The 72,089-nt window shown below is 39.5% G+C and overlaps 3 protein-coding genes across 7 annotated transcripts; 1 reads left to right on the forward strand and 2 right to left on the reverse strand.

Annotated features, from left to right (window-relative positions):
* Window positions 1-3,612: 3,612 nt before the first annotated feature.
* On the forward strand, window positions 3,613-19,899 carry LOC118799614 (protein phosphatase 1 regulatory subunit 1A-like). Of its 3 annotated transcripts, none has more exons than XM_036559576.1 (7): window positions 3,613-4,084; window positions 9,870-9,930; window positions 11,525-11,562; window positions 13,911-13,974; window positions 16,397-16,597; window positions 18,669-18,782; window positions 19,446-19,899. In XM_036559576.1, the coding sequence occupies exons 1-7, from the start codon at window positions 3,848-3,850 to the stop codon at window positions 19,538-19,540; spliced, it is 810 nt and encodes a 269-aa protein (XP_036415469.1). In that variant the 5' UTR covers window positions 3,613-3,847; the 3' UTR covers window positions 19,541-19,899. The 3 variants fall into 3 exon arrangements, with proteins under 3 accessions (XP_036415469.1, XP_036415471.1, XP_036415472.1); XM_036559578.1 differs by having other exon boundaries at window positions 19,449-19,899; XM_036559579.1 differs by having other exon boundaries at window positions 19,452-19,899.
* A 6,395-nt stretch (window positions 19,900-26,294) lies between these two features.
* Window positions 26,295-46,566, reverse strand: nckap1l (NCK associated protein 1 like). Of its 2 annotated transcripts, none has more exons than XM_036559900.1 (31): window positions 46,406-46,566; window positions 44,164-44,274; window positions 43,978-44,067; window positions 43,736-43,792; window positions 43,495-43,637; window positions 42,222-42,312; window positions 41,459-41,596; window positions 40,506-40,554; window positions 39,168-39,324; window positions 38,293-38,349; window positions 38,106-38,202; window positions 37,894-38,003; window positions 37,553-37,685; window positions 36,930-37,011; window positions 36,734-36,792; window positions 36,223-36,368; window positions 35,965-36,097; window positions 34,630-34,749; window positions 34,148-34,287; window positions 33,914-34,045; window positions 31,756-31,974; window positions 31,539-31,669; window positions 31,014-31,111; window positions 30,031-30,124; window positions 29,526-29,608; window positions 28,350-28,430; window positions 27,926-28,019; window positions 27,700-27,816; window positions 27,387-27,496; window positions 27,146-27,235; window positions 26,295-26,850 (listed from the first exon to the last, which is right to left on the reverse strand). In XM_036559900.1, exons 1-31 carry the CDS (start codon window positions 46,493-46,495, stop codon window positions 26,734-26,736), a joined length of 3,369 nt encoding a protein of 1,122 aa, XP_036415793.1. In that variant the 5' UTR covers window positions 46,496-46,566; the 3' UTR covers window positions 26,295-26,733. The 2 variants fall into 2 exon arrangements, with proteins under 2 accessions (XP_036415793.1, XP_036415792.1); XM_036559899.1 differs by having other exon boundaries at window positions 43,978-44,070.
* A 3,209-nt stretch (window positions 46,567-49,775) lies between these two features.
* Window positions 49,776-59,738, reverse strand: sp1 (sp1 transcription factor). Of its 2 annotated transcripts, none has more exons than XM_036559887.1 (6): window positions 59,654-59,738; window positions 58,991-59,073; window positions 55,039-56,371; window positions 53,747-53,888; window positions 52,259-52,449; window positions 49,776-50,926 (listed from the first exon to the last, which is right to left on the reverse strand). In XM_036559887.1, exons 1-6 carry the CDS (start codon window positions 59,658-59,660, stop codon window positions 50,634-50,636), a joined length of 2,049 nt encoding a protein of 682 aa, XP_036415780.1. In that variant the 5' UTR covers window positions 59,661-59,738; the 3' UTR covers window positions 49,776-50,633. The 2 variants fall into 2 exon arrangements, with proteins under 2 accessions (XP_036415780.1, XP_036415779.1); XM_036559886.1 differs by having other exon boundaries at window positions 52,259-52,452.
* Window positions 59,739-72,089: the final 12,351 nt, after the last annotated feature.

The raw sequence follows: 72,089 nt of genomic DNA on the forward strand, positions 1-72,089 counted from the left end.
TCAGTGTCTGTAAATCAGCTCTCTGTCGCTCTTCAGTCTTTGGTGTTAATGTTCTGTCATATTACAGAGCATTTTGAACTAAAAATAGAGTTTATTATGGTGTTGACTGTGTTGTCTGTTGTGTAATGAACTAATAATCTAATAATCTGGGTCGTATTACAGAAACATCTTAACTCTAAAATCTGACCTGTTTAGTCTCCATGACGACTTCTGTACAGACTGAATTTAGGACAGTAGCTATTACAGAATAACAGTTTCTAACTTCATAATCTTATCATTAACTCCAGATAAGAAAACAATACACACAAACATCCAAAGTTACTGTCCTAACTTTAGAATAAACTGCAACAGTGTTCTAACTTCTGTTTAATCATCTGTTTCTATCATTTTTAGGCAGCTGTGTCAGGCAGCATAGTTCACTACTAGCATAATGACACTACATTTATTTATACTGTAAAACCAATGTTTTTCTTTTCTAACTCTGTGTTTTAAAAATCTCAGACACTGCTCTCCACTGCCCCCTCTTATTACCTTTGTGCGTTAATGTTGATGATAACATATTACAGTGATGGTGGTGAATAATGAGGAGACTGAATGTGTGTCTTAGGAGGAGTAACGTTAGCGCACTCGGCTAAAGCATTTGGGAAATGGAGACTGAAACTGGGGAGCAGTGACCCTCTGACAAACAAAGGGGCCCAATCTTATTCACAAAGGGCTAACATAGCTAAAGGTTCTCCTTTCAGACAAGCAGCCGAACCTGATCAGACCTGAATTAATTAACTGCTTCTACTGTCTATGCAGAGAACAGAGCTCCTTTATCAGTCTGGTTCTAGGAAAACCTTAAATGTAAAGGTTCTTCAAGCTTTAAAAAGGTTCTTCACATCCATACACATCATTACAAACATAGTTTTTTAAAGAACCGTCTACTGAAATGTTCCTTTAGAAGGAAAACCTTCACATTTATAATGAACATGACCTGAGCTGAGGACCTTCAGAAGAGGCTGATGCAGCTGTGGCCTCTGATCAGCACAGCTGGAAATGCTCAACTGCTCTGAACATAATCAAGGGCCAGCAGGGGGCAGCGTGGTGCTCATGTAGATCCACAAACACAGAACAGCCACATTACCAATTACATTGGAGCTTTGAGTGTTTTTGTATGTTGATGAAGTTAAAGCCATAGAAAAGATGCCAATCAGGTCAAAGCATACAATCTTCATATTTACATACATGAATAAAGCTGGATTATGGCTCTGTGTTCTCTGTGATCAGAGGAGGAACAGGAGGAGCTCAGAAAACTGGAGTGAAATGTGGACACTTCTTCTTTTTATAGAACGGTGATCACCAGCCTCCTCCTGGAGATCTACTTACCTGCAGAGTTTAGTTCCAACCTGTATCTCAGGCCTTGTTCAGACTGCCAGCCCAAATCTGATTTCTGTCATATCCAGATTGTATCCAGATTGATTTTTGATAGTCTAGACAGCACAAAAAAAAAAAACACATAAAACCTGTTTTTTGCAAATCTGATCCAAACCACATTTTGAGGTGGCTTCAAATGCAACTCCAGTTAGATTTTTACAGACGTGTCTCAGTCTAGATGCTCTGGACACTCAAATCAGATTTCAACGTGTCGTAGTTTATCACTTAAATCTCAAAAAACAACAACAATGTCAAATCCAGAGTGATGACGTGCTGGGATTCAAGAAGAGCTCCAAAGATTCATGATTATGAAGAGAATTCTGAAGAGTTTGGAGGGTGAGGCTATGCTTCTCCATCTCTGCTGCATCTGCGTTTGAAATCCACGTTACCAACGTAGCTACGTAATTATTGACGCCTACGCCGTTACCACAGCAACCCATGCAGATAGACTGGTGATGTCTCACAAATAATAGAGCAGACAGTCACCTCAAAAGATCTGATTTGAGAAACAATTCAATTTAGCAGTCTGAACACTGTATAACTCACACTCACCCTTACCTGACATTCACACATCTTATTAGCCAATCAGGGTCTTCTAAAGAACTCGATTATCTGGTGCAGGTGAGGCAGACTGTGATTAAACTAAACTCTGCAGGAAGGCCAATCTCCTGGACCAGATTTGGGGACCACTGCTGTAGAAGTTTCTTTCTTGGTTCACTCTGGTTCATTTGGTCTTTCAGTTTATTTTCTGAACATCTGCAAACATCAAACATTGTTCATGTTTGTCCATGTTTGTCTGGTCAGTCCACTTTGATCTTAAGAGTTCAGACTGTAGAGCTTTCCTAAAGAACATCTCAGTAAAACTGACCCCATCAAGTGGCACCAAACCTGGTCAGAGGACCTGCCTTTCACAGCCGACAGCAGGAAATGGTGGCAGAACTTTCATCTTCAGATTGCTGAACTTAAAGAACCTGCATTATTCCAGCAAACAAACCGGCTCTATGGATCCAACTTCACCATGGAAACAGCAGAAAGACTGAAAGACCCAAAAGCTTAATAATAATAATAATAATAATAATAATAATAATAATAATAATAATAATAATAATGTGGCTGTTTGAAGAGTTTAAGGAGGATAGTTTAAGGCTTATAATTCTTGGTCAGTTCAGTAAAATCACATGTTGCAGATTAGATTCAGATTAGAATTAATTGACTGCAAACCAACTAAGAAAAACATGTTACAAATCCATATTGTATGTACCATAATTCATTTCTGCACGATCCTTTTGAGCCTCTCTTTATCCCTTACAGTTAAACAGGCTGCTTCTGTTGCTGTGCCTTTAAGACTGATTTATGTAAATGAGCTCTGTTTTGATTGGCTGTCCTGTATTAGGCTTCAATCAAAAAGCAGTTCGGGCTGAAACACTCTTTATAACTTCACTGTGAGTGGGCGGGGCCAAACTGCTGCAGACGGAGTGGGCGGGGCTAAACTGCTGTAGGCTGACTGGGCAGATCTATATAATTGTGTTGTTTTTTTGGTGACAAAATTCACATTTTGGTGAATCAAAAATGTGCTGTTTTTCACAATTTAATTTCCATACAAGTACTGAGTGAACAGTTTGTTTTCAAAATGTAACAGTGTCTATGTATGATATCAAACTCTTTTATTGAAAAAAGTGAGAAAAATGTGTTTTTCCATGATATGGGCCCTTTAAGGATATAATAATAATAATAATAATAATAATAATTATTATTATTATTATTATTATTATTATTATTATTAATGAAAATAAATGGAAGCAGTGAGAGATAAGTCTGTGGTTTATATTGTGTTTATACTGTGTTCATACAGAGTACAATTATACTATGTTTGTACAGTGTTAATATTGCATTTATACAGTGTTTATACAGTGTTTGTTTATGCTTTGTTCATATTGTTTTTATATTGTGTTCATGTTGTAGTTACACTGTGTTTATATTGCATTTATACAGGGTTATACTGTGTTTGTACTGTGAGCTCTGTGTTCAGCTCTGCTGATCTGAGGGGGTTACACATCTGCTAAAACATGGTCTCTGTCTGAAACAGCCAATCAGGAGAGGGCAGGTTGTTGGTGGGTTGGACTGGTAGGGTGGAGGAGCAGGGGGGGTGGGGGATGGGGGGGGGGCTAAAGCAGCAGAGAAGAAAGGGAGGGGGGGAACAGTGAGGGTCTGTGAGAGCCTGTTTTACCGCATCGAGCCATAGAGGACAGACAGACACAGACAGACACACGGCAGAGAAGCAGCCGAACCGTTTAAGGATTCTAAAGGATTTCAAAGGAATTCTTAAGGATCTTAAATGAATTCTAAAGGATTTTAAAGGAATTCTAAAGGACTGTAGGGAGTCTGTGTTCCAGACTGAAGGTGACCAGAGAAGAAGGAAGATTCTGAGTGCATGTTTTCATACAGATCTTCATCTTCATCACCTTCTCCTCCTCCTCACCGTCACTTCACTGTCCTCAGCTCGTCCTCTCTCTCCTTCTGTCTGCCTCTCTCTCCTTCTCTCTTTAGTTTCTCTGTATTGGTCTCTCGCCCCTTTTCCATCAACACTATGGACACCGGGAGTCCACGCAAGATTCAGTTCACCGTCCCTCTGCTGGACTCTCACCTGGACCCTGAAGCTGCTGAACAGGTGAGGGGGCGGGGAGGGGGGGTGGGTTGTTATGATTTTTAATAAAAAACAATGCCCCCTCAGTATGGGTGTCAGACTGTCTGTATCATTATGAATTTATGCCTCAGTTTAAAACAGAATGAGTTTATTCGTTTATTTCTCTTTTTATTTTTAGTAAATTAATGTGCTAGACTACAGAACATTCCCTCCTCCCTGGTTCTTCTAGTTATTTAAACAGGTTCTTCACTCCTGTGTCAGAAACAGAACTGTTAAAGCCTCTTTAATGAATAATTGATATGTTTTATATGATATTTATGAGAGCAACGCTTTTCTGTTTTATTCTGCCTGAATGCACTGGATTAAATGGGACAGTCTAAAAAAAGCAGAGAGTTCAGCATCCAGAGCCACAAGCCCCTCACTGCAAACACTAAACAGATTAAAACATCCGTTTATATTTATTAGAATTATAATTATTAGTATATCAGACTGAAAATTATTACTGTTTATCAGACTGATTAAAATATTTTACAGAACTATTTTCTTAAACTTTACTGATCCAGTTACTGGATACTGTAATAGTATGTAGTAATTTCATAATATTTAGTATGTTAGTACTATTTAGTAATTCAGTGGTATTTGTTACTGTAGTGCTGTTCAATACCTTCAGTATTCAGTACTTTCATAGAATTTAAGTTGTTTGTATTATTTAGTACTTTAAATGTATTTACTACTTCAAGAGTATGTACTTTCGTAGTATATAGTACATTAGTGAAATATGGTACTTTAGTAGTATTTACTAATATGTACTTATTTAATAATATGTATTAAGTGCTTTAATATTATTTAGTACTTTAGTAGTATTAGTTCCTTTGTAATATGTAGTACTTTAGTGGCATTTAGTACTTTAAGATGATTTAGTATTTTAGCAGTATTAGTTCTTTGGTAATATGTAGTAGCAATTACTTTAATAGTATTCAGTACGTCAGTAGTATTTAGTAGTTTAGTAGTTTGTAGTAGTTAGTAGTATTAAACATTACTCCTGCATTGTATTCTCTCTCTGCTATAAGAGAACAGTGCTGAGTGTTCCACTGTTACGCTGAATGAGCTGGAGAACTCATACCAACAAGAGAACATGCTCCTCCATGCTCCTTCTCCCCAGATCCTTCACAATTCTTAGTTCTTGGTTGTGAACACCTCAGTTTCTCAGAGGAGTTTAGGTCAGGGGTGGGATGGTCACTGCAGAAGACCCTGTTGTCAGTGATGATCTCTGTGCTGATTAAAGGTCTGAATCATTGTGCTGTTAGTAGATCCACTATGAGCCAGTGTGCATCCGAATATGAAACAAATAGGAACAAAACTTCTTTCTGATCTGATTTTGGATCTTTGAGCTGGTCAGCTCAGCTGGTCCATTCAGTGAGACTAAGAGCTGCAGGTCAGGAGAAATGAAGGAGGAAACCGATCACAGATCACCACCGTACCTCTAAGTGGAGATCTGATCTTCTGTGTGTGATCTTGATTCTGTTTGTGCAGGTTCTCCTTCAGTGGCTGCAGCCAAAAATGCTCTATTTTTTGTTTGATCTGACTCAGAACTGGGCTCTAGTCACATATCTGGTATGGAGGCGGGTCAGAGGGCAGTTCTGGAGACTTCAGGACAAAACGAGCTGCTGCAGTGTTTCTAACTGTGATCCTGAGTGAAATACTTCAAACCTCCTGCCTCCTCCTCTTCTTCCTCCTCCTTCAACTCCTCCTGCTCCTCCTAATCCTCCTCCTTCTCCTAATCTTCCTCCTCCTCCTCTTAATACTCCACCTCTTTATCCTCCTTTTGCTCCTTTTTCTCTTCCTAATCCTCCTCCTACTCCTCCTAATCCTCCTCCTGCTGCTCCTAATCCACTTCCTGCTCCAAATTCTCCTCCTGGTCCTGCTAATCCTTCTCCTTCTCCTCCTAATCCACCTCTTGCTCCAAATCCTCTTCCTGCTCCTCCTCCTCCTAATCTGCCTCCTTCTTCTCCTTCTCTTTTACCCCAGCTCATCTTTTTGCTCCTCCTCTTTCTCTTCTCTCCTCTGCCTATTCTTTCTCCTGCTTTTCTTCTTCCTGCTCCTCCTCTTCCACCTGCACCTTCTCCTCCTAATTCTCCTCCTCCTGCTTTTTCATCCTCCTGCTGCTAATCCTCCTCCTAATCCTCATCTTCTTGCTTCTCCTCCTTCTGCTCCTCCTAATCTGCCTCTTCCTTCTCCTGCTCCTCCTACTCCGCCTCTTGACCCTGCCCCTCTTCCTCCTAATCCTCCTGCTTTTCCTCCTACCTTCTGCTCCTCCTCTTAATACTCCTCCTTCTCCTGCTCCTTATCCTTTTCTTTGTCCTTCTGCTCCTCCTAATCTGCCTCTTCCTTCTCCTGTTCCCCCTCCTCCCAGTCCTCCTATTTTCCTCCTTCTCCTCTTCCTTCTGCTCCTCCTCTTAATCCTTCTTCTCCTGCTCTTTGTCCTTCTGCTCTCCCTCCCTCTCTTCCTCCTTCTGCCTCTCCTCTTAAACCTCCTGCTCCTCCTGCTTCTGCTCCTCCTCCTCTTCCTTCTCCTGGTCCTGCTCCTCCTCCTCCTCATCTGCATCTACCACTGGTATCCATTGTCAGAGATCATAACAGAGATCATTTGCCAGATTTACTAAACTGCTCTGATAACTCCACTTTTCAGTCAAATGCACTTCATCAAATCTCTCTCTCTCTCTCTCTCTCTCTCTCTCTCTCTCTCTCTCTCTCACTCTCTCTGTGTGTGTGTGTGTGTAATTTCAGTGAGATGTATAATAAATAATTATATTAAAGTACATAATAAAGTAATAAAGTTCCCTCAAAGCAGCTAGCCTCAACTCTGAGACAGTTTAGAATAATAAAGTTCCCTCAGGGCAGCTAGCCCCGACTCTGAGACTGTTTAGAATAATAAAGTGACCTCAGAGCAGCTAGACCCGACTTTGAGACAGTTTAGAATAATAAAGTTCCCTCAGGGCAGCTAGCCCCGACTCTGAGACTGTTTAGAGTAATAAAGTGACCTCAGAGCAGCTAGCCCCGACTTTGAGACTGTTTATAGTAATATAGTTCCCTCAGGACAGCTAGCCCCGACTCTGAGACTGTTTGGAGTAATAAAGTTCCCTCAGAGCAGCTAGCCTTGACTCTGAGACCGTTTAGAGTAATAAAGTTCCCCTCAGAGCAGGTAGTTGGCAGAAACATTCTGGTGTTCTTCTCATGAGCCATAAGTTTCCCTTAGGTTCTTTAGAGGAACCTCTGACTACCACCGCTTCACACGGTGACCAGTCAGTCAGGAGATATGAAAGATATCATCTTCATCTGAGAGAGAGAGAGAGTAGAGTATTTTTTATTGTAAATGATGAATGTCTCTCTCAGCTGTTTGTTGATCAGGGGTCCTGGTGGGCTGGCGTCCGGCACAGTCTGGAGGTTTACCTGCTCAAACACCCCACTAAACCTGCCAATCAACAGATGAGTGTAATTAGGTGTGTTTAATCGCCAGACTGTGCTGGACACCGGCCCTCCAGGACTGGAGCTGTGGACCCCTGCTGACCCCTGCTGTAAACAGAGTTATTGCTCTGCGTTTTTAGCTCCTCTGAGACTGAAACTCACACTTTCCACATCATTTCTGAATAACGAGCTTTTAAGATATAAATCTGACATTTTAACTTCATTTTACCTCCAGTTTGTGCAGCAGTGATGTCTGTTCCCGTCTGTGTGACTTCAGCAGTTATTTTTAAGCTCTGATAAATCTGATCTGAATCTAATTTGTCTGAATCTTGAGTGTTTTCTTGTCTGGAAGAAGCTCTGTGTTCTGCTCTGACTGTGGAGGAGAACACAGGCACATTTTAGGGGACGTGGGCTAAAAGAACCAAAGACCCCCATTCAGATACCAACAACTGTGGGCAGAGAAAGAGAGAGAGACAGAACAGAGAGAGAGAGAGAGAACAGAGGGAGCACAGAAACAGAGAAAGAGTACAGAGAGAGAGATAGAGAGGGACAGAGAGAGAGAAAAGAGAGAGCAAACGGGGGTTGGGCTACCCTGGAGAGTCCACCACAGTTTAGTAGTTTATGTACTCAAACATAACTACAGAGCAGAAAAATCACCATAAGATGACCTACGTTCTAGAACAGGGGTGTCAGACTGGGTTCCCTTCTGGGCCAAAGCTCTGCAGATCTCCTCCACATTAAACACACCTGATCTAAGTCATCAGCTTTTCAGGAAAACCTTCATTTAACCGAATTCCGAGTACTAAGACCACCACACACGCAGACGCAGACATTGGTCACCTGCTAAATCATTAGAATCCTTTACACTGTGATATCAACCCATTAAAAAAGCCCAAACACATTACAAAACCATCAGGAACCAACTGACACACTTAATGGTTTCTATAGGTTTTTTAGTAGGGAGTTGATCACGTGTACACAGACAGTAAAAATGGACTGACCTGCCATTTATCGGCTCTCCCTGCTGGTGTTCTATAGCAGAGCTCTGCTATGCTATGTAGCGTGTCTGGTGTGCAGTGGTCTTTAGAACTCTCTGCAGCGCTGTTGCCCGAAAGGAACATAGTTTGATGCTCCTGTTCTAGACAATATATAATGTATTGTTCTCTGTGTCTCTGTGTCTATGGTACTTGTGTCCTGTTCGAGTCACTGAGTGCCTCTAACTGTAATGACCATCAGGACTCAAGAGTGTTCAAAAATACAGAACTCAAAGACCTGCCTCAGTTTGAACACTGTTTAGACACAGAGAACGTCTAGAGAACATGAGGACTAAAGAGGAACTCATAAAGATCTGCCTCAGGTTCAATCTAAACACTGTTTAGACACGGAGAACGCTTCGAGAACAATTAGACTGACATAGATGAATGTACTACAATAATTAATGCTTTTGTTGCCAAATAAAGGCTAAAGAAGAGCTCATAGCAGGTTTTACAGTGGTTATGGTTGCGTTTTGAGCTGTATTTCTGTGTTGTGGGATGTTAGAGCTGGTTTCTCTCACTCTGTCTAGGTGTGTAAGTCGTCGCTATTTTTAAGCAGTTTTAATAATATGAAAGCTAAAAGCAGAGATATAATATAACAGTAGCGATTGGGTTTTGGGTGATTTTGGAGCTGGATTGCTGGCTGATGGATGGTCACAGGTGGATGAAATCACTCTGGATTGTGAGGGCAGGGTCTGATGAGTGATCTGATGTGTGAATCATGTTTTTTTAACCCTTTGTTGGAATATGAAGACCAAAAAGCAGAGCAATAATATCAGGATTTTGGGTGGCCTTTCAAGCCAAACTACTCACTGATGTTGATGTCACAGCTCTGTGATGTCACACTAAATAACCCGTTCTGAAGTTATGAAGACTAGCAGTTACCGACCGTTTTGCATGTAAATTGGGCTTCGGGTTCTCAGGGTTGGTAAAAAAAGATAAAAAACAAAGAGTAAAATTGAACATATTAGAAATTTATACAAAAATCAATAATACATTGCATACAGTATCACTTCAATTAGTCTGTTAATGCTGCTTTATTGACTTATCATAAATCAGTGCAGATTACAGTTTGTCAGTAGTTTGTATGATGATTGTGTGTTTAATGTTGAGTGTGTCTCTGACTCTGAACTCACTGAACCCACTGAACCACTAAAGTTCTATTATGGTCTGTCTGACCACCGATGATCTGTAGATTTTTTTCCCTGTAACTTTCACAAAATTAACATTATTGATTACAAAGAAGAGCAGAGTTTGTGAATCTGCTTGCTGGTCAGTGAGTCTCAGATCTCTGCTCTCCTCTGCTGTAGATCAGGAGAAGACGGCCGACTCCTGCCACTCTGGTAGCCTCCAGTGACCAGTCCTCTCCAGGTATGGTCCAGTCCACCTTACTGACTGCTCTCATGAACTAGCTCCACTCCTGTGATCCACTCACTGTATAACGATGTGATTTTTGGTCATTAATGAAATATGAATGAAAGATCTATGCAGTAACTCTTTCAGATCCAAATACTTACATACATCTGTTGCAAAAGGTTTGTGCACCCCCAGTCTAACTCATCTTATACAGGGATATAGTTAAATAAGACAGTTTGTTGAAGGTTGTAATGCAATAATTTATTTACTGGATTAAACATATTAGGAAATAAATAAAATATAAAATATGCTGTATTTTCTTGCACAGACCATGTTTTATGTTATGGTAAATTCAGTAAATAAACTGATTATGTATGAAAATGTGTAGAAGTGTGTCTCTGTAGAGGATGTGTTCACTTATTGACACTCAGAAAATCAATAACAACATGGAATTTGGTCACACACACACACACACACACACACACACACGCATGCACACACATACACATACATGCACAGAGCACAGTGAGCACAGCTTACCAAAGATTCCAAATTTACAGACTGAAGAAATAAAAATGTCCTTCCATAATTCCATCCTTATTATTTACAGTCAGATAATAATCTCCATATTTACTGTTATTACTGAAATAACGCTGAATAAACTTTCCATCTACTCTAACAGCCATATTCTAAAAATACTTTAAATGTTAAAGCTGATCCGGCACAGCGACACACATTCTCACACACACTCAGTGTCAGGGGATGCTGCGGTTGCCTGGCAACAAGGTGTCCTGTCCTAGAAAAAGTTTAAAGGAGGGGAGGAGGGGAGGAGGGGGGGTCAGGTAAAGCAGCGTGGCAGATCAGTTTAGATGATTTGCACATCATTGCAATTCTGCATTCTGTTTTTAGTTACATTTTGCGCAGCATCCCAACTTTTTGGAAACAGTGCTGTTTAGACTCTGCAGCTTTCGTAGTACAACAGAAAACTGTCCAATCAGGATTGTTCTTGCTATGGTATCCAGGCAGATTCAGCTGAGCTGCACTCTCATTGGTTAGGACTTCAGCAGCTGGATGGAAGGCCTTACACATTAGATTAACTACCAACATAATTAGGAAGTGAATCAACCAATCACACTCTGGGACCAGTTTAGAGTACTAAAATCACTCTAGTACTTCTGAAGGTTCTGGATATAACACTGACTGTAAATATGAGACATACACTCATGAAGATGGTTCTTCATGAGCTCTTTAGTAAAAACAGAACCATGAACACTCAAAGAATCATTTGCATGCTTAAAGCTTTCTCTGTATGATGAAATTGTTCTTCAGATTGATGGAGAATGTGCTTTATACGGTTCTATATAGCACTAAAAAGCGTTCTTCTATTATTACAAGCTTGACATCATAAAAATAGCAACTCATTTTTTGGTGATCTGTAGAACAACTTTGTCAGTTAAAATTTTGAGCATTTGGTTTCTGCCAGACATTTTGTGCTCAAACATCAACATGAATCTGAAATAAATAAACAGTGTGTGTATTCAGAGATGTGTAAAATGAGATTTTCTTGATATTTCTGACTGAACTCATCTTTTCTCTCATGTAACTGCAGAAATCGATGAAGATCGCCTTTCTAACCATTTATACAAGGTAATCACTCTCTGTTATTTAGGATGTTTTGTTTTGAAATGAATTCAGTGAGTAGCCAATAAAAACCAGGATATTTAAAAAACCTCAGACTCTGTCAGTGAGACTTTAAGAATCTCATTTGCTGTAGAACATTAACACTTAACATAAACTACAACAGTGCAGGCAGACGAAATGAGAAATCTTAATAACAGACTAAGACTTGTTTCTATTTCATCTACTTCACTAAAGTTTAGCGTTCACCCTCTTCAGAGCTCTGTGCCAATTCATCATTAAAAAAAGAAGAAAACACAAAACACTTTTGGAGTGACGCTGAAACCAACTACATGCTCAACAAAATGAAGGATTGAAATATTCTTCATCTTCGAGATGATGCATGTTCATATTTTTTTACGACAGAGCGAAAAGATACTGAGCACAGAGATCCACAAACAGAACAAAGAGAGAAAGAAACGTGGGCAGAGAAAACACTACAGACTACACACAGGCGATGCAGATAACTCAGGGGTGGAGCTACAGTAACTAGACCACTGTAGCCGTGCGTCATTCTGTAGTCCTTGTTATGCCCATATTAGGAACTCCGGGTCTAAGCTCCATTTCTCTATGTGCAGAATAAATAGGGTTTTTTCGAAAAATCGTCTCTGTCGCACCCTGTGTTAAATCAAAATGTTCAGAACCTGATACGTTTTGTCCTGTGTACATTTTTCTCCCAAATACCACTGGATCCTCTGAATTACGAAGTCGTTAAATAGCCTTAATACTAATATTGCTACATGTGAGCTAAAGCTGCTGCACATCAACTTGATGTCACTAAGCTGCACAAAACTAAGGTGGGCTGTGGCAGTGCTCTGGCGAGTTGTGCTACCTTATCAAAATCTTCTACAGTAGCGCATATTTACGGGCATACCCGTAAATAAAACCTCTAGGTAGGATAATTTGATAGCCTAAAACTCAAAAATCAAAAATACTACCCATGTCAAAACTACGAGGCTGAATTAAGCTTCTTTTTCACAAGCTGCTCTTTTGAATGTTTCTGTTCCACCTTAAATGGTGCAGCAGCTGTGACTAGCTATCACAAACATTAGCAAATGAGACCTATTGGTTCTGTGAAACAGCAAAAATAAATTAATGTTACTCAGCTGTCAAGCGGAAATAGATAAAAGTCATCATATCATGCCTTTCATGCAGTTCAGAATGTAACTGCTGCACCATTTAAGGTCAAAAAGAACAAAAAGCCGGCGAATGTCCAGAGAAAATGTTCTGAGAAAATGTTACCAGCATTTAAACAATAATTAGGATATTCTGATAGCTGAAATGAGTTTATCAGGGGGTCAGCAGTGATATTAAGCTGAGTCTGTACTGGATTAGCCTGAGTGCAGGTATGTTTGTAGATCTTTTCAAATCAAGCTATGAACAGAACGGAAAGATCTATCGTGTTTCAGTGAGCATCAGATGAAAAACAGAGAACTGCAGGGAAACCTGCTTATTTTATTGTGACTTCTTTTCATCTGCCCTCAGTTTGTACATGGAAATATACACTGACAAAGCTGCTTAAGGAGGCTGCCAGTCTAATGACGTGAATTCAGTGCACAGTAGCTTTAGCTCACATGTAGCAATATTCATATTTCAACTCTTTAGTGACCTCATAATTCAGATGATCCAGTGGTATTCAAGAGAAGAATGTACACAGGACAAAATGTATCAGGTTCTGAACATTTTTATTTTACTTAGGGTGCGACAGAGGAGACTTTTCAAAAACCCTGTATATTTCTCCATAGAGAAATGGAGCTTAGACCTGGAGCTCCTAATATGGACATAAGAGCATGGCGCAGACTAGAAAATGACGACACGACTACAGTGGTCTATAAGACAAGACAGGAAGGGGCAGAGCCTGTCAGAGTAACAATAATGACTCATCAGGAAGGAAGAACAGCACATCAGTACTTCTGAATATAAGAACAGACGACTGTGAAAGGAGGAAAGTGTTTATTCAGAGTGTGAATTCAGATTCAGAAATGCAGCATTTACAAAGTAGCGGCACTCAGTATGGAACACAGTCCAGTCTAGTCTTCAGATGGTCAGCGTGGCTGCGAGTTTTCACTCCAGATTCCACTCATTCAATCGGCTGGTCAGAGTCTTCAGCTGATCCTGTGAAAGCCTTTAGTCCTCTGAGGATCAAACCAGACACCCTATTACAGAACCTGTCCAGATGTTTATCTAATTAAAGTTTTAACTGAAGACTGTTAGAAATGATCTACAAACACACAAACAGCCGATCACAGATCTTTAACGAGACTGTTTCTTTAATTAATTATATAATTGTTACATTGATTTGACCTTTTCTTTTCCAGCAAGCTTTGCTCAATTCACCACGACAGAGACGGAAAGGAGCGAAAGGAACTCCCACCATGAAAGGTAGAACGCTTTAATCACTACACTCAGTGTGTGAATTCCCCCCTGGTATTCGGGGGTCCCATGTTGTCTGGCTGCTAACTCACTCAACATAGCAGCGCTGATGCTTCAGTGACAGTAAAATGTTTGTTTTATCAGTTTTTGGAATTGGAAATGGTCTGATCTAGTTTGGTGATGCGCTCTTCCTCTTGTTAACTGAAATCTTATTCTTCTCCTCTTCTGTCTTCAGTGTGAGAAATGAGGAACAGTCACTTTTTACACCAAACTCTTGGGAAACTGGGCGAGTTTTCAGATTTACAGATCTGCTGCATCACATTGTAAGGTTTTTCAGAAGAGTTGCACTTTCTAGGCTATGAAGGATCAACTGTGTGAACCAGTCTGCTACAGCGCCACCCTGAGGCAGAGCAGTGCTGCAGCTCTAGTTAGTTAAGAACACCAAAGATAGAAACTGATTGTAGGAGAAACAGATAAACAATGAGCTTCACTGGATCTGGATTTGAACATCTATTTTACATCATAATAAATTAATATTAAGGGACCCCCAGAATTTTGATTTTGAGACATTCAGGAGGTCCACAAGGTTAATTTGGGGGTCCCAGACCCCCTAGGATCCCTTGTATTTTGCACCTTCACTACACCCAGTTCTGACCTGGTGTGAGAGTATTTCAGTGCTGTTTACTCCGCTGTTGTTGTGTTGTTGTAAACAGACTTTATCAACAAGCTGCAGCAGTCAGGATTCAAAGACCTAACAAAGTAATTTAATGCTGTTCCTCACCAGGCAGTGCAGAACATTTACTAATCAGAACCCAGAACATTCCATACACTGCAGGAGTACCCGTGTCTGTTCCCACCTCACAGTGCTACCTGTAAAAGAGGTTGGGGTTCTTGGCAGGGCGCGTGGTGTTCTCACGATTTGTCATTCAATGTGAGTGTAAACAGACAGAATCTGGAATTTTTAGAAGTAATCTGAATGGCAATTCTTAGATGATTGACCACAGTGGTCAGTTGCACAGTGGTGACATGATGACAAAGTCTGATCGCAGATTAGTCGCTGAATCTTCCTGATGTGTCATTGGCAGCTTTTGATGAGCCCAGTCTAAATCCTACTAGAACACACCTGATGTAAATGATATGAATCATTTATTAATTCTGATCAGGAAGAAAAATCTCAGACTTATTATGTACTAAAGCTTATTATTCAGTAACTACAGGGACTTCAATGCAAACTGGCTGAGCTGTTCTTAGACTATAGCAGTGTGTAATAAAATGTAGGGACTGCCGACGAGAAGCTTTTCATAACGTTTTAAAACAGAACAGTAAAATTAAAAACCTGGAGTGAGGAGGGGTGGAGTCAGTGCAGCAGAATATGGAGCAATTATTTTCCAAAACTGTGACCTTGTTCAAACCTGGTCATTTCATGTGTCTTGAGTATCAGGATAATATCTGAATGTGGCCACATAAAAATACAAGTATAAACTCATAACACATTAAAACAGATACAAATCTGATCACTCAAACCACTCCAGGAGGAAAACTTTTGCCAATCCAACCAAATCCCCTCCCAGTACAACCAAATCTCTTCCCAGTACATACAAACCCCTCCCATTACAACTAAATCTCCTCCCAAGACAACCAAAACTCCTCCCAGTATAACCGAATCTTCTCCCAGTACAAGCAAAACCCCTCCCAGTACAACTGTATCTCCATCCAGTACAACCAAAACCCCTCCTAGTGCACCTGAATCTCCTCCCAGTACAACCAAATCCCCTCCCAGTACAACCGAAACCCCTCCCAGTACAAACGAAGCTCCTCCCAGTTCAATCAAAACCTCTCCCAGTACAACCCAAACTCGTTCTAGTACAACCAAAACTCCTCCCAGTACAACCAAAATCCCCCCAGTACAACTAAAACTCTTTGTAGTACAACTGAAACTCTTCCTAGTACAACCAAATCTTTTCCCAGTACAACCAAAACCCTCCCAGTACAGCTGAATCACCCCCAAGTACAACCGAAACTCTATCCAGTTCAACCAAAACCACTCCCAGTACAACCAAATCTCTTCCTAGCACAACTTAATCTCCTCCCAGTACAACCCAGACTCCTCCCACTACAACAGAATCTCCTCCCAGCACAATCAAAAAACTAAAACCAAAAAAAAGGTATTGAAGACGTACTCTTGAGGTTTCACCCCAGTGACAGTAGCTGCTGAGAGTGTATCAGTGAATGCTGAATAAATGGCAGTTCAGTCAAACAGAGAGCTATTTCATTAAGACAGAAGCCTCTTCAGATCTGCAGAACGGTGAGAATGCAGTGGTCAGGGGTGTGATTTTGGAATGACGGCTACACTTTAAAGAATGGTTTTATACATCAGTAAAAAGGGTTCTGCTATTTGTAAACTCTATAGAACAGAAATTTTTGTCTTCAGAGTTGCAGTTTCTGGTGGAACACCACCTGCACCGGCAGCAGCAGGGCGCAGCCGATGAGTCATCTGAAAGCTGTTTATCAGAGCGAACGAGTCCGGACGCTGAGCCCGGCGGAGAGGAGCTGCCAGAGGACGAAGGCAGCTGGAGCACCACGGAGAAGGAGACGGCTGAGGCTCTTGAGAAGCTGCGCTGCCAAATGGAGGGTGAGGAACCTGCATGAAGTGCGAGTACACAACTCCATGTTCAAGCATCTGCACTAAGGCAGCTGTAGTTTGTGAAACGTTTCTCCCACCTTCAAGATGCATCATCAGAAGAGGGCTTTTCTTGTGTTTAAAGTGCTTATGGAAGGCCAAAGGCCAAGACAAAACAATATACTGTGGCATCGGCGTAGAAGAACAAGCAGCATTGCTCCCTCCCTTAGGAGGAGCGATTCCGGCGACCCCACAAAGTCCAAACAAAGTCAGAGTAGAAAGTCCCTGAGCGCGCCATGCCCCACGCCCTTGCAGTCACTGCGCAGGAGGGTAACAGAGTGTCCACCAGCCCAGCAAACACACACGACATGGGTGCAACCACTCATGACCACGCACGACACCAGTCCTCCCTCAGGGCTGTGTTCTCCTTCCTGGGGCGCTGGAGCAAAGAAACACTGAGCGCAGTGTCCTTCACCCCAGTTTCACAGATCTCTTTGTGGCTTGCAATGTCACTTCTCGCTTGAGAGCGCTCTCTCAGCCGCTCTCTGGTTCCACACCACAGCGGCAACAGCAAAGGTGCTCCCTTGACAGCTCTCCACTTTTTCCTCCGAACACTGTGCTGTACATGCCAAAGAGGCTGCTGTGTGTGGAGCACCGACACTCAGCCTTGACCCACCATACCACCTTTGGGCCTTACCGCATCATGCTGGCCTCGCTGCCAAGCCCCCTTGCACCGATCTCACAATCATGCCTTCCTACGCCAGCTTCAGTCCCTGGCCCTGCCATGCTGGCAGGCCTCTTCGGCCTCATCTGCCATCTTCTCACTGTCCATCTTCCCTGCATTGCTCCTCCTCACAGTCACCACTGAGGTGACAATTCCCCTCCAAGCCACTGGGGGATCCCACTTCTGACACCACCGCATCACAGTAGCTGGCAGGTCACTTCTAGCCCTACACAGTCAGTTCATGGTAGACACTCCAGACCCACCTTGTACCCCACAGCCCAGCACAATACAGCACACGCAACATTGCTGCAAATCCTAAACAGAACATTAATGGAACAGTTGTTTACATGTTTAAGTCTCTCGCCACTGCCACAGTGGTACCCATGGTGTTCCGTGTTTGCCGCTCCACATGACCGCATCACACGGCCACACCTCCCATGTGTTCACAGCTGAATGAGTTTTTAAAAATGAATTTCATGACATTACAGTGTATTTTGTTATTGAAATACTACAATACAAAAGCAAACTATGAACTTATGAACTACGAATTATGAACTATGAAGTTATTTTTGGCACAAAATATGTCATATAAGTTACAGCGTGTTTCTCTCTCAACAGCATATAATGACAGACGTGTGATCAAAACAAAATATCTTCTGCGCATTGATCACTTCCTGCAGAGATTCTTAGATAGAAAACCTGAGAATTTTGTTCATGTTTTCTGTTCATTCTGGTTTAAACGCTGCCCACTAGTGGACACCAGCATGAGTATGTTGGTGGACACCTGTGAGAACGTATGTGGACAGAAGAATAAATCAGCTGTTACATTATGTTAGTCTTCTACTGAAAGGAGATCAGACTGTGAGTGTCTTCCCACATGGAAAAAAATTGTATTCCAAATGTGTTTCTCAAATATATTTTTGCAACATATGAAAATGGCCAAACATATGTTTATTAAATATATTTTTAAATGCATTTATTTGTATTTTTCACATTTTATGCAGTTTTCACAAAGGTTAACTGAATATACACAAACTGAATGAACGGTTCTGACTTCTGTGATCTGCACTGTACTTTACATTAACCATGCACGTATGCAGTAAGACACTCAAACACAAAGTATTTCAAATTAACAAGATATCAAATCATAACTCATGTATCATAACATAACTCTAATCACAGAGTATCAATACCTACAACACTCGCTTTTGTCATGTTAAAGGCTCATTTGCTAATATTTAAAATTAAGATACTGGAATACAAATTCATTTCAAAAGGTATCAAACAGTACATTAGACAGGTTTCCTCTCAGAGATGAGGAGTAAAATAATAAAGAGAGCTTTTCTTCTGTTTCTGCAGAGCTTTCGAGGGAGAGTTTATCAGAGGCTGCAGGAGGAACACAAACTCCTCTCAGCAGGGAAGAGGCTGGAGCCGCCGTCGCCACGGCAACATCTAAACAACAAACACAATCAGGTGAACTCACACAAACAAACACATCACTCGTGCTGTTAAACACACACACAAAAATATATATGGATGTGTAATTTTATATATTTGAAATTCATTTCTAGTACATCACAGTCCATGCTGAAATACATTCCAAACACTAAAATGTATTTCAGAATATTTTGCCATTTTAACCAAATATATTTTAAAATACATTTATTTTAAAAATATATAGAAATATTACACATAAACAAAAATAAATGTATGTAAATGTATTTATCAAATCCATTTGAAAATGTATGAAAACAGCTAAAATCCTGTCTAATGCACTTCACTGTTTGATACCTTTTGAAATGAATTTGTTTTCCAGTATCTTCATTTTAAATATTAGCAAATGAACCTTTAACATGACAAAAGCAGGTGTTGTATGTATTGATACTCTGCGAAAATGCAGTTACGATTTGATATCTTGTTTATTTGAAATACATTGTGTGTGACTGTATTACTGCATTCGTACATGGTTAAGCACAGACTACAGCCGAATAAATATAATAACAAATATATGCATTTTAAAAAAAATGAAAAAAAAAATTGATGAGCACGTTTGGAATATATATATTTTTCCATACGGGTCAGTAGATCAAACTGACTGTGCTCTGCTCGGTGTTTATTATATTTTCTGTGTTTTAGCAGCAGCAGCAGCAGCAGCAGCCTGTCAGTCCTCGTCCACTGGGAGTCCAGCAGCATCTGATCCGTCCCAGAAGATCCGCAGTGAGAGAAAGTAGAAAGAGTGGCGCTGATTAAGGTGAACATAGAGAGGAACCTCCGAAAGCGTTCACAGTTCTGCCAGCTCACAGAATGAGACTGTAGACAATCTGAAGACTTTTATTCACTAATCAGACTTTAGACAGTTCAGATCACTCCTTCATAATCACTCACTGTTTCTATAATCACGTTTTATTTTCATAACAACATCCAGAAATCGTAGTTCTAATGACGCCAGCGTGATCTGACACGTTTCACAATCTCCAGTCTGCAGGACGAGTCTGTGAAGTCATGATCTTTTTGTTTGTTTGACTACTTTACATGCTACACTGACTGGACACTTCATTAAGTCCACCTGCTTGTTTTTGCACTCACTGTCCGTTTTATCGGCTCCACGGACCCTATAGTTTCACTTTGTAGCTCTACAGTTATAGACTGCAGTAAATCTGTTTCTCTGCATACTTCGATACACTGTTCTTCATTTGTCAGGACCCCCACAGGACCCCCAGAGAGCAGGTATTATTTGGGTGGTGGGTCATTCTCAGCACTGAAGTGACACCGACGTGGTGGTGGTGTGTTAGTGTGTGTTGTAGCAGCAATGCTGCTGGAGTTTTAAACACTGTGTCTACTCACTGTCCACTCTGTTAGACACTCCTGCTTGTTGGTCCACCTTGTAGATGTAAAGTCAGAGACGATAGCTCATCTGCTGCTGCACAGTTTGTATTAATCATCCTCTAGTTCTTCATTGGTGGTCACAGGACGCTGCACACAGGACACTGTTGGCTGGATGTTTTTGGTTCTTAGTCCAGCAGCGACACTGAGGTATTTAAAAACTCCAGCAGCACTGTTGTGTCTGATCCACTCGCACCAGCGTAACACACACTAACAGACCACCACCCCGTCAATGTCACTGCAATGCTGAGAATGACCCACCACCCAAATAATACCTGCTCTTTGGAGGTCCTGACCATTAAAGAACAGGGTAATAAATTATTCAGAAAAACAGACGGACTACAGTCTGTAACTGTAGAACTACAAAGTGCTCCTATATGGTCAGTGGAGCTGATAAAATGGACCTTGAGTGTAGGTGTGAGACAGGTGGTCCTGATGAAGTGACCGGTTGTGTATATAGGCGCATTTTTGTGTTTGTAGGCTGTTTGTTTATCTAATCTCTCTTTAAATTGGCTTCATTTTACTACAAAAGCTTTTCAAACTCTCCCTTCTGTTAAAGTCTCATAGCTAGAGCCATCACACGTTCCTGCCGTTCCTTCGTTCTACAGAAACTCTCTTCAGTTTTAAATCCGTTAGTGTATCAGTGTATCAAAGTCATTTAGGGTTGTTTTTTATGTAAAGTTCATCAGTTTTAGGGCTGTTTTTGTGACGATAGGACAAGCGCAATTTAACCAAAGTGGGTTTGAAAACACCACAGAGGTGGATTTAGAATATGGCGCCCTCTGCTGCACCGCTAACACACTGCGGTCCAGAGCACCATCACAAACGGACAAAATACTTACATCCCACAAAACACCACAAACTGCACTTGCAGAACTTCCTTCATCTCAAATATCACAGTTACAGGTACAGTCCCCTCTGACTCCGCCCCTTTCACAGCCCCTCACACACACAAATACACACACACACACTCAGGTGGGCTTCGTCTCTCCATCTCTGGGTTTGCTCTGTGAAGATAATCCGCTCATCAGATCTGTGTAGTTACCTTGTGCAGGTTTGAACTCTGAGCGTCTTCAGTCAGAACTACAGACTCACTGAACTCGTTCTGCTCTGAAGATCTTCAGAGATAAAACAGTCCTGAATTTCACACAGACTCAGTTTATAAAACACAATCTGATCAGTTCAGCAGTTTATTAACCAATGTTGCATTTATTGTTCATGTTTTTGTTTGTGTGTTTCCATAAATAATTTTTTCATAGTCCAATTTGTTCTTGTTATTAATTTTCTATCTTAATTTTCTGTGAAAGACTTTATTTATGGTTTGGAACTGAAATGAAAGGTGCTACACAAATAAAGTTTCTTCTTCTTCTTCTTCTTCCTCTTTTTCTTCTCTTTCAGTCACTGTAGCTCAAATCCTGATAAACAGTTTTTCTGGTGGTGATTTTACAGTGTAAAGCGTGTAAATAAGAGATGTAGTGATGATGGAGAGCTCGGTGTATGGAGTGAGATTTAAGGCAGAAAGGTTTTATGGTTATAAACAGTTACAGAGTGGAAATGATCAATGAATCAATCTGACTGTGAAGGTTTTGATGGACTGATGTTGTGCGATAAAATACTCAGCTCCTGTTTTTTTTTGCTCTAGTTCTAAAATGTTTTTACCAGTGGGTGGGGTAAAAATATTAACCAAAAATATGATGTTTGAGGCCCTCAAAAGCCCTGAGATCCCCTCACTGATCCAGTGCAGAGCAGAAGATCCAGTTTTATATTCTGAGTTTAAACATCTGACAGATTCTGTTCGATCAGATCCTGACAGACTGCTGCACGTTCTCAACTGCAGGAACTGTTCTGTTATGTGTTCTGTGGTTCTCTCAGGGCCAGGCGGTGCTCAAAATAGAACCTGAGGGATTTAAATTATTCAGCGGACAAATTTAAAAAGAGACCGCTTCACTCTTCAGCTGGAACTAAAGCCACGTTCTGGCCTCATACCTGTAGAACTTTCTGATGCAGATATTTCTGAAGGTTTAAATCTACAAATGTCACAGAATCTCAGATCAGTCCACTGCCCTCCTTGAATGTTTTTTTTACATATAAAGTAAATTAAAAATCATTTAAAATAAATTTTACTTATAAATTTACTTATAAATTTTACTCGAGACTTAGTCTTCAGTTCTGTCTTTTTTTTTTCTGAGAGAAACAAATAAACACAGCATAAACATCACTCACTCTGATCACTTTGATGTTCTAAAACCTCAGACTGTGTCTATATATACTAAACACAATAATAAAGATTACTGTAATGCTACAGTTTTAATGCTAGATATCCATATTGAGACTGATGGAAGATGATGATGATGATGATGAAGATGATGATGATGATGGTAATGGTGGTGATGATAATGAGGGTGATAGTATGGAGCCTCAGCTTTCCGTTCTTGGCTGACAGAAGTTGAACCCGACGTGTTCTTCTGCTGTTGTAGCCCATCCACCTCAAGGTTGGATGTTCTGTGCATTCTGAGATGCTTTTCTGCTCACCACAGTTGTACAGAGTGGTTACCTGAGTGGCCTTTCTGTCAGCTTGAACCAGTCTGGCCATTCTCCACTGACCTCTCTCATCAACAAAATTTCTGTCCGCAGAACTGCCACTCAGTGGATGTTTTTATTTTATTGCTCCATTCTGAGTGAACTCTAGAGACTGTTGTGTGTGTAAATCTCAGGAGATCAGCAGTTATAGAAACACTCAAACCAGCCCGTCTGGCTTCAACAATCACACCACGGTCAAAATCACTGAGATCACATTTTTCTCCATTCTGATGGGTGATGTGAAAATTACCTGAAGCTGCATGATTTTGTCCGCTGCACTGCTACCACATGATTGGCTGATTAGATAACTGCATGGATGAGAAGGTGTTTCTAATAAAGTGCTCACTGAGGGTAGAATGATATTGTTCTTGTACAGAAATCAGTGATGTTTTGTCACAGAGACTGAAAGTCACTGAAACAGACGCTGTTCACTCTGAACGTCAAATTGTAGACACTCATGAACTCACACAAGACAGAGATTTAGATCTGTGGTTCTCAAACAGGTTCTCTGACAGTGTTACTCTCTGAGTTGTGATTCGGAATAGAACATGACCGAGAACCCATTTGAGAACCACTGATCTAGATCCCGGTTCTTACAGAGAGCTGTATGGCTCTAATTTTGCTGCTTATCTTGGCATTAAAGCTGACTTCTGTAAAAGAATCCACTTCACTGATCAGATGTTCAGTGTAAACAAAGCCAAAATAAAAGTGAATAATAAACGCATCAAACGTTCTGTGTAATTTAATATACTGTTTAAAGAAATAAGAGTTGGAGTGGTAGGAGTGTGTGTGTGTGTGTGTGTGTGTTTAATCAAATTTGTTTATACTAAAATGTGTTTAACACATAAAAATTCTGTTTTCTCAGAATTAGTCTGAGTTTTGGATTTTAATCGTTTGTAGTAAGCTTTCATTTTAACCCCCAGTAAAAGGTTTATTCCTCGGTTCAGTTCCTCAGACGGCTCTGATCTTCCAGTCTTTACCGAGAGCTTCTTGTTATGGTTGGTCTTGTTGATGCATCTGAGCTGCTTCTCCTCTGAGTGTGGAGTCTGGGAGGATCTAAGACTAATGAGCTCCACAGTGACATCAGCAGGACTCTGGGGTTCTCTATCCATGGAGACCTGAGAACGTGCACGCTCTGTATGTTACTCTGCAGTCCTGATCTGAGATCTGCACTCTACTTCAGACCTGATAAACACAATGTTCTGATCTGAGGAGCTGAGATGATGGAGATCAGATTTGATGTTTTCAGGAAGAACTAAATGGCTGTCGAGTCTGGAATTTGCCACAGAAATCAGGAGATTATTGATCATACATTTTTATTTCCCATTCAGAATCTGATTTCTTTAAAGCCACATTGATCAACGGCTACCTGTCCAGGGTGTTTCCACTGGGGTGGGCTCCAGCCTCCCTCCCGCAACCCAGAACAATAGGCGGTTTGGAAAATGTGTGTGTGTGTGTATGTGTGTGTATATGATCAAAAGATGATTTTGATTTCCCTTTTTAACACAAAGTCCGTACTGTGTAAGCTCAGCAAACACCTGCAGAACTTTATCAGGCAATGTCACAATATAAATAATACTGAGGTTTTAAGCTCTGAGATGTGAAATCAGTTTGTGTTTAAATGAGGTGACTGTAATAAAGAGCTGCCTGTACAGTCAAAGTCGATGGGCTGTTTCTCACAGCGAGGTGTGTTTAATTTAGCTGCATCACTCAGATCCAGCAGAGCGTGTAATTTTACCTGCCTCACCTTATTTACCTCACACACAGCTGCAGCACCGACCACACAGTCACATTAACACACTGGACAGTGTCTGCTTATTCCAATCAGTCAGTGTTCGCCGTGTATGAAAAGTGTTAGCTAAATAAACTTTCTTTGTCTATTACAGACATATAATTAATATTACGTTACTTTTACTGTACTATTTCAGGTATATACTATTGCATGTACAACACCATTTCCAAAAAGGTTGGGACGCTGTGAAACAGAATGCAATGACGTAAAAAATCATTTAAACTCTATATTTAATTAAAAATGGTTACATGATTGGGTAGAAAAGAGCATCCCAGAGAGGCTGAGTTTTTCAGAAGTAAAGATGGGGAGGGGTTCACCACTCTGTGAAAGACTGAGCGGGCAAATAGTGCAACAATTCAAGAACTTCGCGATTTCATCATCTACAGTACATAATAATATTAAAAGATTGATAGAATCCAGAGTATGTATGTGAGGGACAAGGCTGAAAATCAATATTGGCTGCTCGTGATCTTCGGGCGGACACGATTCTGTAGTGGAAATCACTGCATGGGCTCAGGAACACTTCAGAAAAAAACATAAATAAACAGGATCCAGAAATGCCGCCGCCTTCTCTGGGCCTGAGCTCATTAAAGATGGACTGAGGCAAAGTGGAAAAGTGTCCTGTGGCCAGAAAAATAAAAATGTGAAATTCTTGTTGGAAATCAAGGACGCTGCATCATCCGGGCTTGTTATCAGTCACAGCTCAAAAGCCAATATCTGTGATAGTATGGGTGAGCATTAGTGCACATGACTTGGGTGACGTACACATCTGTGAAGGTGCCATTAATGCAGATTGATATTTACAGGTTTTGAAGGAAGATATGCTGCCATCCAGACAATGTCTTTTTCAGACAAGGCCTTGATTATTTCAGCAAGACAATGTCAAACCACATTCTGCACGCATTACAACAACATGACTCTGCAGTCAAAGAGCCTGCCTGCAGTCCAGACCTGTCACCACTGAAAACATTTGCCGCATTATGAAACAAAAAATGACAAAGGAGACCCCGAACTGTTAAGCAGCAGAAGTCCTGTATCAAGCAAGAACAGAAAACATTTTACTTTCAAAACTACAGCAGTTATCTCCTCCCATCCCAAATACTTAATAGAAGAGCTGACATGACGGTGAGCATGCTTCTGTCACCACTCTTTTGGAATGTGTTTTTGTGTCAAGAAGCAATAAAATGTCAGGTCTTCATACTATTTTCAATTAAATATAGAGTTTAAATAATTTGCACATCATTGCATTCTATTTTTATTTACAATTTGCCCAGCATCCGAACTTCTTTGGAAACAGGGTTGTAGATATTATTGTATGTTTTTATTAGTACAGGTATAACAGATATATAAAATTACAGCTATTTACTATTATAGGTTTATACTATTACATGTTTTTACTATCACAGACTAATAATATTACAGATTTATACTGCTGTTAATTATATTACACCCTCTTTGTGTTTCCTCACTGAGCTGTGAGCTCTGCAATTTCTCAGTCTGAGCTCTGACCTCAATTCATTTTATTAATTATATATTAAACTGTGAATATTTATATCAGAAGAGCAGATCTGCTTTATCCTCCAGACACACTTCCACATGAGATTAACATACCAAGATTAACATACACAGAATTAGCTCAGGCTAATGCTAATGATAAAAACAATCACAAGACAGAGATGAACTGTACAGAGATATTATTAAAGCTGCACGAAGAGCAAACATGACGAGAATCTGTTATGTAGTTTAATTCTGAATACATACACTCGAAAAATAGTACATAATCTCAGTAAATAAACTCACTAATGTGCTGCATTCTTTTAATTATTTCTCTCTGTAAAGGCAGAGCTGAACTAACTACAGCAGAAGGTGTAGCAGATCCACTTGGCACAGATTCAGAGTGTTAAATAAACATATAAATGAGTACAGAGAGACATTATTGCTTATCAGATTATTAAATCACACCAATGAAGATCAATAACACAATCAGCTCTTTATTCAGCAGTGTGTACCGACTGAATCATCACTGATTAAAACATAAAACTCTCAAATAATTAGCTTTAAAACTACAGATTGTTAGTCATTATATAAATATTCAAACCTGATTGTAAAGCATTTATTAAATATCCAGCAGAAATAAATGAACACTGTGTTATTGTAAAGGTCAGTATTTTAACCCATGGTTTGGATGAAGGTCCTGTGCACCTCCCTGTAAGCGTTACGCAGCAGAACGTATGGAAAACAGCTCTCTAGAATGTCCTGACTTAAAAACGGCGACTCCTCCACAATCTGAAACAAAACCGACTCATATTAATCAAAAACACATTAAAACAGATTCATAATAATCAGATTCGTTGAACTGAAATTAAAGGAACGTCCCACAAAAAAATAATGTTGCTAAAAGTTAATAAACAGTATTTAACTTCACACTATGTTCCATTATTCATTCTTAAATGACGTCACAAAAAACAATAATAAAATAATTAACTATTATTCATTTTGCTCCTCAATAGAAAAGCAGGGTTTATAATCACGGTCAGGTTTGTGGATAAATCAGATAAATGTTGTGTTAAATCATGTTTACCATGTCCAGGAGAAGATAAACAGAATCTCTGTTCTTTATTTCCACTTTATCCACGTTCTGCCCCAACTGCAGCAGAGTGGATGACGCCACCTGTTAAGAACAGGCACAATCATTATTATTGTTGTTATTCTTATTATTATGGTTCAATTGTATCATGAATCATTCTACATCAATCTTAGTGAAAATTAGACACAAATGATTTTTAAAAACTAAAATGTAAACTGCTCTCAGATCAGCTGACCTGCAGAAACTCTTTGAGATGCTGCTCGATGTTCTTGTTCTGTACAGTAAACATGGCAGCTGATAGATGGTTTATTGCAGTGGCCAGACAGTGGACGTTATTTTGGTGACCTGAAAAAAGAGGAAACAGTTTAATCTCCTGAAACAAGTCAAATCTTTTTTGCAGATCCACGATGTTCAGCAGTTTAATAAAAGTGACTGTCTGACTGTTCAAGTACTGAAAACAGTTCATAAACTGCAGCAACCGATAGAATTTTTGACAGATTTCTTGCTGTGAGAATCTGAGACCACCCTGCACCCCCCCACCGATGTACCTCCGTGTTCTCGGCTGTAGAACGTGGCGGGATCCACAGCTAAGGTGGGCAGAGACACAGCGATGTAGACCAGCAGCAGGCAGGAGATCTTATATTCCTCCTCAGTGGATGAATTATCTGTGAATCAGAGTTTACAGATAAAGAATGAGATTTCATATCCTAAACAGCAGAGCAGTAAATATTAATCACCTATAATTACAGACAGTACATGTAACCATAGACTCACCCGTGCGCAGGTTAGCAATCGCTGAGACCAGAGCAGGATCAATATCACAGCGCAAACCAGTCGCAGACGCCAGCTCATAAACACTGATCGCAACCTGGAACATAAAACAGCAACCACAGTAATTAGAGCAATTACAGCAATTTTAATTATTAAAACCTCTTTAGTTAAAGAAATTCACTAAATATCGGAAAGATTAAAATATTCAATAATATTATCAATAATTAACCACAGGTTTATAGTGTCTTACTGATATTATAGTGCACATAAAATAAACTGTAAACTGTAAAGCAGACAGGTCACTGTCCTCGTTTCACTGCATTATTTGTGACCTACGTACACACACACATATATATGAATACCACTTTAAACAGCATTAAAGTTTGTGTGTAATCTTCATCCTTATGTTCTCAGTGGAGTTTCTCACCTTGATGTCTGAGTCAGTTGCCATGTAGTTCCTGAGGGATTCAATGGGTCCCATCAGGAAGGGGCAGTGCTTCTGCAAGACCTGCAGGAGGAAACGTCCAGGACAGCTCAGTCAGCGGCGTTTGGTCATTCAAACACTCTCACACTAAACAGTAATGACTCTACATCTCTAAACAAAGTGTAAACACACTTTACATTACAGTCCATCACTCCTCCAGGCCATTTTATCAGAAACTATACAGGTTCACCATTACAGTTACAGCTTCTCTGATGTATTATATACATTTATATAATCAGTCAGCAGACAGATATATGGACATAATTTTTATTTAAAGTTTAAATACCAAACCAACTTTACTGACTGACATGATCATCAGTTCTCAACAGTTACACTTTTCAAAGTTTTAAATAATATAAATATTGATTGACTTCATATTAAACAGCCAGAAGCTTTATCAACATTTATCTCCAATTTACATTTAACTAAATATTTATTAAATTCACATTAATTTTACAATAATCCCAACACCAACCTTAAACTCAACACTAAAGCTACTCCTAACTGTGGACTAAATCTTAACTCTAACTGTAACACTGTAAAAAATACCACAGTTCATAAACAATTTGTTAATAATCTATAGATAATCTGTAACAGGTATCAAAATAAAATGCAAATGAATATTGTACATATTAAAGACAATTCTTTTTTACCAAAAGACAATGGTTCTATGTAGAACCATAAGCACTAAAAGAACACTTTGCATCATAAAAGTGTTCTTCTGATTGATGGAGAATGTGTTGTATATGATTCTATCTAGCACCAAAAGTGTTCTTCTATTATGACAAGCTTGACATCATAACAATAGAAGAACCCTTTTTGGTGCTGTAAAGAACCCTTTTCAAAAAGGTTCTATATAGAACCATTTAAAGCACATTATTCTTAAATCTAAAGAACAATTTCACCCTACAAAGAACCCTTTAATCATGCAAAGGGTTCTTTAGTGTACACTGTTCTATACAGAAGCATTTTCTTTACCAAAGAACACCTGAAGAACCATCAGCACAGGGGGCGGAGCCTCCAAGAATACTTAGTAGTTTGGGTTTTTCAAGTTCATTAATTTTTAATTTAATGAGTGTAATTTTTATATAGAGGTTCTACTGTGTTGTGATCTGTTACCTCTTCCAGAGCTTCCTGGGTCATCGTCCGAAAAGACAAGATCACCCCAATGATGGTCATTCTCTTCAGCACGTTCTCACAGCCTTAAACAGAGACATTTAAATGAGAGAGAAGTACCAATCTGAAGCTGTAGGGGGCAGTAAAGCACATTCAAATGACACTGATTTCAAAATAAAAGTTCTATTTATGTATCAGTACTCAACGCGCATTGTGATCTACTTTAATTCTACATCACACATCTCTGTTCCAGCATCCAGAGCTTAGGTTCTCCACACTGAGAGAATTTTGACCCCGTTCAGGTGAGTGAGGGGCTCAAACACAACTAGCGTTTAGCTTTTTAAGTCCTGAAGATCTGGGTTCAGAACTTCTGTTACAGATTTCAGTCTGGAGGTTCAGATTTCTGCTCAGTTTTACCAAGTTCTGTTTCCCAAGAGTTGTGTTTCTCTGCAGGACCTGTCTGAAGGAGGTCTGAGTTAAATTCCTCTGAAAAGCTGCTCACTGTTACCTGTCAGTCTCTTCTGAAGGCTGCTCATCATCTCAGGTTTATCAAAATTAGCCTTCATCTGCACCAGAACATCCATATTCTCAAAGACAAGTTTCTGAAAGAGGTATTTAAAAGAGGTCAAATCAAACTGTACGGACACCACTATACATATATATACACACACACACACACACACAACAGTTAGTCTCAACTTGCACTCTGATTGGTCTAACTGTGCTGATATTTGAGATAACACAGCTTTTTCACACCAAAACTGTATCACCCTGTTGACATGTTGCAGAGTAGCTTTATGCACACAACCTTAGTTGTTTAGTATTTGTGCTTATACAAAATGAGAAATTAATAAAATGGACGACTTTAGGATGATATGTGACCTGTGGCCCGTTTGGCCTGACAGGCTGTTACAAAATGACATTCGGGTTAATTTGACAACAATTTAAAAGGCTGAGCTGAACCTGATATTTCTACAGTTCTGTGGCTCCAACTGCACCACAAGAACTGAACAGTATCAGAAGTTACGCTGGACTGAGCTCAGAGATCAACAGGCTCAACAGGCTGAGCAGGCTGGGAACTCTTACTGCTGCACAGCAACAACTCATTTGTTATGGAACTACTTTTTGGCAGAAGGTTTTGTCAGTATTAAAGCATATTCAGTGTGAAATTCAGGGCTTCAGTGTTCTTTATTTTATAAAAACTGTTGTTGAAAGCAATAGAACACTCAAGGCTGTGTGTTATCATGACAAAATCACAGCCGCGATGGTGTTCATGGTAACACACAACCTTGAGTGTTCTACTGCTTAAATACAGTATAATATAATGTAATAATATAAATGGTATAATATGTAATATGGTATAAAATGTAATAATATATGTGTACAGTAAGTGTGTCTGTACAGTGGTGGAGGGTCTGTAAAGTAAACTGTAAAACTCTCACTGATGGATAATGAAGTGCAGAATGAAAATCACAGATTTGGAATGTTTACCTTCAGCTCTCCAACCTGAGAGGTTATGTGCCACATCAGGTTCTCACCAAGAAACTTGAGCCCATATGGTCCGATCAGCTCAGCCAGAGCTCGCAGCTCTACACACACACACACACACACACACACACACACACACACACACACACACACACACACATCACAGTAAGAGTTTAAACTCTGCTCATTTAATGCATTAATATCAATTATAAACAGACAGGACAGAATCCTCAGCTCTCTAAAGAATTAATTTCAGATCGCAGAATGTGACTCTCCTCCCTTCATTAATCACTATAATCTATATATTAACTTCACTGAGTCCCTGTGCTCATTGAAGATTTATTTGCTTAATTTTTTTAACTCAGAAAATAAATAAAAAATGTTCACAATTTTAATATTTGCCATATTTAAATGTGCCCCTGTAAAAGAATTGTAACTTATTTTCACTTAGAAAATTAACAATACTGAATTTGACCAGGGGTGCTCAAACTTTTGCATGCAATTCTCTGTGCTTTTTTTTTATTTTACCGCAGATATCTGAGAATTCTTCTGCTTTAAAGTTCTGCTCGTTCTCCACACTCTGATTGATAAAACAGTGCATGGTGGGACAGTGAGCGATGAGGCCGCTGCTTGCCTGACGCAACAAACCCTCCAGATACCTGCAGAGCAGAGAGAACCAGAACTGTTACCACCACTTAGTAAACATTACATAACACCGTGGACACTAAAATTACGAGGGTCTGACCAGTTGGTGTAGAGCGTGGTGATGGTCTGCACTCCCTGTGAGTCCAGTGGCTGGGTCTGCTGCAGCAGGACGTTCCTCACCAGTCGGGGAATGTCCACGTTAATGTAGCGGCTGAGCGTGTTCAGGCTGGTGATGTAGGCATGGACTCCAGACAGGAGCTCTGAGGGTCGCAAGATGTCCTGAGTGTTTGGGTTATAATTAGCCATTCGCACGAAAATCCTGTAAACAAACATCAATCATACACAGACACATAAACACATACACTGACCATAACATTCACTATATGGCCAAAAGTATGTGGACACCAGTCACCTGATCATTACACCTATATGAGCATGTTGGACGCCCCATTCTAAATCCATAGGCATCAATATGGAGTTGCCCCCCTTTGCAGCTATAACATCCACTCTTCTGGGAAGTTTTTAGAAAATTTTTGGAGCGTATCTGTTGGGAATTTGTGTCCATTCAGTCAAAAAAGCATTTGTGAGGTCAGACACTGATGTTGGACGAGAGGGCCTGGCTCACAATCAGCGTTCCAGGTCATCCCAAAGGTGTTCAGTGGGGTTGAGGTCAGGGCTCTGTGCAGGACACTGGAGTTCCTCCACACTAAACTCATCAAATCATGTCTTTATGGAGCTCACTTTGTGTACAGGGGCTCAGTCGTGCTGGAGCAGGAAAGGGTCTTCCCCAAACTGTTGACACAAAGCTGCAAGCATGTAATTGTGTAAAATGTCTTTGTGTGCTGTAGCATTAACATCATCCTTTACTGGAACTAAGGGGCCCCAACCCTGAAAAACAGCCCCAGCCCATTATCCCCCCTCCACCTAACTTTACTGTTGGCACTATGCATTCCGGTAAGTAAGCGTTCTCCTGGCATCCACCAAACCCAGATTCATCCATCAGACTGAAAGATTGTGAAGCGTGACTTTTCACTCCTGAGAACACGTTTCCACTGTTCCAGAGTCTAGTGACGACGTGCTTTACACCACACCAGCTGACATTGGCATTGCGTATAGTGATCTTAGGCTTGTGTGCAGCTGCTCAGCAATGGAAACCCATTTCATGAAGCTCTTGATTAACAGTTCTTGTGCTGATGTTGCTTCCAGAGGCAATTTGCAGCTGTGTAGTGAGTGGTGTAACAGAGGATAGACCATTTTTACGTTCAGCCCTCAGCGGTTCTACTCCGTGAGTTTGGGTGGTCTTATACTTCATGGCTGAGCTGAGATTTCATGGCTATGTACTTAATTTTATACAATGGTTTTAGCAATAGATGTGGCCGAAACTCAAGTGTACATCAAAACGTGATCAAAAGATGGATTCACTGCACTGCAGAAATGTAACTGTGACAAATAAATTCATCTTACATGTAAATACACTATATGGCTAAAAGTTTGTAGACACCTGCTCATCCTACGTTTCTTCCAAAATCAAGAGTATCAAAAAGGAGTTTGTCCCTCTTTGCTGCAGTAACAGCCTCTACTCTTCTGGGAAGGCTTTACACCCGATGTTGAACATTGCTGTGAGGATTTGACTGAGCATTAGTGAGGTCAGGTACTGATGTTGGGTGGTCAGTTCTCATCCCAAAGGTATTGGATAGAGCTCCATCACTCCAGACCACACTGTTCCACTGCTCCACGCCCAGTGCCAGGGGTGCTTTATACCCCTCTAGCCCACACTAGACATTGGGCATGGATACCTGAGGATCATGTGCAGCTGATCCAGAGCGTCTCATTCTATTGGTCAGTGCTTTTCCATGGAGTTTATACAAGCAGTATCAGCAGTGGGTGACCTTAATGCAGCGGAATTCAGTAATAAGAAGGGGTGTCCACAAACTTTTGGATAGATAGTGTATCTAATAGATTATTATTTTTGAAAAGCATTCTAAATAGCACCCGAAAGGGTTCTGCTATCGTTACAATGTCAATCTTGTACCGACAGAAGAACCCTTTCTGGTGCTATACAGAACCCTCTACAGCTCATACTCCATCAACCTGAAGAACCATTTCACCATACAAAGAACCATTTAATCATGCAAAGGGTTCTTTGAGTGTTCATAGTTCTAAATAGAACCATTTTCTTTATTACGAACTTTTAAAGAAGCATTTTTTTAAGTAGAGTACAGTGTGATGTTACAGTGTCTGCTAAAGTTCATTCTTACTTGCTGAGTCGCTGTTCTAGCTGTGAGATCAGGAACTCAGAGGGAACAATGATGTGTTTGAAGACGGTAAAATCGGAGCACATACTGTATGAAGTGCAGAGCTCAGTGAGCGTCAGATGCATCTTATCCATACTGAGAAAACAGAAAACAGAAAACAACCCCTCATCATCAGTAAACCATCTTTCATTATCTGCATTTCATTACACAGTAAACTGTGATTTCTGCTAGACTCACTTGGTGACCACAACTCGGTCCTTCCTGTGGCTCTCAGTTCCGGGTTTCTCTTTCGGCACTTCTCCTTTTTTAGGAACCGGCTTCTTCATCTTTTTGTTGCGGGCAGCGCTGATGGTTTCAGCACAATGTTTCGGCAACAACTACAAGACAGAGAGAAGAACATAATAATATAAAGATAATATGTAATATGTAATATGTAACTGTTTGTAGTAAAGAGTCTCAGTAGTGTTATTAACACACTGACAGTAAAACAGAGTAAATCTGCAGACAAATTCAGCTTATTAGATAGAACCTGAACTCTATGTCACTAAATCACTCAGCGTCTCTGACCGCTGACAGTGAGAACCTATTCAGTTTCAAATTAAAGTAGTTTATTTTCTGACCGTCCTGTATATAAAGTGAAGAAAGTTTTAATTCATATGTCCTGTTTGGGGGTCTCTGTGGAGCTGAGAGGACCCTGAAAACCACTGATGTTATCGTACCTGTTCATGAAGGTTACTCTGCTCCGCTGAGATCTCCAGAACCACTGAGCAGGTGTGCTGAGCGATCTCCTCCAGAAACTTCACACACAGCTTCAGAGACTGTTTCTCCATCAGCTCCATCTACACACACACACACACGTTTTCCTCTTTTCTCTGTTGTTGTATTTTAAATTAGTCGTTATTTAAGACCATTCTTCTGTTAAAGGGTTGAAATACTTTTTTATTATATTTTACTTTACTTTTGAAATCTATGTATAACATTTGTGTGGTTTTATTCACCAAAACAATCATAATTTCATTTCTCTCTTTATCCTTCACAGTTAAACAGGCTGTTTCTGTTCCTGTGCTGTGCGTAGGTTGGATGGGCAAGGTTAAATTGATGTAGGCTGAATGGGTGGGGCCACAGTGCTGTAGCCTGAAATGTAAAAGCCCTCCTGTAATGTTAAACTGTGAGGAACACCAATAATGTTCCTCAGTCAAATTGACTCGATGTATGTTTAATCATCCAAAAGTAGTTTAAACATCATCTTTAGCTCAATTAATATCAATTTAACCAATATTTAGTGTAATCAAGATTTACCGCCATTACAGATTATGGTTTGTTTATAATAATTTGCTCATTTGTGATTAAAAATTAACTGTCAAACTGTTTTTTTTCTGTACATTGGCAAAACTAGTCATTCAACACGTTTGTTTTATTCATTCTTATACAGACTTTCTCAACATTTGTGACACATTTTCTGTCATTCTGTCATCATTTTCTGATTAATACAAACAAACCATCTCTTCTGTTCCGGGTCAAACTGACCCTTTCAATTCAACTCGCCCTAAATGAGCCGTAAGTCCAGCAGATAAGGTCTCATAATCCAAAAATTTGATGAAACAAGTCGATTTGACCTGCAACATAAGAGGTTTCACAGAAAATTCAGTTTTCTGTGATGTGGCCCTTTAAAGGCTACACACATTCAGGAAAAGCAGGATGGCGTGACTTCCACTCTATACATATTTACTTCTTCATTTGATATGTTCAGCCTTTCTTTCTGTATATTTTTCATCTTTCATTCAATATTCAGTAAGGGCTCACAAACTTTTTCCATTAATGAGTAACTTATAAATTGATCAGTTGATTGTTAAACCATTTGTTTAATCATAATAATAATAATAATAATAATAATAATAATGAATGACAGTGAATAATGATGGTGGGGTAAAATGCTGTACGTGTTCTTTGTGTAGTGAGACTGACGTTCTTTATATTTGGATTTAGATGAACGTTGCGTCCTGTTTGGAATCGTCTCTAACGTTCTTCTAACAGCAGAGCTGCTCACTACTGACCTCTTCTGGACACATGTGGTGAGTGCTCTGGCTGAAGTGAGCGCAGACCGTCGGGAAGGCCATCAGATAACGCTGCATGGAGGAATCTTCACTGCTCTGAGAGAACATTTTCTCAAACACGCGCGGGTAAAAACTGAAAGTTGAAACAAACTCAAGGTCAGTATGAAGTCAGACTCACTGACTGCGACGTCACAGCGAATATGAGCTGATTACAAACGAGAGCTGTGACGTTTGTGCGGCTCTGAAACTCAAACCCACCACAGAATGGAGAGCTCAGCCGTCTCCTGGAGAAGCTCGTCCATGTTGTCCATCATCTTGGTGTGGAACTGAATCAGGTTCATGATCTTGGCAAGGTCGGGAAAATCCTTCAAAGCCAGAGTGGCTTTACCTACAGAGGTGTACGCCTGAGGACACACAGCACCGTCACACTTCACCACACTGAGAGAGATCACAGCTACATGATTCATCATTACAGTCATATGTTTCATCACACTGTGTTTCCTGAGTGGATACAGTCCACTTCACTGACACTGACCGACTGCATGTGACATTTCAGAATAAATAACTCAGTTCTGATAACTGCATTTAGTGCAGTGAGCCCTGCTGGGTTTTTTTTTGTCTGTTCCAACTAATCAACACTCACAGAAGGTAAATATCGAGATGAATATTGTGATGAATATTGAAAATGTCTTAAAGAATCATGATATTCTGTATTTGCCATATCAGTTACACATATACGTTCAACAGAATATAACATTTATATCACTACCTGCAATCTTAACCAGTCCAGTCTGAGAGCCCTCAGATCAAACTCCTCGCCACTGTCCACTGTTAAAAAACAATAATGACTGAATTTAATATATATAAATATATGTTACTGTTGTAGACTGTAGTAATCATTCTGTCTCAGCTTCTGTGGAAATGAGGTTTGTATATATGTTTATGTTAAATGAATATAATCTCACGCTGTTTGAGTGTCAGTGCAGACAGAGCTGAGACGAAAGAGGTCATGAGCACTGATTCCTCTTCAGGACAGACGTAGATGCTCTGATAAAACAAAGGAAAAGAACGTTAGACATGAAGAATGTTTCTTTTCTTCCTCTGTATTATCACCCTTTTAATTACTATGAATCACTTTACTATAAGATACTGAACTGACAAACATTTCCAGTCTAGAAAAGTACCTGGATCTGTACCAGAGTTTCACACTGAGATCAGCACTCGAGGTGACAGATTGATATAGAGTGATAGAGAATGATATACATGTACCTGTATGGTGTCTTTGTGTAAAAGCACATCAAACTGAGGTAAGTACTGAGATGATAGAGTGATGTAGAGTGATGAAGAATGATATAATGATTTAAAGTGATACAGAGTGATCTAGAGATCAGAGTTTACCCTCATCTAACGCTCTGAATTCAGTTCATAAAGGCCTAATTAGCCAATTAGCTAATGAGCTGAATCAGGTGTGTTGAATGAGGCAGTGGCCTGAAGTGTGCAGAGTTTTGGCCTGCGAGGACTGGAGCCTGACATAAGATCTAGTGTGATCTAGAGTGATAGAGAGTGACGGAGTGTTATATATATGTACCTGTATGGTGTCATTGAGTATGAGAGCATCAAACTGAGATAAGTACTGGAGGTGGTAGCGCTGAAGAATGTAGCTGTATCGACTCAGCAGAGCTCTCAGTCTCTCCATGTAGAACAGAAGCTCCGCCATGTGCCTGTACAGTTCACATTTTCACATCCGATTTGTTATTTTTGCTAATAAAAAGACAACTTTTTACACTCTATTTATACTCTGTGTGTTTATTAACATGATATTTATATTATGGCTATTTTAACTCATATTTATATAGTTCTATGCAAAAGACAAACAGAAGAAAACAAACAAACTGAGCTGCTTTGTGTTCAGGTTTACTGTAAACGTACGGGTCAGAATAATCTTCTGGGGTTTTGGTTTTGGGGATGTTCTCCGAGTGACGCACCAGCCAGAGCACTTCATCACGAGAGAATGACAAGGCCATGAACACATACAACGCCTTTATGAAAAGAAGAAGAGAAGAAGAGAGAACATTCATTTCACAAACAGCACTTCCTCAACTTTTCAATTCAACACGATCAAACAGATTTAAAGATGAGACCTTCGGTCCGAGCAGAGCTGGTTCATCCTCTAAAACTTTAGTTAGCTCTTTTAGGGCGCTCCTCAGGAAGTGGCGTTTCTCTCTGTGCACTCCACCACTGCAGCGTTCACAGCAGAACAGAAGAAGTTCAGCTTTAAGCACAAACTCACAGTGTTAGATTTAAATTTAGAACGCAAGTGAAGCTCACCAGTTTATGATGGTGTGTTCTTTACACTCTTTAATGTCAGCAACACGTTTACTGTACCTAAAGAGAACAGAACACAGAACTCAGAACTAGGACCGTCACGATTACTCAATTAAAACTGAGAACTTTATAAAAAATGAATCATTGAAATGTTATGTTCAAATCGGCTTAGGGATTAGTTTGTGATATGAATGATAAACAGAAAACATGCTGGTCATTAGACCAGCCGTAATAAAGCTGTGTTTATCAGCTTTACCATATGGGGGCGCTGTTAGCACACAAATCACTGAAAGAGAGGAAACCCACACTGGCAGGATCTCACTAATTCAAGCATGATTTCAACTACAAATGTCGTGTATATGAAGTCAAATTAAATGTTTGATGTTGTACACTGTGTGTAGATGAAGTAAAATCTTATAAAATCTTATAAAATCTATGCTGAATAGTTTGGCCTAAAGCTAACAGGCCACTGAACAGGCTAACAGGCTACTCCAGTAATACTCTGAGTTTGGCTTTACCTCATTCACTGAAGGATTTAATGTAAACTCAAACACACAGAGTAAAAAAATTCCCGACTGAATGTCTGTTACAAACTTTAACTGTGTTACACACTCAAACTCACCGACGTCCTGCTGTATATTAGCATTAGCGTAGCGGTGATGCTCAGGCAAATAATAAAGTGAAGATTTCAAAATTAAACACTTATAATGTTTAATGATATGTGCGATGCTACCTGCTGGTTTTTACTCATTTATTTTTTTAAAACATAAGTCTACCTAGCATTGCTTTGTTTATAAATTTGTAAAAAAAATGTGAAATATTTTCAGGTTTTGTCATATAAACACATCAACAGTATTTATGAACTGTACTCTCGTTACCCTTTCATTCCGTCGAAGTGCTCCTCCGAGAGTTTGTGTACATTAATGACCTCGTCTCTGGTCAGTGTGACGTACAGGCCGCTGCGCAAACCCATTTTCCACAGATCCTGAGACGCAGTGTTTGTGTTCAGACTGTTGTGGCACAGCAGGAACCCCACTGTCAATCACAGAATACGGTTTACAGTAAAACACGGTTCTGCAGGAACACTGAGAGTGTTAGAGCTTCACAGAATGTTTATCTTAGCCATAGCCAATGTCTCTACATCATTTAGCTCTTCACTCATCATTAGGGGTGGGTTTTAGTGAGGGGTGGGTCTAGGGGTGGCCTAAACAATGACGACATATTCCTCAACCAATCAGTGAGCTTACAGAGCGCACTTACAGAGAGCTCAGTGAAATCTGCACTGTGTGATAAAGTTCATCACAATAATTCAGAATAATTTATAATAATTCGGAGGAATTCAGAAGAATTCAGAATAGTTAAAAATAATTCAGAAGTATCCAAAATAATTCAAAAGAATTTAGAAGAATTCAGAGTAATTCAAAGTAATTCAGAAGAATTTAAAGAAAATTGAAATAATTCAGAAGATTTCAGAGTAATTCAGAAGAATTTGGTGTAATTCAGAATAATTTTAAATAATTTTGAATAATTTAGGGTAATTCAGAATAATTCAGAGTGATTCTGAATAATTCAGAGTAACTTAGAATAATTAATAATAATTTCACTCAAAAGAATTTAGAGTATTTCAAAATAATTAATAATAATTTGGAATAATTCAGAGTTATTCAAAGTAATTCAAAGTAATTCTGATGTGAGTGACTGTGTAGTTCAGCTATACAGACGCACTGGACCTATGTTATGAATGTTTACCTCAGAATCAAAAATCATATCAAATTTGAAAATATGTGTATCAGCAAAGCTCATAAAGATATTAAAATGATCGTTTTTCACTTCTAAGAACTCAGCAGAGCCTGCAGAGCTGTAGTCTGACCAGCAGTATCTAAATGAATGTATAATGTAATAATCTATCTGTTTTATCAGTCTATAAACTATATTATCTATCTATCTATCTATCTATCTACCTATTTATCTATATATAATATATCTATGTATAAGATATAGCATATAAACTATGAACCGGACTAAAGCAGCAACGTGTCAACATTTACATTCTGTACAATGAACTGGAAAGCAGAAATTGAACTTTAGCTGCAGCAAACAAGCAGAACAGACTCAGAATTAGTTCTGTTACCAAACCGTAAATACACACATACAGCTCTCACAAAAATTACAGTGGAATTAGAGGACGGATATATTAATATAAATGAGACACTCACAGATGATCCAGCGCTCCATCACATCCATCGGCAAATATTCACACGCCATCTGTTAGAACACAAAGATCTCTCAGGTAGAACCACAATCAGCATTTGAATTACAGACAACCCAAAGAAACTGTTAAAACAATCAAATGTGAAGTTTGGAGGGTTGCAGACAATAATAACCTCATTTTATTAACCATTAATTACACATTAATGCATTTCTACTCATGTAATAGTTTTTAGATCTTCAAACACATCAGAGTTACGAATCAAACTTGACAGTAAAGTCGTGTGATATGAAGTTCTCACTGAACACTGATAACTAAACACGGTTTACTGAGATCAATAAGCACTAGTATTACTATAAACACACATAACATCAATGTACCAGCAGGGATTTTATGTGTCAGTGTATTTATTCATTTACTGTCCTCTCCTTGAGGAAGTCCAGTATTAATTACAGTTATTAGTAATACCTGCATTATCTAATCAATACTTCATTATGTTAAATGATCTGCTGCTGATGGAGTTTTATAAATCCATGTGAAGCTGGAGGAGAAATCTGGAACCAAACTTTGTTCTTCAAACCAGCTCCCGAGATATCGAACTACTTTTTTCAAAATAGGAAATTCTTGTTTTTTTTTACGTATTTGGGTTTTTTGGTATTTATTCTAATGTTAAATAGTGTTTTTTAGATAAAAGGTTTAAGTGATGCACTAAGGTGCTGAAACGTTTGCCCAGTGCTGTATATATTTGGGATGAGCAGGTAAAGGAGCTCTGAGATCAGCACTGCAGTTCAGCTTCTTTAGTTCATAATCAGAATCTCAGATAACCCTGAAACAGCGGAAGGTGGAGAGATGTGAGGTGGATGGTGTCAGACATGCAGGGCCTCCTGGTGTCTCTGTACAGCAGATATTATTAACGGTATGTAAATCTGATGGTGTGATCTGCACGATAATGATGCTGACCGTGTCACAAGAGGCGGGGCTGAGCAGATTGGCTGGAGTGCCGAGGAGGCTGAGGAGCTGAGCGTTGCGCCACTTCTCCGCTGGGAGGTTCCTGCGAGGATAAACCAGCTGCAGCGAGAGCAGAGCCTCCGTCACCGCCTGACCACCAGGAGGACAGAAAGGAGAGAAGAAGAAGACACACAATCAGAAACTCTCACATTTGACTCTACTGAACATAACATGCAGTAAAAATGTCACAGCAGAGTTCGCCACTCCATAAATCCGTCATTAAACACCAAAATTACATTCCACTATTGTTTAATAACATTTCACAGTTTATCCCTCACTGACTGCTCCTCTGTCCATGTCTGACTTCAGCCGTGAAACTTTATTTTCTGATACTGATTAAAACTTTGCGTATCGGCTGATACTGATACTAATCTGATATTCAGATCTGATCTCGAGTATCACCTGATACTGATCAAATACTTCTTCTTTAAAATGATGTTTTTAAATGGAGTTCTTCAAACGATGAAGACTCACTCTTTTATTCACTCTTTTATTTCTGATCATATTGACTCCCTGATGATCAATCCTCATCAGTACTGATCTGACATCTATAACCATCACATCTCATTATAATCTGATCACTTGAGAAGAGACTCTGTTTTATATTATACTTTAACAGCATTTCAAATGACTATAACACGTATTATTAATATTTGATGCTCTCGTTGACAGTTTTTCAGTGTTTGTTGTTGTTTTAAACTGTTTGTTTGTTTACCTTGGTGTGAGGGCCAAACTCTTCAGTAAGCTTTTTTAAAGGATGTTCGTACTCAACGATCATCTGTCCGAGTCGGGGGTACGACGGGTCACTGTGCAGTGAACATAAACAATGAGAAACTGAAAATGAGTGATTGGAATAAAGTCTAATAGAAACATAATATAATAAGATTTTGTATCTAAGATCTACATACACAAAACATCTTACACAAACACATTCATAATGTTTTACACAAATGCTTCATAACTTCTCACACAAACGCTTCATAACATCTTACACAAACTTCTTTAAAACATATTACACAAACACATTAATTTCACACAATGCTTCATAACAGTTTACACAAACATTCATAACATCTCAAATAATGCTTCACAACATCCCTCACAAACTCCTTAATAACATCTTACACTAGCACATTCATAACCTCTTACACAAACCCTTCATAAGATTTTACACTAACAAATTCATAACGGCTTACACAAATTCGTAACATCTTACACAAACACATTCATAACCTCTTACGCAAACACTTCATAACATCTTACACAAATTCATAACATCATACACTAGCACATTCATAACCTCTTACACAAACCCTTCATAATATCTTACACAAATTCATAACATCTTACACAAACGCATTCATAACCTCTTACACAAACCCTTCATAACATCCTACACAAATTCATTACATCTTCCACAAACACATTCATAACCTTACACAAACCCTTCATAACATCTTACACAAATTCATAACAGGAAACACAGTTTATCAGTCACACTGTTAAAGATAAAGAGCTTAAATCAGGTCATTACTGACTGTTCAGACTGGGAGGCTTTTACTGAGAATAACACAGTGTGTGCTGACTTTTATTTTGAAAAATATATCATTAAGATTAATCAAATATTTACATTTTTATGTGTAATATTAAAATAATAAATACTATAATTATAAAGAAACAACATAAAATCTCTCAGACTAAAATGGAATTGTAACTCATTAATATGTGTAACCATGGATATTTAATGAATGTTGATCTAAACGTTCATGAGTATCTAATGAATTACATAAGATGTTATGAATGTTTTAAAACACTCCAAGAACAGTTTAGTAGCAACAATAACGACATAATAAAACAGTAAACAGACAGTACCAATAAATTATTATTATACTAATACTGGACATAATTAACTTTCAGCAAAAACTGTTAAAAAAGTTTTTAAAAAGCAGGAATTTCCATGTTTTAAATGCTGAAATGTTCATATTTACCTGCATCCGTTGGAGAACTCGTGTGCGCAGTTATACATTCCGACTATAGCCTTTTTATCATCAATGCGGGAGAGCATTAATATGACGGAGGCGTAAGTGGTGATGAGGTCCAAGTAGTTCTTAGTGAAGTCAAAATTCACAAGCTGGAACAGTTCATTTATAAAACGATTATTCATAATTAATCAAATAAATAAAATATTATTTAATGAAAATAGGTATTCTTTTAGATTTGCGAACTTACAATGTTAAAGTAACACTGGCAGGCATCTATCGTGTTGAGTAACTCATAAACATGGTCCTAAAATAAAGAATGTACAGAATTTAATTTCTTTATGGAGAACTGATTTGATATCTTGAGCTCAACATGCTTTTAACCATCAAATCAAGAAAAGAACAAAAATATTAACAATGCGCTTCAATTTGATGTGGAATTTTCAAGAATTAAACAAAATGACCCTCAAAATAATAAATGAATATTCTTACTCTGAACTCCATCACGTCAACGAAGGAGTCGTAGAAGCTGCTCAGAACTTCCAGAACTGCAGATTTCTGTTTCTGAATGAGGCTCAGCTGCTGCTGCATTTCCAGTTACAGAATTAAAAACATTTATTAATAATTGAAGATATTACAATCCATAAACAATGAAGAGTTTACTGTATGAACTCTTACGCTGCCGCCTCTGAAGTCGATGTTGGGGAATTTTCTGTTGATGTATTTCACAGCACTTTCCATCGATTTTTCAGTGAGAAACGACGGCCTTCGTTTAGGATCCGCACAAGCCTGAAATCAAACAATCACCAATAACGTCTGAAACTAATCACCAATAATCACATGTCAGAAATCAATTGCCAATAATCACACATCCGAAATCAATAACCAGTAATCACATCTGAAATTAATCATCAATAATCACCAATTAGTCATCTGAAATCACCAATGGCCACATGTCTGAAATCAATCACTAATAATTAGTCTAAAATCACTAATAATCACACTGAACTGAAATCAATCATCAATAATCATGTGTGAAATCAACTGTCAATAATCATTCATCTAAAATCAATCACCAAATCACACACATGAAATCAATCACCTGTAATCACACATCTAAAATCAATCACCTGTAATCAGACATCTCAAAGCAACCACGAATAATCAGTTTAAAGAAATCACTAATAATCATACATCGACAATCACCAATAATGACAAATCTGAAAACAATCACCAATAATCACGTCTGAAATCAATCACCAATAATCACTCACCTGAAATCACCAATAATCATGCTTCTGAAAGCAATAATCAGTCACTAGTAATCAGTCTGAAATCACCAATAATTACACATCTACAAATCATTTGACAATAACCACTCGTCTAAAATCAATCACTAATAATCACACATCTGAAAGCAATCACCAATAATCATGTCTGAAATCAATCACCAATAATCACTCGCCTGAAATTAATAACTAATAATCACACATCTGAAATCAATCACTAATAATCAGTCTGAAATCATCAATAATTACATATCTGAAATCAACTGACAATAACCACTCGTCTAAAATTAATCACCAATAATCTCTTGTCTGACATCAATTACCAAATCACACGTTCAAAATTAATCACCAATCTTCACACATCTAAAATCAATCACTAATAATCACAGTCTGAAATCACCAATAATCACATTATTTGTGCTCTACTAATGAGATATTTTCTTTTGTGAGCATTGAAAAATGGGGCAACAAAGTATGCAGAGAAACAGATGGACTACAGTCTGTAACTGTAGAAATACAAAGTGAAACTATATGGTCAGTGGAGCTGATAAGATGGACAATGAATGTAGACATGAGATGGTAGACGTAAGAGGCCGGTCGATGTGGGTCCTATTATGTGTTCCTCAAAATCAATTCAGTTTGAGAGTCCAGTTTACGGTCTCAGTATAGTCAACAGGTTGTTTCTCCTGCTGTGATTATAAACATCAGAATTAAATGTTCTACCACAGTGACCTCACAGGTGGACGCCCAGCATCATCAGCAGCTCCTCTAAAACACTTTTAATATCAATTTTAACTTCTCACACATCTTTTTTTTTATGAAGTCCACATTTCTCAGCATTTTAATCCAGATGTCACTGTTCAGAAGAGCGCAAGTTCTGGATTACTGGATCATAAACTGCAAAAACTACAGCTCTAAAATATTGTAAATATTGCTATTATTTTTAATAATCTTGTTTGAACTCTGTTCTGCAGTTTAAAACTATAAATGTGTAAAACGTCCCAAAGTGAAATTATATTTTAATAGAACAGATTTGACGACTGAAGTTGAGTCACAATTTTATTGATTAGTAAATTAAGCTTTTAATTTTTTTAATATTTTACAAATTCAGGAACGGAGCCTTAGATCATAAAGTTGCTTTTAAAGCTTCTAGAACTGAGACACTTTCACACAAACATCTGGAACCCAGAAGAGTTTGAGATGAAGACGTTTCTGTTCTCGCTACTGTGACTGACAGCAGCTCTTAGTTTCCTGTTTGAACTTCCTCTTTAATCCTCCACTTCGAAACTAAACACACCCGACACGACAAAACAAACCACGTTCTTTAATTACACTTAAAAAACAAGAAAAGTAAAAACTAATTTTTAAATTCTCCCCCAAACAACCTGCAAACACCCAGAAAAACCATTATTGAGAACCTTTCTGCATGAAGTGCTGAGTAACCGAACAGCTTATCAGCTAAAACATCGTTTCAAAACTGAAATTATTGTTTTTTTAATCTTGAATGCTGAAAGTGTGAACATGAATAATGTTAAATACAGGTGCACCAACCCCAATACAATGTACAGTAACAGCAGAACCTGCACTGTTCAGACCTAAAGAGAACATCTTTTCAGAAACAGGTTCCTTACCTTCTTAATGTGGTTCATCCTGATGAGAACCCCCTGACCGCGGTCATTCAGAACCAGGAGCTTCTCGGCCAGTTTCTGCTGGTAGGCCATGGCTGCGTCCGCGCTGAAGAACCTCAAGGACTCCAACACTTGCTCACACAGGAAGTCTCAAAGACACCAGAACCCTTTTGTGGGTGGAGCTTATCATGAGAGGAGCTGCAAAAGCTGAATCCAGAACAGAATCTTAAATCTTTTTATACCATCCAGTCCAGCATCTGGACCTTCAAGGCAGCTCAAATGATCCCTAACCAACCTAACAGCTCACACTCACATCAGCCTGTTCAGAACCTGCATCTTTTAGGAGAGATTTCAAAGCTCAGCTGCTGGTTTTTAAGGCTCTAAATGACCTTAAAGCTCCTGAATGTCTGTCTGTTTATGACCTGAGATCTGCAGATACTGACCTTCTGCAAACACCTTCCGTAAAATAGAGAAAATGTGGAGAGACTCTTTCTGTTATTCTGCTTCTAAACTGTAGAGCTCAGTTCACCTTTTATTACAGTCAAGCTCAGAGCTCACTTTAAATAACCATCTGAAGATGCAGCTCTGAAATTTAGAGCTCACTTATTATTATAAATTTTCGCTTATTTTGATTCCAACTTTTATCTTGTTTTTTGGCTTTTATTGTTTAATTCACTATTTCAAAGGACTCTGACCTGCTAGATTTACACTACATGGTCAAATGTACTGGGACACCTACAGGAGCTTTTATGATTCCAATCTAAATCTATAGGCATGGTCTCCCTTTGCAGCTATAACAGCTTCCACTCTTCTGGGTAGCTTTCTATAAGATTTTAGACTGTGTCTGTGGGAATTAAAAAGGTTCCAGGCTGGACTGAGGGCTGTCAATCACTGCTCATTGGAATATCAGGCCACACCCACACATTTCTCAGACAGTCTGATCAGTGTTTTCTAAACTTCTTTATTTTTATCTTGTTTTTTTACTCAAACTTTGTTGAGTGTTTAATAATGTTAGCATTATAACTTCACTTAATATTATTAACTTTTATATTTTTTAAATATTTTGTACTGTTCTTGAGACTTTAAAATACAAACCCTTTTCCAAAAAAGTTGGGACGCTGTGAAAAATAAAATCAAATAAAAACAAGTAAATAAAAAAACAAAATGCAATGATGTGCAAATAATTTAAACTCTATATATCACTGACAATGCTTCAAAGACAACATATCAAATGTTGAAACTGAGAAATTTTATTGTTTTTTGAAAAATATATGCCTATTTTGAATTTGATGATAGCAATATGTTTCAAAAAAGTTGGGACAGGGGCAACAAAAGGCTGGTAAAGTTGTGTAATGCTCAAAACAACACCTGGTGGTTAAATGGCAACAGGTCAATAACATAATTGAGTATAAAATGAGCATCCCAGAGAGGCTGAGTCTTTCAGAAGTAATGAGGAGGAGTTCACCACTCTGTAAAAGACTGCACAACCAAACAGTGCAACAATTCAAGAATAACGTTTCTCAACGTAAAATAGCAAAGAACTTTTGCTTTTCTTCATCAACAGTACATAACACTATTAAAAGATTCAGAGAATCTGGAGAAATCTCTGTATTCAAGGGACAAGGCCAAAAAGCAGTATTTGCTGGCCCTCAGCAGTATCTTTGGGCCCTCAGGTGGCACTGGATTAAAAACAGACATTGTACAGATTCTGTAGTGGAAATCACTGCATGGACTCAGGAACACTTCTGAAAACCACTTTCTATGAACAGTTCGTCGCTGCATCCACAAATGCTAATTAAAACTCAAACGCAAAGAAGAAACCCTATATAAACAGGACCCAGTAATGCTGCCACCTTCTCTGGGCCAGAGCTCATTTAAAATGGACTAAGGGGAAATGGAGAAGTGTCCTGTGGTCCTACAAATCAACATTCGAAATTCTTTTTGGAAATCACGTACACTGTGTCTTCCGGGCTAAAGACCACTCAGCTTGTTATCAGTGCACATTTCAGAAGCCAATATTCATGATGGTATAGGGGTGCATTAGTGCACATGGATGACTGGCACATCTGTGAAGGCACCATTAACGCTGAACAATATATACACATTTTGGCAACATACGCTGCTATCCAGGCGATGTCTTTTTCAGGAAAGGCCCTGCTTGTTTCACCAAGACAATGTCAAACCACATTCTTCACGTATTACAACGGCATGGCTCAATATTTGGCACATAATAAAATGAAAAATATGACAAAGGAGACCCTGAAATGTTGAGCAGCTAAAATCCTAAATCAAACAAGAATGGGAAAACATATCACTTTCAAAACTAGAGCAGGTTAGTCTCCTCAGTTCCCAAATGCTTACAGAATGCTGTTAAAAGAAGAGGTGATGAAACACAGCGGTAAACGTGCCCCCGTCCAGATTTTTTTGGAACGCGTTATTGGCGTCAAATTTAAAACGGTCATATATTTTTCAAAAAAAAAAAAAACATTTGATTTGTTGTCTTTGTACTATTTTCAATAAAATATAGGGTTTAAATGATTTGCACATCACTGAATTTTGTTTTTATTTACATTTTGCACAGCATCCCAACTTTTTTGCAAATGGGGTTGTAATTAAGTCTTGTGTTCTGTATTTTTCCATCAAAATGTATTAAAATTAGTCCTGCTTCTATGATTCATTCAGATTCTTGATGGTGTCCTCATACATCAGAGCAAAAGAACATTAATCAATAATATGTTTCACTTGATCAAAATTTCGGTCTTTTCTTTAAGAAAAACAAACCACAATCAGACCTTTATCAACAGACTGCATCTGCGTTCACTCAGTCAGAGCTGATTGGCTGTTACTGCTTCTTATTCAGACCTTTAAATTAAAATTATCATATTCAAACTAATTATGTAAAATCAACAAATTTGTGAACTAAGATTAAAGAAAATCAGAGCTAATATGTTGTAGTGCACACAGGCTTAAAAACAGGAAAAAAAAAGTCTACACTGGATTTTTTTCCCCTCAGATTTTGGCTTTTATGTTTTAGCCACAGAAAACAAACCGTCTCATACATACCATTAAAAAAACACATTAAAAATACCATAAAAATGACCCCAAGATAACCTGTTTCACCTGTAAATGTACAGATTATGGCACGATGGTTAAGATTATAAAACTGATTAAAAGCTCAGACTCTGAATCCTCAGATCACCAAACAGATCAGAGATCTGAATAAAGTACAAATTAACTTCACATTCGATACTGTGTGATTTACGATGTAAAAAGAAACAAAACAAAATACAGATTTACAGAATCCCAAGAAACTTTACACGTTCATTAAAACAGAAATTACTGAAGTGCAATGAAAGAAGTCGAGTTTTTGAAAGTTTTTTAAATTCAAGTGCAGTTTATATTCCATTCAGTATAAATGCTGTTTATCAGAGAATTTCCCTTTATTAGCACCTACTTATTAAATCTAACAATGCCAGAAAAAGACTCTCAGACAGAGACTGATTTACCCTGAACCCTGAACATCTCCAGCTTTTAACTGAAACACACAAACATCTGGCGTCTAATGATGAGTGCAGAACTTTGGTGTAAAAGTTATTTAGCCATAAAATCCTAATTAATGGAAGAGCGTGATGGTGTAACTGCGCAGTTCAGGATGCACACAGGTCTAAAACAACTTCCTCTTGCACAAGTTAATGAACTTTTTTTAATATAAAATATTTTAAGATAACAGACAAAAACAAAGGCAATCTCAATTCGCATAGTTTTCATGTTTAGAAAAATATAATTTATGTACAAAAACAAAGCAAGGCTGTCATTTAAATTATTCGCTATGACAGACGTATCAAAGCATGATGGCTTGAATGTACTGAATTTACACCAAAATTTATTTGACAAGATCACATCTTGTATACATGGCGCTCCAGCATCTACAGCAGAGCAGGGGACTGGAGCCAAGCTGGACCCAACCTTATCGACACCACCTCCACACCATGTCCACAGCACGACCGAGCAGAGCAGCTCCAATTTAGACTTACAGAAAATGGATATTTCAAAAGGAGGAAAAAAAAAGAAAAAAAAAGAAGAAAAAAGAAAACAGTAAAGTAAAAGCACTAAGAGTGCATGTAACAACGGCAGATGCGAGCTGCGCCTCATTCTGACACTTAGAAGAAAAGTTCAGGCTGAATTTCCAGCCTATTCGTTTTACATTCCTGCTTAAGCGTCTGGTGCCTCTTTAAAAGCCATTGGTGTTTAAGTTAATGGGCTGCAGATCTCCTACTTGCATTACATTAATGCCACTGCTGGCCAAGCGCGCGATGCCTTCTGGCGACAGAGTCTCCATGGTGATGAGGGCTTGCTGATCCGCTCTCACTGTACTGACAGGATTGTGTTCGGCGACGTCACCAGAGGGTGCCGCGGCTCCACCTGCAGTACCTTTCTTACCCGTGTGTGTCTTGACGTGTTTGGAGAGATGGTCACTTCGCATGAAGCGTTTAGGACACTCAGGGCACGAGAACTTCTTTTCTCCTGAAAAACACAGAACACAGAGCGTGACATGGGCAGAGCCTGGAGAAATGGACATGAGAACACTAAAATATCAATAAATTATTTTCCAAAATATGTTTAATGACAAGACAACAAGCAAATAACCGGAATGAACATCCTTTACTTTGTAATACAGAAAACTAAACACTTATAATAAAATAAACAGACAAACCAAATTTGTTTTCAGAAGCTTGCCTGAAGTGTTTGGAAGTGTTTAGAGGGTGTGTGCTTTGATGCAGAACCTTTTTGAAAAAAGGTGCTTAAAGTTGACAGAAAACAAATGCAATCATAACTGCTGCCACGCGCAACTTGAAATAAGTTAAATAAATAAATAAATAAATAAATAAATAAATAAATGCCACTAGAACCGGTAAGGGAGTTTGCAACCACAGATGTGGGAGGAGCTGAAGTCTCTTTTCCTCTGTGAATTTTACACACTTGCAGTCGTGCAGCCTCACAGATTTGAACACTTAAATTCAGGAGAAATCTGAAATCCACAGAGATTTAGATCGGGTATTTTAATGGAGTTTCATACTTCACTGTCAGAGCATGTGAGTGATGTCAGTCTCTCTGAGAAAGCTCTCCCACCCCAACATAGACTAACTCAGAGATCTAGGAGTTCTGCTGTAAATTGTTCTTTTTTCTGTCTCAGACAACGTAAAACCAATCTGTGAGTTTTGAGCTTAAAAGGTCCAACAGAAACATCAGATTTAGGGGCTTTTCACACTTGGGCCGTTTCAGTGTCAGAAGTGGACCAGCTGTGTCACTGTTTTCTGTGCACGACAACATGACAAACTTGGACCCTGTGCACGTTCCCAAAAATGAACCAAACTCAGTTTGGTTTGCTTATAGTTTGTCGAATGAAAAATTCACAGCTGCTCTTTCACATACACTACTTCATTGCAGATGTGGATTTTTGATGAGTGGAGCTCAGTGATGAGCACAGTGACAAGAGGAACCCACTGTGGCAGACACGCAGGGCCATTTTTCCAATTTTGTGCGATGCGCTTCGGCCAATCAACTCAGCACAGCCAACAGGAGAGCAGCAAGCATGTCTGATGGTTCCTCTTACCACCCGAAAAGGTCAGTTTTATCAGGGAACAATGCCCACTTTGCAAACACTGCGAGGGGTAAGAAAGGGGTCCGAGTTCTAACGGAGTTCCCTTCTGGGTTCACTTTTAACTGAACTCAGTTCAATTAAAAAGACCCATATGTGAAAAACACCCTCACTGTCTCTGCTGTGAAGCACTGATGTGGGAATAACATGGACATCACAAAATGAACTGATAGGTTTGTTCTGGACAGTACACTGACCTGTGTGCGTTCTCTTGTGTCTCTGTAGTTCATCAGAGCGAGTGAAGCGCTTCCCGCAGAAGGACCAGTTGCAGACGAAGGGCCTCTCGCCCGTGTGCCAGCGTAAGTGTGCTCGTAGATGAGAGGTCTTCCCGTAGACTTTTCCACAGCCGGAGATGTGACAGATGTGCTGCTTCTTTTTGTTGGGGTCACTGCTGTAATCAGAAATACTGAAGATTAGGGATGCATCAACACCAACCCTGGTATCGGGCTGTTAACACAACCACTTCCCTAGTACAGGTGGAGACACGCAGGCTGACAACACGGAGGAGAAAAAGTTGACATTTGCTACGAAAGTCTGTATATGTGACTTTACTCTGTTTGACTGGATAGACAGATTTCTTTGTAATACAGGCTGTAGAGACTGTACTCTCCTACCGTGAACATCAACACATGCTTTTAGCTTCAGTGCTCAGTGTCTTAGCATGTTTGCTCAGTACTCGTGTTATTCTAAATGAATCAGCTTTACTGATAATAGTCTGTACACAAAGCTGTCAACTATAGACTTGTTCTATTCAAACGTACAGTGTGAGTCACTGAAGAACAAGATTTCTAAAAACCACAGTGTCTGTCTGGTTTTGAGCTACAGCTCAACCAGCCAATCAAAAGACTCCAAAAAGCCAAAAACTGAAAGCGTGAGCTCCTTGAATGTGTTAGCCTCAAATGTGGTTCCTGCTGTTACTGTGCTACTGCTGAAAGAGACAGATGAGGATCAAAACTATGAAAACTACTTTACTTAGAGCTGTACAGAAGCGCTGTTCTGAAGGGTAAAAAACCCGCTCCTCTCCACTGCAGCGCTACTTGATCCAAGATCACTAACGTAACATAGCTAGCTAACACACTTCATTTAAAACCAGATTTTAATCATCTGACTGTTAACGTTGATTACACTTATTCACACTAAAAGCTCCTTCATTCTGAATGGATACACAGTGTGGTATCGAACACTGTTTGAAATATGTACTCTGTCTGAAAAAAAGATATCAACGCATCCCTACTGAAGATTAAATTAGACACTCTAAAGAGAACACCAGACAGTTTGAGCTCAGTTCAGGTCAATAAACTTTAACCTAATTTAAGACAACTCAACTAACAGTTACTTCAACTAAACACCAACTGAACTTTTCCTTCCTTCTCTTTGTAAAGTATCCTTAGGTTTGTGAAAGGCACTATACAAATTGAACTCTATATTATCATCATTATTCAATCAAAAATGCAGATTTTGATAGAAAACTGTTGATCAGCACAGAGTTGCTTTAAAGAAAATCACAACAAAAGTTCTTTTTCAATTCAATTTTCAAATCTTTACACAATAATTGAAAATGTGAGGATAAATTGTGATGGAGAATTGTCAAGGAAAACGATCAAAACTTCCCACAGAGTTGCAGAAATAAGCAACATTTGTTAAGGCCAGTAAGGTGGTGAGGAGAAGGAATGCTTTAGTCATACCGTCCCTCTCCGTCTTTGCAGTACGGGCAGGTGCAGGCTTCCCTTCGTGTGCGCCGGCTCGGCTGAGTCGGGCTCGTTTCCAGACTCTGATCCAGAACCGTGCAGTCCTCCAGACTCTCTGCCCCGGCGCCGCCCTGCTCACCTGAACACACACACAATATTAGTCAACTCACTCAACATGTACACACTAAACAGTTCACAGAATTCAACACAACAATTATACAACCTTCATCATCATCATATACTAGACAACAGACTCAGAACCACCACGATCTGAATATATTTTCACTCCAACAGTAGCAGTTACCAGTATCAGTACTATTTATTTATGTTTATCTCTGTCTTCGAGATTCAGATTAATATGCTTTTTTTTGTTTCTGTCGAGTAATATGTACTTTTATCAGGTGAGTGATGGAAATGAGGCTCATTTATCTGATATTTGGGGTGGGAATTGCTACAGGACCTACAATATATCACATCACGATACATCAACCACAACAGAATTCTACTGCAACATTAAAACACTTATTGAAATGCTTCTATTCTATAGTGATATTTTTAAACTTTGAATAGAGATAGACATTTTCATTTAAATGAACTGTAAGGTAGAAGTCTGCACTCCTGCAGATTCCCACTGGACCAACCACAATATCTTGCGGCGCAGGACTAATTTTCACTGCTGTGTGCGGGAGTGGATGGGTAACCAGCCCCCTGCAGGCAGGAGCAGGACGAAGCACACACACAGAGAAATCCCGCAAATTAACTAACAGCCTAAATAAAGTAGAACAATCACCAAAGCGTATATAAACAATATAAAATGATAACAGTAAAACAGTTAAAAAGAATGAATGATTAATACTCTGCCGGAGCAGGACTGAAAAAGACTGTCTTGCACAGACCTCTGCTGTGAAGCAGACAGACATTTTAAAAACTTCCCTTATATTTATATTTACCAAATGCTTTTATTGATGACTGTGGGATGAGAGGGAAACATAACTTTTGGAGTCTCACCATACTGAACTCTTATTTTACACTATAGCACTAAATCAAACAACAGAGCTAATAAACATAAAATGTTCACAATCAAATAATAAAATACCTATATTCAGCTACCATGCATCAACACTATTTTTAAACCCAGAATTTTGGGATCATACACTGCAGTGTTTTATTCTTTCCATCCCCAATTAAGTTTTTTTTTTTTTTTTGCATTCCATTTTTTTAATGTTCTGTTTAAGAAACTGAGAATAAAAAAAGAATAGCCCCTCCCTGCGATAGACACTGAAACCGACCTGCAGTGTTGGCCATGGCGATGGGAACTCCCTGTAGTTGATGCATCTGTAGTCCAGCGTTGCCCAGGTTGATGGTCTGAAGGCCTGGCAGCTGCACCGTGGTGGCTGTACCGGTCTGAGCCAGCTGTGGAAGTGAAGGAACCGGAGCCAGAGTGATCTGAGCACCTGCAGGGCTTTGCAGCTGAACCGGCTGCCAGCTGACCTGACCGTTAGGGCTGACGGTGCGCAGCAGAATGGTGCTGTTATTTGGGATGGTCTGGATCTGCAAATTCTGCAAACCCTCTTGAGAAAGTGTGTGTGCTGCAAACACCTGACCACCGCCTGACTGAATGGCTTGAAGAGCAGGAGCTCCCTGAAAGATCTGCTGAGGCTGGATGAGGACCTGAGGCTGCTGCTGGGGCTGCTTACCGTCTCTGTTTTCAGACTGTACTGAAATTCCTGCAGCTGTGGTCTGAAAGGTGGCTCCCGTCACGGTGTTGCTCTGGGACGATACTCCGCCGCTACACGAGGTCATGACTTGCGTAGTGGATGTGGTGGAGCTGCTGTGATATTCAGCGGTGGCTGGAGAGGCCACTGCCTGCTGGGCTTGGACCAGCTGCTGACTGACACCTGATGTACCACTTGTAACATCGTCACTTTTGACTCCAGCAGCTGCACCTGCGCTCACAGGAAGAAGGGTGATGCTACCATTTAACGACACAGGCATATTGGCAAGAAACTGTGTCTGACTGGGCAGCATGGTGTTGCCCAGAGCCAGGTTTTGAAGAGGAATTGCCTGCTGAAGAAGACCAGGAACAGTTAGGATGTTGGCAGCTCCTGTACTTTGGCTGGAGGGAGCTGCAATGAGTTGCTGGCCACCGTTGGGTGAGGAGACAAGCTGAATCTGCCCTTGTCCTGCAGCGGAGGCATCCTGGGACGTCTGAGCAAACTGGAGCTGCTGTCCGTCCACAGTCTGAAACTGAGGAATGACTTGATACTGGATGTTAGGCATCATTCCAGAGATTGTGGTCAGCACCTGTTGACCTTGTATGCTCGGCGCAGACGCTACTATGAACTGCTGCTGTGGTGGCGCACCCGCTCCGGTGCTCACCGTGTGCCGGCTTTTGTCCTCTGCCACTGAGCCTGACTTCTGAGAGATGATATTCCCGGAGCCGGCAGCTGTCTGTGCACTCAAAGGAATGATCTGCCAGCCGTTAGTGGTGTGCGATGCCTGGCTCTGGTGTAACTCCGTCCGATGGTCTTGAAGCAGGTTCTGTTGATCTGCTGCGTCGTTCTCATCCATTCGACTGCAAGTCGCCGCCAATAAGGCTAAAGGTGACGGTGGCTGGGCTTCCTACAAAGAAGAATAACATGAAGAATGTGTTCTAATCCCTACAATTTACAAAAATATTAACAACGTCTGCTTTCCTTTTGAATTACAACCACTTTATCTGCACAAGGATATTTAAGCAATATTTGGATTTCTCAGAATACGCAGCTGGAACCTTTATTCTTTATATAGTATTTTATCAAATATTATGCTGGAAAAAGTTTATTTTCCTGCATGTTAAAAAGCAGTAAAATGTTTATTCTATATTAGGCTGAGTAGCTGATGATGTTTAAACCACTCAGAAACTGATCTGTTGTTGAATAATTTCCTTCTGCTCCAAACAGACACACAAGACAAAGTCTGTCAGCTCGAACCAGATCGTTATGAACAGTTTCAGCACCTACATTCTGACTATCACTGAGATTCGGGTGGAACTGGCTGACATGCAAAACAGCCAAAAACAAACAGCTGTTTCTGCATGGCGCTGGGACAGATTCTCGTTTTTCTGAGACCCTCTGCTCTTCCACTGCTCAATATCACAGCTCTCATCAGTCAGTATTTTATGTTTTTACTCCCACTAGACTGATGATAACCACATCATGGGAGTACGCGGCTTCAGAAAAGATGTCAACGTAGCCCTTATCCTAACAGTTTTTAAAGATTTTAATTATTGAGCTTACTTTTTAAATATCCATTACAGTCCCTCAGTGATTACAGTGAAATTTGAGATACTATGCAGTAAAGTTGTTATTACTTGTGCGAAAAGCACAGCATTATTCAACAGAATATTACAGACAACATTTACCTGACTTCCCTCACTAGCTCTCTCGTTAGTGAAAGACTCAGATAAACAGAAAGACTCACAAATAGCTCTATCTGTGTTTAAGTTCTATTAAAAACATGTTTAAGCAGTTTTGTTTCTTTTGGTCTCAGTAAAGTTGAATTCCAGCTGAAGCCTATTTTCTCGTTATCAGGGTACAATCGTGAATTGGTCATATTCTGATTGGCAGTAAAAAATGTGCTGTCGGTTTCTATGGAAACAAACTGTTTCCATAGAAACAGTTCTTGGCAAGTGATTTCCAAATCAGCATCGCCAAGAAAATCTCCCTTAAAGCTTGAGAGGAACCTTAATAGGAACCAAGACTCAAAGGGGAACCTGTCCTCCACTGATCCACACCTGATAGCAACACAATAACAAGAGCGGTACGAATAAAGAATGAAAAATTAACAACAAATATATGACAGTGAAAGAAAAGAATCAAGCCTGTCGCTGTACATATTCACCTTAGAGCTCCAAGTTAACGTTAGCAGTGCAACATTACCTCCTGTTCAGTAAACCAGCTAAACCCATGAGGACAGCACATCTCTAAACTTACTCCTGCATCATCACTGCCTGAAAAATACTGTTCTTTAATATTTTAGGATGGTTTTATTACAAGATTGGATCATATAAATTATTTTTATTAACTCCAGCATTAATATCTGCCCGAAACTGAAACCCAGACACCGCTGTGCTCTAGAAAATTAATATAGTAAATAACATATGTTCAAATATGCAGTTAAACCCCTTAATAGCTGAAGAAAATGAAGCATTCTGCTCCGTCTCAGTGAGAAATGTCCCATTAATGATCCTGCAGGGGATTAAAATGTCTTACTGATTCACTCCAAATAAAACACTGTTTACTGTGTGACTGTCTGCGCAGAAAAATGGACAATTCTAAATAATAATGCAACAGTTGAACCTGCAAGATATTCAAGAACAAGCAGGAAATGCAGCACCCTGCCCCCAACTCACTCTCTCTCACTCACACACACACACACACACACACACACACACACACTCCTGTGGCAGTTCACCACATTTCACCTCCCCCAAACAAACCATCTCACTCACGCCCTTTACACTGCCACTTTAAAAGGAAACTCCACCCATTTTTCAAAATTCCCACATAATTGAGCGTTTGAGATGCAAACAGAGTGATTCAGAGTGGTTTGGTGTGCAATGGTTCAGATTTCTTTACAGTGGTGGTGATAGGAACCAGGGGTCGCCATGACTACAACACAAATATAGACATTTTATTTACTATCCAAAACCACCAGTGAACTTACATGAGTCTTCTGAGTTTTTGATGATGGAAAAATTGTGACAAATCTGAAGTAACAAGTTTTCTTTGGGGACTATTTTGCCTCACAATGCCTAATATTACGCATCCCTCCACCATGAATGGATTTTAAGTTAGCAAAACTATCGTAAAACAATGTTTTAGATATCAGGCAGTGTACTTATAACCATTTCATGTAATAACTTTGTGTGAAGGAGCTTTTAGAAGTAGACGTCTGGTTCCCATCACCACCACTGTGAACAATTCTGGCCTGGTACGTTTCTCTAGTACGATGCGTTTCACACCAAACCACTCTAAATGACTCTGTTTACACCTTAGCCACTTAACTATGAAGAGAATTTGAAAAATCGGTGCAATTTCCCTTTAATATTTTTCATTTCACTGACAAAATAGTAATTTATACCACTCCTGTATGACAACTCGTCAGTAGACCGGATGGGTATTTCACTGAAAAGCTTGTTTTAAGAAGGAAATCCACATTTCCAGTCTGTGTGCAGAGAAAAACACTTCCATTACTTACTCGCTCTGCGTTGGAGTTTCGCTTTTTACGGAAGTCTCCGTCGTTTTCCACCAACGCGGCCATTTCATTCTGCTGCTGTCGATCTGCGTACAAGAAACGAAAATTATACTTTCAAAGTAATGTAGTGAGCCATTTCTAACGAACGACCGAGAGACATACTTAATCATTAATCGTGGTGTGCCTGAGAAACGGAATAAAGTACATATTCGCCGGCTTCTTATTGGAATTTTCCGTTCCACCTTAAATGGTGCAGCAGTTAGATTCTGGCGCCTCAGACGCCAGAATGTAACTGCTGCACCATTTAAGGTGGAACGGAAAATTCGACATCTTCGTCATGACTAGCAAGTTCTTCAGCCGTGGACTAACATTGCTAACTCTAACCATGCGGAATATTCAAAAAGCGACCCTTTACTGTTTTAAGGGTGCGGTGTTTACTCCTATCTAGCTACTTCACAGGACAGTTCAAATAGTTTTAAGCGCCTCAAAAATCTTCAGACTGTTAGTTACGAGAGTTAGCTTTAAGCTACCAAACTAACTTTACTAGTTCAAGCGACCAACAACCGGTATACTGAACGTTATAAACATGTTTACTTCACATCTGCCGCGATTTAACTGAGCTAGCTAGTTCTGAAATGAGTTGATAACGAAATTAAGCACTCTTACCGCTCATTTTTTCAGACGGAGGAGTTTCTGAAGGAGTTTCTTCTGGACAGACATCAACTTACAAACAACTCCACCGAACTTGCTGACTAGAACTGATAGACAGACGTAGCAAAGAACCTCAGCCAATCAGAACCCTGGCTGCCCTGCTCTTGGCCAATCAGAATCCCGGACCCGTCCCCTTGAACTTTAGGGACAGAGGGCGAGCGCACCTGATTTTTTTTCTATTAATTATTATTATTTCGAAATTTTCAAAGCGGAGAGGAATTGGCATCATTCAGATACGCCACGAGTTTTCAGGCGAACCGTGTCATGACGCGAGAGTTAAGGTGCAGGAGAAGGAATAATGGGATTTGTGAGGTAGGTGTAGCCAAAAAAGGCGGGAAGAAGTGGAGCTTAGAGTCTATTGGGGATGAAAACTCCGCCCTCTTTAAAATGCAGACCTGTTGAACCAATAGAAATACAAACAATGCCCGTGCAGTCCCGCCCAATTCCTGTTCATCTCGTCACATTAAAAACAGCGCTGAGAAACACTGGAGGGCGCCAGATCGATCGATCGATCGATCTATCTATCTATCTATCTATCTATCTATCTATCTATCTATCTATCTATCTATCTATCTGTCTATCTATCTGTCTATCTGTCTGTCTGTCTGTCTGTCGGTGCATCTCGTTTTGTCAGCTTTATTATCATTAATGCAGTTATTCAGAACAATTACAGCTTCATCACTACAATGAGTAACAGAGTAAATGAACCAGCAGTCACACACTGTAAAACAAACAGTAAATATTACACAAACAACATTGATCTGGTATCACTGTGAAACCAAACTGATAACTGATAGATCTTAACAGACTGATAACAGGTGAATATTGATAATATTGAAAATTGTGTCATGGTGCATATTTGTACATTTAGGCAGAATATCAGGTATGCTCATGCAGGAGTGACTGAATGAGCCACTGTTACCTCTGCGCCTGTTATACCTGCTCATCGCCAGCAGAGGTCCTCCTTCCCAGGGTTCTAAACGTGTCGCCATGAGGACTGATGATTGAACTCACTTGTTCACTTGTTGGCTCCCAGATTTGGGGTTACTCAGTGTGAAGTCTTGGCTGTGTTGGGATTTTGACTTTGTGCTCTGACGTTTGGATTGTTCCTGTATTCTGTGTCTCACTCTGAGTCTTTGTGATGGTGAGATTTTAGATATGGGAAGTATTTAGATTAACCAATGATAACTGATGACTGCTATAGGCCTATCAGAGTAAAAGAACTATGAAAATGAATAGCAAATCATAGTGAAAACTTTGAACGTAAATAACTACTGTTAGAAGTCTACAGTGATGATCTGTTAGAACGAATATGAGAAAAACTGAGAAAAAAATATTGTGGAGCAGGTGAAACATTGTCTATTAATAAATGGTTCAGGTTTATGATTAAACAAAGGGAGATTCACTCGAAAGAGGCCCCGAATATTCTGTAATATCTCTCGCTAGGACGAAGCAATCTGAACGAAACGATGTGCAATGTGCTCCTCAGTATATGGAGCTGCATCGGAGCAATGAGTTAGGCGCCGGACAGCCATTGCGACGTTTAACCTCCTTTTGCAACTTCCGGGTGCATACCCCTGTACCCCTTCACTCAGTCACTCAATTTCTCGTCAGGATGGGGGTGTACAGCACGTCTTCATGGTGCGAACCTATTGGGTCACCAATTCATTTAAGCAATGTCAGAGTGAATTTAGGAAGAAATATAGTGTTCGTGACGTACCCTCAAAGAGTATTATTCAGAAGATGGTACGGAAACTGGAAACGATGGGATCATTGATCCCTTCTCATGGCGGCGGCTGTCCGAAAATGTCGCAGGACAAACCTTTGAGATGCCTAGCACAGGAGACTGGGAGGTCTTATTCAACATGTCAGAGAGCTGCAAAAAGGGCAAAATTGTATGCGTATCGTGTCACTGTCGTTCAGGAGCTCAAAGCAAGTGATATGGAGAAAAGAGTTAGATACTATCACTGGTTCCAGGAGTTTGTGAGGGACAACGAAGGAATATTGGACATCACATGGTTCTTGAAATGTGTCTGGCAGAAAACAGAGATCACTTCCAGGAGGGTCAGTGCATGCAGGTGAGGATTTTTTGCACAGTGTTGGACATCAGGAAGCTCCATAGTGATCAAACTAGTACAGAAGGTGGGAAAGCAAGGGCTCCTGATCAAGGCAGATGAAGTAAGAGCATTAGACCACACTGGGTGGGCAGCTGTTCAGTTTGGCAAAGAAACACACAGACAGTGAGATCTCTTAAAAGAGATTGATTACAGTATACAGTGTTAAGAGAGTGAAGCAGAGATTCCAGCAGGTCGAGCTATTACAGCCTAACTAAAAGGAAAGAGCCAGAAGGTAACAGACATGAGGGCTCCCTGAGATGTCAGCGCCCCTCCGCTCCACTGTCAGCAAACCTGAGTGAGCGTGTGAGAGCAGCAGGATGACAGCACCAACACTCACACCAACATAATACTCTATGTCCATGAACCCCCAGATCTGCACCTTTTATCTAACAGGAAAAACCGATTACCAAAGGCTTGACTAAACAAGCAGGTTTTTAGCCTAGACTTAAGGCTAGACTGAGGCTGTGTCTGAGTCCTGAACACTGACTGGAAGATTATTCCAAATTATTGATTATTGAAAAGGCCCTACCCCCTGAGGTAACTTTATTAATTCTAGATACTAATAGTGAGCCTGCACTTTGTGATCTAAGTAGACGTGATGATTCATAATAAGAGAGAAGTTCACTCAGGTACTGAGGTTCTGTTCAGAGTTTTAAACATCAGTAAAAAAATTTGTATTCAATGCAGAATTTAACTGGCAGCCAGTGTAAGTTTGACAAAACTGGGCTGATATGGTCAAACTTTCAGGTTCTTGTGAGGACTCTGGCTGCAGTGCTCTGGACTAACTGAAGTTCGTTGAGGCTTTTGCTGGAACATTCAGAGAGCAGGGCACTACAGTAATCCAGTCTTGAGGTAATAAATGCATGAACTATCTTCTCTGCAGAGACAGTGCATTTCTTAATTTAGCAATATGGTGGAGATGCAGGAAGGCTATTCTAGTAATATTGGTTTTATGTGCATCGAAGGGCGGATCAGCATCGACCGTCACACCAAGGTTTTTTACAGATGTACGTCATGCAACTGAGCAAATATAATTAGACAGTTTGTTTCTAGCAGCTTTTGGAACAAGATGAAGAACCTCTTTTTGCCTGAGTTGAGTAGGAGAAAGTTACTCGACATCCATGTCTTTTACACAGTCCTCAATCTTATTAAGTTGAAGTTTATCATCTGAAATCGTTGCCATGTTTACTGATGATGGTACCCAGTGGTAGCATATATAATGTGAATAATAGGGGTCCTAAAACAGAGCCTTGTGGACCATCATACTTTACTTTTGTAAGAACAGATTATTTGCAGTTTGTATTTATGTTTATATTATAACTGAAAGCAATCAGTCAGATAAGACCTGAACCAGGAAAGTGCTATTCCTGTTACTCCTAAAAGGTTTTCTACACTGTAAAGAATTTACTATAGAATTTACAGTAAATAACTGGCAAAAGGTTGCTAATAATCTTCTGAAAAAGTGTTGTAAATTACTGTAAAAAGAATTACAGTGTGTTACTGGATACCAAGTTACAGTTTTTCCATGTAGTGAAATTACAAGCATTTCTTGTGTTTTTTACAGTCTTTATTCATTGTAGTTGTAATAGAGTTTAAAGCAATTTGCTATCGTAGATATTAATATGCAGGAGTTTATTGGCAACAAAAGTTGCAGCAATTTGCATTAAATTTAACCATTTACATCAAATAATTTAATCCTGCAATAATGTTCAAAAATTTCCAGAAGTGTCAATTTTACCATTTTTCTCTGCGGTCCTACATCACTGAAGAGATCACATACACCAACACTGCCATGACTGACCATGTGTCAAAATAAGAACACTCTGAAAAATCCAAATGAAGTCTACAAGGAAAAGGAGGGTGCAGCATAATTAATTGTTCTTTTACAACAATTAGACATCTCAAAGTGTTTGAAAGGTTTACAGGGTATAACTAACACTGTATGAAACATATCATTTAGCAACAAAGACCTTGTATACTACGATGACTATAATGGCACTTTTGCTTAGTAGTCCTCAGTCACTGAGAAAAACACATTGATAAAAGTTACCAGGACCAAACATACGAACAACTGGGACAAACTGAATGTCCATGAAGTCCACAAACAGTGGCCGGTTCTTTGTTCTCAAAACTCAGCATGCAATAGTCACATGCATAGCCATTCAAAGTCCTTTAAGTATCTGAGAAGAGTACACATGTGTGGGTTAACCATGTTGTTCTTTTTCTCCGAAACCTTTCCACTTTTCTTGCACACAACCCCTCTGGTGGGCATCCTTTTTGTTTGATATTTCACATTTAAAATTGCAAGTTCCTGAACAAAATTTTAATGGCTATATTTTTGCACATTATGAGCGAACTGACCTGAACAGCAATCCCAATGTATGTGTGATACTGTTGTGTCTGGCTTTTTTCCTTCTACTCAACTCGAATATATGATGTAATTCCAAGTTCAACATTATTTTTAAGCTTTGCAGTATCTGATTTTTAGGAACACATGAACATGTGCATGCTTTGTCCAAGTGAATGAAATTTTATGTACATATACACATTTGCCTGGGACCATGTGAACATATTCTTTACCCAGCACCTGCGCATATGTCACGTAAAAAACTGGCTTTGAAACATATTGTTATAAGCATACAATTACCTTTGAAGGAATTGAAGCTTGCAGGATGCCTGATCCTGTTACACCAATTAAAGTCCTAATAAGATGCAAACAAGGCAGCAATTCCAATGTATGTCTCCTTCCTCGTTTGGTTCCTATCTCTGCTGTAGGTTGGTTGCGGTGGCAGTCATCATTAGAGGCTCGGCATCTACCCTTCAATGACCAATCATCGTGCGGAGTTCCAGCACTGGAGGAGGGACCTGAACTTTAAAAGCAGCCTGGCAAAGCTCATTGAGAGGCCTGCATTCTCACTGTTTAGTGTGCTCCTGATCTTTGTTGCTTTAAGACGCAGACACACAAGCTTTGTACTCTTTTTTGGCTTATGTTTTGTATGTATCTGTGCTAACTTTGTCACGGCAGTTGGAGATTTGTCTAGACCATGTCAGCTTGTGCTTTCATGCTTCGAATTGTTAAATCATGCTAGCTTTATTGCCCTGCTGCTTTACATCTATCTGTGCTATTTCTCTCTCATACACTATGGTGCTTTCTTGGGGTTCTGGACAGCTTAGGTTCCAAGGTTAGGTTCCGGGCGCCAATCCTTGTATTTATGTTTCATCTTTTGGTATAGGTAAGATCAGTGTAGACAGCTCTTTTATTTTGCTGGTAGGTGTGAACTTAAACAGATAGGGTGGTGGTTTTCTTTTTGTTTGTTTTGATGATTTCTCTCCTTTAGCGCCATCCAGGTACAGAATTTTGGGGTCTCACTGTGATCCTAGCGTACATTAAATGGTAAAAAAAGCAGAAACCGATTCGTGTCTTGCTCCTTCCTGGTTCATGCTCCAAATGTCACATTTCAAATCATATGTTACTGCCCCCATTATCCCCTAGATTTGTCTGCGGGGTCATAACATGTGGGGGCTCGTCCGGGATCCTTTATCGTTTTTTAATGGTTTGGTGTGAACGTGTGTAGTGCGAACCAGCTGGGAAGTTTGTTTGATACAGGCATAAGTAGTATTCTTTGTGCACATTATTTCATACTGATACCTGGGTATTACTGCTATTGTTGGTCTCGTCTGGTCTCTTGCTTGGAGCGTAGTGTCCACATATCTGTTATGGCTCAGCAGTTTGATTTAGCTTCGTTTTTAAGTGCTTCCTCTTTAGAAAAGCTGGATAGTTGTAGAAAGGATGATTTGCTGCAGATAAGTACACATTTTAATATTTTTGTGCCAAGCCATTTAGTGAAGAGAGAAATTAAACAATTTGTTATTGAGAGGCTTGTAGAGCTGCGTGTTCTGCCTCCAGCAGCTGATACCTCTGCTCAGCGCTCGGAGCAGCCAGTGACCCCCGCTTCAGCGGTGGACAGGGTAGCCGCAATAGTTTCTCCTAAACATGTAGTATGACAATGTGGACAGCCCATTGTCATACTACCTGACACTGGGGCTGTGCAGTCATTTATTCGTGAAGATGTTTTGTCATTGTCAGATAAAATCTTTACTAGTTCATATGCTCTTTGCCAAGGACTAGAAATGAGTTATGTTCAAGTGCCCCTCCATGATGTTCACTTACGTTCTGACTTAGTGACTGGTACTGTGCAAATTGGTGTTTGGCAGGAGTTACCTGTGAAAGGACTGGACTTTATTCTTGAAATGATCTAGCTGGCAGGAAGTTTGGTGGTTTCAAGTAAGCCAACTACTCCTTTGGTGGTTTCAAGTAAGGCAACTACTGCTATTTCTACAGATAAGTTGACGGAAAGGTTTTCTGATTTTCTTTCTGTGTGTGATCGTGAGGACATTGAGAAGAAGCAAGTAGCTTTCTTTTTAGACAAGGACATTTTAATGCATAAATGGGCCCCTCAAGCAAATGTTCAAGATGCATTTCACCAGATTGTTGTTCCTTCTGTGTTTCAGAATTTGGTATTGAGTGTTGCTCACGATCATCCTTGGTCAGGACATTTGGGATTCACAAAGACATACATGTCTTAAAACATTTCCTGTTTTGCGTAAAGATGTAGTTAATTACTGTCATTCATGTGAAACTTGTCAGAAGGTCAGCAAACCAAATAAAATTATCCCTCCTGCACCCTATCCCAGTGATGAGTGAGCCATTTGAAAGAGTTTTAACTGACTGTGTTGGCCCTCTACCTAAAACAAAAAATGGTAACTAGTTCCTGTTGACTATCCTGTGTGCTGCGACATGGTTTCCAGAAGCAATTCCATTGTGCAAAATCACAGCTCAGACCATTATAAAGGCGTTAATTAAGTTCTTCACTACATTTGGCCTTCCAAGAGTCATACAAACAGATCAAAGATCTAACTTTACTTCTAAACTTTTTGCTCAGATTATGCAGTTGTTGAAAGTTAAGCATGAAATGTCCAGCCCTTATCACCCTGAGTCACAAGGAGCATCAGTCTTTGAAGTTAATGTTATGGAAGTATTGCTTAGACAGTGGGAAGGATTGGGATGAGGGTGTGCCTTTAGCTTTATTTGCTGCTCGGGAAGCTAAACAGGAGTCTCTGCAGTTTAGTCCAGCCGAGTTAGTTTTTGGTCACTCAGTACATGGGCCATTGAAAGTGCTTAAGAAATCTTTTGAGGCAGATCTGCCCAGCGTGAGCATGCATGTTTTGGATTATGTCAGTTTCTTTTGTGGCGCTGGCATCGAACTTGCAACCTGGCCAAAGAAATCCTTTGTAAATCACAGGCAAAAATAAAATGTAGTCTGAGATTTTACATTCAGTGACAAGGTGTTGGTATTTTTACCTGTTCTTAGTTCCACTATGTCTTCCTGGGCCGTATGTCATCAAAGAAAAGCTGAGCGAGGTTGACTACATTGTCAGCACCCCTGATCCAAGATGTAAGTCCAGAGTTTGTCATATAAACATGTTAAAACCTTACTATGATGTTCCTAACTGTACCGCATACATGGATGATGTAGTTGTGTGATCCATGGACTGGACAAGCCACTTAGAATCACTGAGAACAGGTTTTAAGCAGTTGGCAGAGTCAACTTATCACTGAATCTAGCCAAATTTGAATTTGCTCAGGCTACAACAATATACTTGGGTAAACAAGTTGGTCATGAGGAAGTCCGCACTCTAGAGAAGAAAGTTAAAGCTATTATTCAGTTTCCCAATCCCAAAACAAGACGTGAGTTATGGCGGTTTTTAGGGATGGTTGGCTTTTACCGCAGTTTTTTGTGAGAATTTTTCTACTGTGGCTGAACCTCTGACTGCTTTATTGAGTACCTCAAACTCTTTTAGCTGGTCACCTGTTTGTCAAGAGGCATTTAAGAACATTAAAGCCTTGTTGTTTTCTGCTCCTGTGTTTGGGGCCCTGATTTCACTAAGCCTTTTAAATTAGAGGTGGATGCAAGTGGGGTTGGTGTTGCTTCAGGAAGATGGAACTGCAGTGGATCATTCAGTCCCTTATTTTTCTTGGAAACTCAATAAGCATCAGCTCAGGTACTCCACCATTGAAAAAGAGGCAATAGCTTTAGTGTTAGCATTACAGTATTTTGAGGTCTACGTAGGTTCAAGTCCTATGCCTGTGGTGGTTTTCACTGACAACAATCCCCTTGTGTTTTTGTCTAGAATGTACAATCAAAACCACCGACCTATGAGATGGTGTCTGATTATACAAGACTATAATTTGAATGTTAGACATAAGAATATGGTGCCATAGAGTATGTTTGTGATTTCTGTTGTTTCTATTTATAAACAGAAACAACAGAAATGTTGACTATAATCTAGTGTCCACATGCTTGTGTGATAGACAGCTGTCAGATTTTGTGGACGAAGCGAAATGCACAACTGCTGTCTACAGTGGCCACCCCCAGCGTTCAGCTGCCTGGTGAACTAGTTTTTGAAAGCCACAATTGCCTCTAGTCTTAGCGCTAAACTAAAACAGACTAATTTGGACACCAAACATATTTTGGCCGGGGTTAGTGGAAAACTGCAAAAACTAGTGGTCACCAGCTCTCCTCCTGGAGATCTTCTTACCTGCTTAGTTTTGTTTCAACTTGCATCTAACATGCTGCCCCCCCCCCCATACCTAACAAAATTCATCTGATCCAGACTTCTGATGGAATAAATTAACTGGAGCAAATAAGCCAGGCTGTGGAACTAGACTCTACAAGAAGGCAGATCTCCAGGACCAGGGTTTGTGACCACTGCCTTTACACTTAGCATCTATAGTCCCTACAGTGCAATGTGACAGACTTAAAAACACTGTTAATACATTACCCAAGACAATCGTTCTAGGGGAGTCTGGTAGAGACATTGTTCTCTTTACATCTCTACACCAATCTCTGAAAGGTGGAATGGAAGGAATAATGATCATGCTATTTCAATACTGCAATAACAATGTAATATAGATGTAATATATATAAAATATAGATTTTGAACTTACATTAGCCTACAGAATGAGTGCCTCAGTTTTATTTCTGAAGTGAGTCATAAGAAGAAGAATCACACATGGATCAAAAGAAGCTGCTCTGTTGTCATGAAATGTCATTAGGATTCACTGCATCTCAACAGCATCAGTTTCAGAAAAACTGAATGACCAACTTCCCTTTTTCTTTTATTGCCTGCTCCAGTTTGTCCAAGATGCTGATGTCTGTGAGTAATCTGAAATAGCCCTTTGGAGTGAACAGATATGGCCAGTCATTCTTCAACGGAGCAATGGATGGACCTAGGCAAGTGATGATAGATTTCAACTGGAGATAGAATGTTGTCTTCATTAATTCATGCTCTTTCACTCCCAGATGGCCCCTCAGTGCTGTAAAGGTCTTGCAGTTCTTCCTTCATTTTTTTAAGACTCTCAGACTCTTCTCTCATTTTTAACTGAGTCAAGATAGATCCATACCCACTGCCAATTCTAGTACCAGCTCTCAGGACATCGGCAAAACGTCTCGGATACTCTTTCACAATCATGTTGGTGATTGTGAGACACTGAGATTTTGATGGGTTCTCAACTAAGTGAGATGCATTTCATTAACAATGATTCATATCATTTCCCTGCGGTCTTTAGCAAAGGGACATCTCTCCTCTGCAATGGCAGTTTTGATACCAGAAGGCATCCTGTCCCAAGGAACTTGGGACAGAGGTTTTCTGACCAGTCACTTAAATCCACAACTGCACTTGAACAGTTATGTCTTGACACACTTTGAGCAGTTGGGCAGGAACTCAAGAATGAAGAATAGAGTAAAATCAACTGCCACTGCTACTACTTTCCTAAGGATTCTTTATTCTCTGCCTAGTCAATAAAGACAACAGTCTCAACAGACACCAATTTTGGACTGCATGACCACTTAACTTTTCACAACCTGGTCTGATCTCAGGAGGATTGTCATTGCGAAGATAAGTAAAGTGACTTATGCTTCTGTTCAACTCTGCATAAGTGAAATGTTTTTCTTGATTTATCAAGTAGTTAATGCACAGTGCCAGTCATAAGAGACTATGCCTTCAAAAAGGTCATGTCCAAGACAAGGCAGATGACTGGGTTGGCAGACATGAAAGTAATGCAACCGATTGAATACAGAGTCAAATTTCATGCCACGCACCAAGCCTGTGATACATGCTGCAAATTCTTTTACATGCTGCTGATAGGAATGCTTTGTCCTTGTTAAACAAGTTTCCAGTGGACTAGACTCAAATGTTTGTCTGTCCATGTCAAAGAAACTATAACAAATTGTACTCTTGCTGAAACTTTCTAGAAAGCCACCAGTACCATGAGAGCCAAGGTTATCTCCAGCTATAGCCCATAGGGGACCTCTAATAACTGTTTCATCTCTCAATACAATGCTACTATTCTCTAGGTCCTATAAGTCTTTTATAAGCAAACTGAAAACATTTTCCTGTCCAAAGTACCTTATGTCTTGTTCCTTGCAGAGTAGGACGTCATTTGACCTGTTGTGTGGTGAAATGTTGCCAAGCATCAATACACTACTTGTACCTTGTGTTTTTGGGCCTGACTCTAACGGATTGACAACCTCAAAGGCATCTTGATAGAAAGTCAAAGCTAATGATTTTTGTGTGTCACTTTTAAACAAAGTATTTCAGTGCAATTTTGTCCATCCCATATATCCTCCAACACATTATTATCAGTGGAAAGACAAGAATGTGATCCAACATACTGCTTTTTTGAAAGGGTCAGATTCAAAAAGGGCACTGAGAGTTTTTTTACTGGCATGTACAATGCAAAGCATTCTTTCTCAGAATCACTAGTACCTACATACAAGAGCTGTGGTTCTACACAGTTAAAGCTATTCTTAAAGACTGTCTTGTGGTGCTGATATGTGCATAAAATACCATTGCCCTGTCTTAATACATCTTCCTTTTACAGGTTTTCGCTTCTGTATTAGGCACCCCAAGTACAGACAATTTCTCTGTTAGTTTTGAAAAGAAATTTTCCTGGAGCTCCTTGATAGTCTAAATAACTGATGCAGGTGAAGTTTCAAATAGAACAAAGACAAATTCTTCAAGAAGAGCTCACAGTCAAAGGGTTCGCCTGACTGAAGCTCCTCATAAATCTCGGTTTCAGAAGTGGACGGCTGACTCACATTTTGTGATGGATTTTCTGAGAGCGCACATGCTCAGCTGAGCCGTTTTCTATGTGTTTTTGAAATGAGATGCAAATGTGGTTTTGACACCAAATGCCTTCTCACAACTCCTAAAAGGACATTTTATTTTTTCCGGCCCTCTCGCATATGACCTTTCAAATGATCGATCAACTCTTTCAAATTTGTAAATGTATTTTGACACAATTCAATCTGGCAAATCAATGATTTGTGAATTTGTTCACATGTAGAACTCCTAACAGACCTTTGGTAACTCTTATGATCTCTGTGTAGGTGTGATTTGAAGGCTGCTAATCTTTTTAATGCTCGAGAACACTCAGGTGCACCACAGGCAAATTTGGGCCATCCCAAATAAAGTAAAACACAAAGAGACAACCTTAACAGTGCATTGCTTTTTATTGTCAGCCACAGATCAGTTGACTCTCAACACAGTGTATGGTGCATTGCTCTTGACAATCAACAAAGAGTAAGTTATCTATCCACTGAATCTCTGAAAATTCTGAAAAAAAATCTGTTTTCTTTTTAAACTCATGGATGAACGAGAGGTACACACAGATTGGTATAGGGCAAGATAATCGCCCTGTTTTACCATCATCAACATTCCATATAGAAACTCAAAAAACACATGTAGGTTCCTGGTGGTATTGGGTAGTAAATGACTATATTTGGGTTATGGCTATTATTAGACATCACAACCCCTGGTTCCTGTCTCCACCACTGAAAAGAAATCTTGAGTTGTTTGGTCCTGAGTTTAATCCTTGTCCTATTCCTAACCCTAGCGCTGGTCCTAAATTTAGCCTTGTCCCATAACTAACCCCAAATGTCATCATTAAATCAACCCAAAACCTAATCCCAACCCTGATTTTGGACCTACATTTAACCCTTTTCCTAAACCTAACCCTAACTCTGGTCCTGAATTTAACCCTTGTCCTACTCCTACACAGGACTAAAGCAAAAATGGAAATAAATTGTAAACCATTGGAAAACAGGGTAAAAGAGATTTATCAACTCAATTTGTGAGGTGTTGATCTGTATATATCTACTTTCCACATTTTATGTTTTATTTTTTTCCCTAATGTGTTAAATTCTTCAGAT

This window comes from Colossoma macropomum, unplaced genomic scaffold, assembly GCF_904425465.1.
Source record: "Colossoma macropomum unplaced genomic scaffold, Colossoma_macropomum, whole genome shotgun sequence".
Lineage (NCBI taxonomy): Eukaryota > Metazoa > Chordata > Actinopteri > Characiformes > Serrasalmidae > Colossoma > Colossoma macropomum.

Bases quoted from the DNA above. Each gene is read 5' to 3' on its own strand.
- LOC118799614 (XM_036559576.1), top strand. From the start codon at position 3,848: ATGTTTTCATACAGATCTTCATCTTCATCACCTTCTCCTCCTCCTCAC. The intron at 9,931-11,524 runs GTATGGTCCAGT...ATGTAACTGCAG, and splicing joins CAGTGACCAGTCCTCTCCAG to AAATCGATGAAGATCGCCTT. The intron at 11,563-13,910 runs GTAATCACTCTC...TTTCTTTTCCAG, and splicing joins TTTCTAACCATTTATACAAG to CAAGCTTTGCTCAATTCACC.
- nckap1l (XM_036559899.1), bottom strand. From the start codon at position 46,495: ATGGCCTACCAGCAGAAACTGGCCGAGAAGCTCCTGGTTCTGAATGAC. The intron at 37,012-37,552 runs GTACATATATAT...TTGTTTTATCAG, and splicing joins TACTCAATGACACCATACAG to AGCATCTACGTCTGTCCTGA. The intron at 27,497-27,699 runs GTACATCGGTGG...CTCTTTTTTCAG, and splicing joins CTACAGCCGAGAACACGGAG to GTCACCAAAATAACGTCCAC.
- sp1 (XM_036559886.1), bottom strand. The intron at 56,372-58,990 runs GTAAGTAATGGA...TCTTCTTTGTAG, and splicing joins GAAACTCCAACGCAGAGCGA to GAAGCCCAGCCACCGTCACC. The intron at 52,453-53,746 runs GTATGACTAAAG...TTCTGATTACAG, and splicing joins TGCAAAGACGGAGAGGGACG to CAGTGACCCCAACAAAAAGA.